The sequence below is a fragment of the Eptesicus fuscus genome, chromosome 10 (assembly GCF_027574615.1).
Source record: "Eptesicus fuscus isolate TK198812 chromosome 10, DD_ASM_mEF_20220401, whole genome shotgun sequence".
NCBI lineage: Eukaryota > Metazoa > Chordata > Mammalia > Chiroptera > Vespertilionidae > Eptesicus > Eptesicus fuscus.
In genome coordinates this window covers 97227890-97296398 of record NC_072482.1, presented here as the reverse complement: position 1 = coordinate 97296398, position 68509 = coordinate 97227890, and the positions used below count along the sequence as shown (strand labels likewise).

Sequence of the window (68509 nt, the reverse complement as noted above, 5' to 3'; positions counted from 1 at the left end):
GCGAGGAGCCCGAGGAGAGGGGATCACGCGGCCGTTTCAGGCGGGGTCAGGGCCACCGTGACAGGGGCGCCCACAGACACAGAACGGCCGTCCCGGGACAGACCCAACCCCCGCCCCCCCCCCCCCGAGCCTCCCCACTCGCACCACCCGAGTCCCGCCGCGTCTTACCCTCTGACCCGCGCTCCCAGGGGACACGCCGGCAGATTGGAGTCACTCAGACTCTCAAAGGGGCCGTGGCGGGCGGAGGACTCGGGTGAGCTTTCCCAGCCCAGGTAGCCCAGGCGCCTCTGTGTGACTCAGTTTCCCTTCGCGCACAGCATTAGGGGCAGGATGCCGCCAGCTTTGTGTCTGAGACACGCTGTGGTGAACAGAGGACACGGGTCCGAGAAGAAATGGGTTCATGACCTTCAAGTGATGGCAGTAAACAGCAGGAGGAAAGTCCGCCCAGCCCCCCGCCCCTGCCTCCCTCTCCCCCGCCTCCGCCCCTCCCCCGCCCCCCCACTGCCCTGCCTCCCTATCCCCAACCCCCTGCCTCCCTCTCCCCCGCCCCCTCCCCCTGCCTCCCTCTCCCCCACCCCCTCCCCCTGCCCCCTGCCTCCCTCTCCCCCCCATACTCCCCTCTCCCTGCCCTCCCCCACCCCCTGCCTTCCTCTCCCTCACTCCCCTGCCCCCCCCCCATTCTCCCTGATCTCCCATGCCCCTTTCTGCTCCACCCCCCATGCCTCTGGGCAGCCAGAGTCCCCGTGTCCCGTGTCCCTGTCCCAGTCCCGGGCAGAGGGGACGGGAACTGTTTCCAGTCTGGGAGTGAGAGTGCGATAAGGAGATGCCCGTGGAGGCCCCAGAATAGAAACCGGGGGAGGCCTCTCCTCCGCCCACGAGGCAGGGCCGTGCAGAGCAGCCGGGGAGGGAGCTGTCATGATTCCGAGCACGGCGAAGGAGCACCGTGCTGGGCATCTTCCTCGTGGCAGCGAACCCGTGTCTTTAAGGACGAGCGCGGTCGGTTACCCCGCCTCACACGTCGGCCCTGAGCCCCACAGACCGCGGTCGCCCTGCCCTCCACGCGCCTCCTGCCCGCCAGGGGGGATCTGACCCGTCTGCCTGCGGCGAGCCCGTGTGAGGAGAGCTGCAGAGCAGGCCGAGCCCCGAGGCCCTGCCAGGCCCTGCCGGGAGGTGCTGGGCGCTGTCCTCCGAGTCGCTGGGGTCCCCCCTCCGTGCACAGGGGTTCCCGGGCCGGGCGAGGCGTGAGGGGTCTCCTCATCAGCTCGCACACGGCCCCTTTCTGAGCACCTGCCATGGAGCGCAAGGTGCTGTGGGGAGCGGAGGCCGTGGGGAGAGGAGGCCGTGGGGAGCGGAGGCCGTGGGGAGCGGAGGCCGTGGGGAAGAGGCTGTGGGGAGCAGAGGCCATGGGGAGTGGAGGCTGTGGGGAGTGGAGGCCGTGGGGAGCGGAGGCCGTGGGGAAGAGGCCGTGGGGAAGAGGCCATGGGGAGTGGAGGCCGTGGGGAGCGGAGGCCGTGGGGAGCGGAGGCTGTGGGGAAGAGGCCGTGGGGAGCAGAGGCTGTGGGGAGTGGAGGCCGTGGGGAAGAGGCTGTGGGGAGCGGAGGCCGTGGGGAAGAGGCCGTGGGGAGCGGAGGCCGTGGGGAGCGGAGGCCATGGGGAGCGGAGGCCGTGGGGAAGAGGCCGTGGGGAGCGGAGGCCGTGGGGAAGAGGCCGTGGGGAGCGGAGGCCGTGGGGAGCGGAGGCCGTGGGGAGCGGAGGCCGTGGGGAGCGGAGGCCGTGGGGAGCGGAGGCCGTAGAGAAGAGGCCGTGGGGAAGAGGCCGTGGGGAAGAGGCCGTGGGGAGCGGAGGCCGTGGGGAAGAGGCCGTGGGGAGCGGAGGCCGTGGGGAGCGGAGGCTGTGGGGAGCGGAGGCCGTGGGGAGTGGAGGCCGTGGGGAGCGGAGGCCGTGGGGAGCGGAGGCCGTGGGGAAGAGGCTGTGGGGAGCAGAGGCCGTGGGGAGCGGAGGCCGTGGGGAGTGGAGGCCGTGGGGAGTGGAGGCCGTGGGGAGCAGAGGCCGTGGGGAGCGGAGGCTGTGGGGAGCGGAGGCCGTGGGGAAGAGGCCGTGGGGAGTGGAGGCCGTGGGGAGCGGAGGCTGTGGGGAGTGGAGGCCGTGGGGAGTGGAGGCTGTGGGGAAGAGGCTGTGGGGAGCAGAGGCCGTGGGGAGCGGAGGCCGTGGGGAGTGGAGGCCGTGGGGAGCGGAGGCCGTGGGGAGCAGAGGCCGTGGGGAGCAGAGGCCGTGGGGAAGAGGCTGTGGGGAGCAGAGGCCATGGGGAGCGGAGGCCGTGGGGAGTGGAGGCCGTGGGGAGCGGAGGCCGTGGGGAGCAGAGGCCGTGGGGAGCAGAGGCCGTGGGGAGGGGAGGCCGTGGGGAGCGGAGGCCGTGGGGAGCGGAGGCCGTGGGGAAGAGGCCGTGGGGAGTGGAGGCCGTGGGGAGTGGAGGCCGTGGGGAGCGGAGGCCGTGGGGAGTGGAGGCCGTGGGGAAGAGGCCGTGGGGAGCGGAGGCCGTGGGGAGCGGAGGCCGTGGGGAGCGGAGGCCGTGGGGAGTGGAGGCCGTGGGGAGCGGAGGCCGTGGGGAGCGGAGGCCGTGGGGAAGAGGCCGTGGGGAGCGGAGGCCGTGGGGAGCGGAGGCCGTGGGGAGCGGAGGCCGTGGGGAAGAGGCTGTGGGGAGCAGAGGCCGTGGGGAGCGGAGGCCGTGGGGAGTGGAGGCCGTGGGGAGTGGAGGCTGTGGGGAGCGGAGGCCGTGGGGAGCGGAGGCTGTGGGGAGCAGAGGCCGTGGGGAGTGGAGGCTGTGGGGGTGACCAGGCGGCACCCTGTCCATCGTGGCGCCTGATTTAAGGGGAGGGCGACACAGAAACAAACCATTAGGTGCCGGTTCCGGTATCAGCGTCAGGATAATAGCTCCACAGGGCCAGGGGTTCGTGGGAGAAGCCCTCGTTTTCTCCGACTGGGAACAAGGAGACGCAGAGATGAAAGGTCCTGTTTGAGTTTCACCTTAAACGGTGGAGAGGACGCCTGGAGGCAGGGACTGGGGGGGAGGGTCGGGCAGGGGCGCCAGGGCAGGACCAGGCAGGAAGGTGACCCGGACGCAGCTGCCCGGTCCCGCTGGGCAGATGGGGACAAGGATGGGCCCTGGGAGTGGGAGCTGAGTTTGCCGTAGCCCTGGGGGCACAGCGGGGGGCGCGGCCCAGGGTAGGGGTGCTAATCCGTGAGTGACGTTCTGGCTGGACTGGTAAGACCGCAGGAAGGAGGTCGGCGGGCGCGTAGGCCTGGGCGGCGCTTGCGCAGGGGACGGGCGTCTGCAGACATTGCCCAGGTGGGACCTGGGACGGGGCGATGGAAGCGATGCCGAGGGGTGTGCAGGGGGAGGGCCGAGAGGCCCCGGTCCAGGCCCCACGACTGAGCTGGTGGCTCAGCCTTCAGGAGGTGGACAGGGACCTTACAGAGGTGGGGGGGGGGGGGCTCAGACAAGGGGCAGGTGGCGGAGTGACTAATGTATATACAGATTGGGGGACACCTACCCCACCCGTCACGCCACCACCACATGGAAACGGAGAATTCCCAGACCTCGATGGCTTGGGGTTTTCCGTGTTTTTAAGCTCCTGAAAAGATGGGGAGACCCGGCTACCACCCCTGTTTCCCGGCAGGAGCCTCAGACCCCCAGCGGCTGTCCCGGGCAGGCGTGCGCCCGCAGGCTCATAGAGGCAGTGATGCCGTGGGCCGGGAGTGGCATGGTGCCAGGGACACAGGGGCTCAGAAGTGTGGGCTGCACCGCGTGGAACGTCAGGCTGTGCCTCGGGGACCTCACATCTGTTCTCCACGGAAGAATTCTCTGTTTGTGCACAGCAGCTGCCTCGTGTCCCTAGCAAACCTGGGAGTGTTATCTGGGGTCAGTGGCGTGTCCCCTCCACTAGCCCGGGCGGCGTACCAGCTCCTGGCTGAGACGGGGGAGAAGGGAAGGGGCAGCTGACTCTTCGACGCGGGTCTTCACTCCACACTCTGTCCCGCGGCCCATAGCTGCCCAGCCCGCCCGTCTGTCCATTCAGCCCATCTTGATGTTGGTTTGTTTTTTCAAATATTTTTATTGGTTTCAGAGAGGAAGGGAGAGGGGGAGAGAGAGAGAAACATCCATGATGAGAGAGAATCATGGATTGGCTGCCCCCTGCACACCCCACACTGGGGATCAAGCCCGCAACCCGGGCATGTGCCCCGACCGGGAGTTGAACCATGACCTCCTGGTTCATAGGTCAATGCCCAACCCCTGAGCCACGCCGGCCGGGCTAGCCCGTCTTTGATTTGCACGCACCAACCACGTCCTCGAGAATGCTTAAAGCGTGCAGGCCCCGACTGCTTCGTCACGGGCGCGGGCCGCGTCTTCCTCAGGTTGTCAGGTTAAAAATGACAACAGCCAACGCAAAGCTGTCCCGTGTGAATGAATCAAAATCACACCTATTTTCTTGTCAGTTTGGCAAAATACGTATTTCTTGGAGTGCCGCGGAGCCGGAGTGGTTCACGTGCTGGGAGATGAAGCCGATTGGACATCGCCGCACTCGGGTCCCCGCCCGCTGCCGTTGCTGTTTGTAACGTCGGCTTTGTAACTGGCTTGGCTCCCCGAGGGCGCGACACTCTGCCTCCTCTTTACACATCGGTGCTCAGGTCGCCTGCAGGTCCCCTGAGCACTGAGACAGGTCTAAGGGGGTCTCGGAGGACTGCCGTGCCTGGTCCTGGGGGCGCCTCCATCGGGGCCCTTTGAAAAGTCAATCTGCTATTGGCTGGGCGTTTTCAGGCCGCCCCCTCCCACCCCGGGGCGTGGGGAGTGGGGATGGTCTCCCACGGGAGCTGCAGGAATCTGGGAGGAAAGAGCCCCCACTCGCCGCCTCCAGGCGCCCACGGAGGCGCTGCTGTCTCCCAGAGGGGTCCCCCGGCTCACCTTACAGCTCGCTCCGCGAGGGTCCTGACCTCTGCAGGGGCTCTCTCCCCTCCCACCCTGTGGCCGGCCTTCTCCAGTCCCCCCATTCTCCAGGCCTGTGAAACCTCGGCCACAGGCCAGGGGACCGACAGACTCCAGGACAGCTGCCCCTCCCAGCACCGGGGAATATCGCCTCGGCCTCACATTTGGCCTGAAGTCCTTCCCCCACTTACTACGGGATCAGCCACGCTTTCCAGGGTGAGGGTTTCCCCTCGTTTCACCCAGCACGTCTGTGTCCCCGGAAACCGCCTTCCACACCTGTAACCCATGCAGAGCCAAGATTGGGGCCCGCCCGCCGCCTCCCTCTGACTGGGGCCAGGGGGCGATGGGCCACAGCCCGCGCTCAGGTCCCTGAGCGTGCCTCGTCCGTGTGCAGCGAGTGCCTGTGAGCCCGCGTCACCTCCCCGTAAAACATGGAAAATGCCAAGCAGGCGAGGTCTGGGAGCCTATGACGTCTCTAAAAGACGCACATTTCTCGCTGAAAAGATTGTTGGCAGGGCTGCGGCGTTCCCCGTTGTGCCCATTCCGGGACTGAGAGACCTCCCTGTGGTGAGGGCTTTCTCCCTGTTGAGAGGCCGAAGCCCTTCCTGCTAGTCTGAATCTGTTTCCTCTTCCTGCCGACGCCCTCCCTTTCAAAGGCCCTCTGCAGTCTCTGCACAGGCTCGGACCAACCCAAAGCAGCTCCGCATTGCTCCACTCTCGGCTGAGTTTCCGTAGAAGCCAGGGTGGGGAGCGTCCGGCCCTCGGGCCGTATAAGGCCCCCGATATCACCCGGTCTGGCCCTGCCAGGGCGTTAGGGGAGCTGATGGAACGTTGACCAGACGGGCGGGCTCGTGTTTGAGAGGGCGTGTGTATGGTCTGCGAGTGCGCTTATAAAGACCCCAATGGCCCCTGGCAGAGCACGGTCCCCATCCCTGGTCTTCACGGTGAGACCGGACGCTCCGTTGTCGTCCATCGTCCTCGCAAGCTCCCCGGGAACACGCGGGGTGAGGAGAGCTGTCTCCGGCGGCCCCTCTGGCCTGCGGGCGCTGCACCCGTCTCCTCCCACACCAGCCCTGTGAGTAGAGCTCACTCGGCGAACAGCCCCCCTGCGCCCCCGAGCAGCGCCCACCCTGCGCGGTGCTCCGGACGCCAGCCCCGCGCTGCCACGTCCCCGCAGACCACAGAGGTCATGGTGGGGCTGGACACGAGGGAGGTGCCCCCTCCCCGCAGGGCATCCTGTTCTCGGGGAGAGTGGCCTCCCCGGCTGGGGAACAGCTCAGCATCTGCCTCAGTGGCAGCGTTACTTGTCCTTGAAATGCTGACGTTGCATACCGCTGCGTCTGGGGATGGGGAGGACTGTTCATCAGGCATCATGAAATCCTGTCTGTCCCAAGTCCTCAGTCTCCCTGACCGGCACCCTGGGACCCGCCTCCCTACCTGCCCGGGGATGTCTCCTCACCCCCAGGAGTCACCCCAAGTGCCCCTCCGCCTAGACTTCTCCAGTTGGGATTGACTCCTCATTGATCGCCCTTCACGTAGCACTTCTTTTTTTTTTTTTTAAATTATTTCATAATTAATTTTTTAGATATTTTTAATATGTTTTTATTGATTTTTTTAGAGAGGAAGGGAGAAGGATAAAGAAATAGAGAGAAACATCACGGATCGGCTGCCTCCTGCACGCACCCGGGCCTGTGCCTGACCGGGAATCAAACAGATGACCCGCGGCTCCTGGGCCAGCGCTCACCTGGAGCCGCGCTGGCGGAGCACACGGCCTTTCTCACGAGTCTCCTCACTTTGCATACGAACTGCATCGTGCGTGTCTCCTCACGGTCCCTCTCCCTCCCGCGATGTGGACATCTGGGGGTCAGGGGCCGTGTGACCGTCTCTGCGTCCCTAACGCGGGCCCAGCCCAGGGCTTGGAGGTGACCTGAATGGAGAGCCGTGAGCACGCCGGTGCTCTTAGTCATGGAGCCGCCGCGGGTCCGGTCCCTGCGCGGTGCTGACGTCAGAAACTCGGGCAAGACCCAGAGGTAACCAGGGGTGTGCCGAGCTCCGCACAGGGGTGTCACCTCCCCGAGCCCCGCACCCCCTCATCTGGGCACCCGCCTTTGTGAGGTTCGCTGTCCTTCTCCGGCATGCGGACCCAGGTGCGAGGGGCCTGGCACCCCCCGCCCCCCCACCCCCAGCTTGGTGGAATGGAGGGTTTCCTGTAGAGACACGTGCCGTGTGGCCGATGGGCGGCTCAGGGGGCTGACACGCCTGTCCACCAGGACAGAGACGAAGGCAGAGATGGGTCCTGGCAGTGACAGGCACCCCCGGGTGAAACACGAAGGCTTTCTCTCTCTCTGTTGTTGGGTTGTCCAAGTTCAGGAGGACAGTCCTTGCATCCAAGTGTGGGGGGGTCATGACTGTCCTGGGAGGCGTTTCCTTTCCAGCCCCGTCACACCCAGGCTTTGCCCTGAGCCGGCCGTGGGCGCCCGGTAGGTCCCGGCCTGGCTAGTCCCTCCCAGGGCAGCTCGGTGGAGGTGGCCCTGCCCTGGTCCCGGAGCTGGTGAGCTGGTGACCAGCCGGCCCAGTGTCTGTCAGAGCAGCACCGGGGCATAACCCCACCTGCCTTTGCATTTGCTTAGAGCTGGGGTTCCAGAGTGGGGTGTGTGTGTGTGTGTGTGTGTGTGTGTGTGAGGGGTGATGATAGGGGAGTGAAAAGCTGGTCCCAGAGCAGGAACGATCGCCCTCCAGCAGAACCCCGGAGGGAAGCAGGAAGGGGTTTGGACGTGTGTTTTCACTGTAGATTCTCAGTGGGAACACAGAGCATCTGCTGCGCCAAGTCCACCAAGCAAGGCGATGCACAAACCCTCTGGCTGGCCGCTGAGCCTGCAGCGCCCATTAACCCCGAGGCCTCGCCTGGACCTGGTGCTGCGTGAGCTGAGCTTGCCAGCTCGCATTGGGGTCACGCCTCTTTACTTACTTTAGCAGGGGCGCCTGTCGCAGGTATTAATGCGGCTTTTGCTTCTGCCAGCGGATGGCATGGCTCGCGGGGGCGTGAGGGCCGGTGGCAGATGCTAATGAGATCGTTGGCCGGGTCCTAAGCTTACACCAGCACGTGGGCATTGCACAAGATAAACAAGACAGGCCGGCAGATTCCTGCTCACGGATCTGGGACTGCCTCCAGCCCTCCAGCTCTCCAGCAAGCATTTGTAGAAAAAAGTCTGTTTCCCTTTAAGGCAAATCCCTCGCCGCCCTGCAGCCAGCAGCTGGCCTGAGAGCCCAGCCTCCGGACACGCTCCGTGCAGGCCCTGCTGGGTCACGCGTTCGGATAATGTTCTATATATGGAGTCGAAGGTCAGAGAGAACGGATGTGTCTTTGTTCTCCGACCACGGCCAAGGGCGGCTTTCCCAGCGCTGCCCGCTGCCCGGTCCCAACCACGTGGGGATCTTCTCATCACCCGGGAGTGGGTGGCGGGTGGGCCTCCGGGTCTGGGCGCCCCCCTGCAGGGCCGGGGGGTGGGGGTGCAGAGCGCACGCCCCCCCCCCCCAATTTGGTTCCATTCCCTAGAAGTGTTTGCTAATCAAAAATTAAAGTTTTGTCGGGCACAGAACATTATGCCAAAGTGTGTACATGTGTGTTTTAAGACAAGGACACATACTGACACCCCGAAGCCGGGAAAAGGAACCCCGCAGGATTAATGGGGCAGAACCGAGACCCCAGAAGCGAGAACGAGCGGCAGGCGCAGCGGAGCGGCCGCCCCACCCACCCCGGGCGGCGCTCATTAGGTATGCGCCACGGAGGGCGCTGATTGGCGGGGGTGGCGGTGGGCGGGGCGGTGGGCGGGGCGGGCCGCGGGAGTGAGTACTACGGACGAGGAAGGAGGAGGGGAGGAGTGAGCGCCCGGGCGTGGAGCGGCGGGCGCTGATTGGCGGCAGCGGAGGAGAACAAGGAGTGGGTGTGGCCGGGCGTGGCGGCGGGCGCTGATTGGCCGTAGTAGCCGCGAGCGGGGCGGGGTGGGCGGGGTTGCTCGGGGCCGGTCTCTGCGGGGTCGGGAAAGAGGCGGGAGCGCCTGGGGCGGCGGGCGTTGATTGGCGAAGGTGGAGCCGCCCGGTCCTCGCCCCGCGGCGGCAGCTGGAGGGGCCGGGAGAGGAGGAGGAGGGGCTGCTGGCACCCGGGCCGCGGTGGCCGCCCGGCCTGCCCTTTGTGCCCGCAGCCCGTGCCCCGCGCGGATGGCCGCCCCGCCGGGCTCCCCGGCCACGCGCGCCCGCCCGCGGACCTGACCTCCGCGCCGGGGATGCGCGCCCTCGGCCCCGCGGCTCCTCCCGGCTGGGCGCGGGCGATGGAGCTGAGCATGAGGAAGTTCACGGTGCGCCGGTTCTTCTCCGTGTACCTGCGCAGGAAGTCGCGCTCCAAGAGCTCCAGCCTCAGTCGGCTCGAGGTAACGCGCCCCCGCGCGCGCAGGGTCCAGGTCCGCGCCGCGCCCCGCGCCCCGCAGATGCCGCGGTCCAGGCCACCCCGAGCCCTGCCCATTGTCACATGCACGGTGCCCGCGGCCGCCTGCCAGCCCCGAGCTGAAGTTGTGGGGGAGCCGGTCCGCTTTCCCGGGATCGAGCCAAGGTTATTGCTGGGACTCGGCGGTAAGGGGACCGGCCGCGGTCCTCGGGGATGAATTTCCCACTCATTTGGTTCCGCGGTCTGGGCAGGATTCGGGCGGTCGCCTCGGTGCTCCGGGGGAGGAGGGCTGGCCGGTCCCTCTGGGGCGCCCCTCGGAAGTCCCGAGTGCAGGACCTCCCGGCCCGGCCCGGCCCCGCCCTGCGCTGTGCTGGTGGGTGTGTGACCCCGCCCAGAGCCGCACCGAGTGCCCCGCGCGGGGCACATGGTTCGCGGGGTGAGTCAGGGGAGAAGGGACCAGAAGGGATGGATCCACAGCAGCACCAGCGCGCTGGCCGGTCTGCAGGGCTGATGCAATCGCCTGCAGGTCGGGGCTGAGACCGGTTCCGCCGGACCCAGGACCCTGGACCCTGGAGAGCCGGCCCTGGCCCGGTCCCTGCTCCGATGTGTCTTTTATTTCAGCCACCCAGTCTTCCTCTGCACCCCGGGGCCACACCACACTGCTGACTCTATAGGTGACGGGATGGTGACATGCGTTCAAGTGGGAAGAGCGAGGCGATGGAGGGGTGCGGGCAGGGCGATGGAGGGGTGCGGGCAGGGCGATGGAGGGGTGCGGGCAGGGCGATGGAGGGGTGCGGGCAGGGCGATGGAGGGGTGTGGGCAGGGCGTCGCTCCCCGTGGAGGTTTCCTTCGAGGTGTCCTGTCCCGGCCACAGGCAGGGCCGGCCCCTGCGGAGGTCTGGGCTTGTCTGTTTCTCGTGAAGTCAAGTCCGTGGGCACCAAGTCCCATTCTTCATCTCGGTTTCTTTGTTCAGGCTGCCTCGGTGTGAGACAGCAGGCTCTGGGACAATGGGACCTTTGGGCAGGGCTCAGGGTGGACCGGACAGCAGCTGGGGAGGCCTTGTCTCAGACGTTCCTGTCCCGGCCTCGCTGAGTCCCAACGTAAAGCGTCGGAAAGGGTCTTCGCGGCTGGTTTCCGACGGTAAAACGTCTTTTCACACAAATGCAACTTATTAGTCAAATCGTGGGCCGGCTCGCCGAGGCTGGCGGGCAGATCTGGCAGCAGGTCACGGGATGAGTCCTTTCCTGGGTCTCAGGCGCGTTACAGCGAGAGTTGACACAGAACCTCGGAGCAGCGCTTACCTTAGACCTGATACGCTCTGACTCACCACGACCAGCTTGGGGTGCAGCTGCCGTCTCCGTTCATTCACCGTCCTTCCCGAGGGGAGGCACAAGGGTAAGCGGCTCCCGGGGGCTCAGGGAGACACGGGGGACCCCGGAGGGTCAGCAATCCCACAGCAGGTGCACTCGCCTTGGAGTTAGGGCTCCGCAGAGAACTGGGCTGTGTGAGTGCCGCCAAAAAGATAATGGAGCCACGGGTGGGAGGGTCTATAAGTGACATCTCGTCTGTGTGAAAATGACATTCCTGAAAACCACTGATAAACGTCAGGTCTGACCATCTAGAGAGAAATGTGGTCCATCAGCACGTAATCAATGAGCATTCATCCGACCCAGAGCTGGAGAGAAGTGCCACTAATAACTAATAACCAATAACCAATAACTAATGAAGCTGACCAGCACTGACACGGCTCTCCGCTCCCTGCATGTGCCTCTGCAGGGGTGCTTCGGAAACCGTAGGTAGCTGTCTTACGTCACATTCTACTGCTGGGGGCAGAAGCCTGCCAGCCTGGGGGCCTTGTGGAAAGCTTACCAGATAATGCATTCTGCACGTGTTTGCCCACGACCTGCCACGGGGTCAGCCCTTTTCTGGGCATCGTAGCTCGAGATCCAGGACCCAGATCCTGGCCGCAGGGTGCCTCCCCTCTGGGGGACCTAGCCCTGGGCGTTGGTCCATATTCCTGCCCAGCTCCTTCCTGTCGTCTCCCAGGGACGCCTGCCTCTGGCTGTTTACTCGCAGCAGGTTATACGCTGGCATCACTCACCAGGAAGGTGGAGTTTAGGAGGGGAGGGCTGTCCCAACTTGAGGTTGAATACAACACTTTTAACAAATGCATATTTCCTGTGTTTGGACTAATGAAAAAGGTAACACATTATGCAAAAAAAAAAAAAAAATGTTTGTTGTTTCTTTGAAATTTATATTTTTAAATATACGTGGAGCCCAGCCGGTGTGGCTCAGTGATTGAGCATCAACCTATGAACCAGGAAGTCATGGTTCAATTCCTGGTCAGGGCACATGCCCGGGTTTTGGGCTCGATCCCCAGTGTGGGGTGTGCAGGAGGCAACGGATCAATGGTTCTCTCTCATCATTGATCTTTCTCTCTCTCTCTCTGTCTCTCTTTCTCTCTGAAATCAATCTATATATATAGAAGCCTAAGCGACTGTTCGACCAGTAGCTATGACGTGCACTGACCACTAGGGGGGCAGGTGCTCAATGCACAGGCATGGAAACATGGAACAGACTGATGAATCTCAGAGGGAAAAGGGGATGGGGGAGGGCGAAAGAGATTAGCCGAAGATCTTATATGCACACTAGAGGCCCAGTGCACGGATTCGTGCACCAGTGGGGTCCCTCGGCCTGGCCTGAGGGGATCGGGCTGAAACCGGCAGTCCGACATCCCCTGAGGGGTCCCGGATTGCAAGAGGGCGCTAGGTCTCTAATATATATATATAATTTAAAATTTTTGTTTTTTGAAATTCAAAATCTAGTGACCAAAACGGGAAAGTGACAGTCGTTACTTTACGTTTAAGACAACATCGTCCTTATCTAAAAGGCAGCCGGGGAGACAGTGTTTCATGCTCGCTTTTAGATTTCACTTCACCTCTAGGGCCCAACATGGGGCAAACTCGACCAGCAGAGAAGGCAGGCCGCTTCACCAGACCGGGAGCAGCTGGTGAGCCGCAGGCTAAACCGTTCGGTAGCCTGGTGCCGACGGAGGTGGCCCCGCGGCTGACCCTGGCAGGAGCGGCTCCGGGCTTCCCCGGGGGAGATGGATGCCTTGCATCACCTCCTCTGCCCACGCGCGGGGAAGGTGTCTGCCAGGCCCTCACCCCCAAGAAAGCTCCGATTTCCGGGCGCCGACCACGCTGCCCGAGAACCCCAGCCCCCGCTCAGGCATCAGCCGCTTTATATGTGAGAAGACGGGGCCCAGGGAGCAAGATGGCTGCACATGCCCTGCTCCTAAATGCCTTCGAGGGAGCCCCTGGCCTAGGAGCTGTCTGTGACTGACTGCGGCCGTCCCGGCGGCGGTGGTGGCCTCACCACGTACGAGACGAGGCCGGCAGGACGGCTGTTTCAGTTTTCAAAGGGAACCGCTCTCGGGGTGCGTTGGCACGTGTTCCACACCTAGCCACCCCGAGAGCCTTTTCTGGGCGTGAGCGTCCGGGTGCGTGGGCTCTGCTCCAGATGCCCTTGAGCTGCACTCTCGCGTCTGCCTCTCACGGGCAGGGTTTCCGACCGCTCTAAGCCTCGCTTTTCTTCCTGTGACATGGGGTGGCCCTAGACCTCCCTCGGGGTGAAGATGCTGTGGAAGCACCTGGCGCGGGGCTGGGACAGGCGGAAGCGCTGGGCCGCACTGTCAGCTGCGGACGCGGCCCCGCTTCCTGCCCTCGCGCCACCGGGAGGCCCTGCCCTGCCCGGTGCGTGGCCAGAGCCAGGAAAGCCCAGCGCCGGTGTCCCCATGTGGCCGAGCTCCGGGGCTTCCGTGTCCCCGAGAGCCACCAACAGCAGGACGGGAGGGGCGGCAGGGGCTGGCGGGAAGCTTTGTGGTTCAGAAGGAAAGAAAAGGACGGGAGTTACTCGGGTCAGCTTTTCCTACCAGCTTCCTAAAGGCATCAGCACTGGGTTCACTTCTGGAACGGCTGCGGAGGGCGGGGCCACCCAGGCCGGGGCTTGGCCCTTTGACCTGAATTTGACATTTGACTGAAGGACAGTTGGGGTGAGTGAGAAGGACAAAGCGCGAGATCTGTAACTGGGATGCGACGCGGTAACCGGTGCCGGGAGAAGGTTTACTGTCGGCCCGGTTCTCACACACTCGGGTCGGCACCCGCCTGTGAACCGTGTGCCTGGCGCTGAGTAGCGGGGAGAGGGCTGGCCTCTGGCCTCGGTGAGCGGAGCATCTACGAGAGAAGAAACATCAGTGCAGATGGAGAGAAGGCGCGTTACAGAGTCGCGTGGGCCGCTCAGGACACGCATGTCTCTGGGGAAAGCGCTGCTTTGAAATGTGGGGAGACTGGGACGGGTTTGTCTGTACGACGCGGCGGCCAGGGCTGAGACCCTCCCCAGCTTTCCCCCGCGGCCCCGTGCTCGTCGCATAAGCGAAGTGGCCGGGCCCTGGCGGCTAAGAGCCAGGCTCTGCGTGTATCTGACGGAGCTGGGGAGGCTGGGCTGCCCCCGCCCCCAGCGTTCCGTGTTTGCTGATGTAAAAGCTAAGAAATCAAACGCCAGTGGGAACTATCAGCGACTTGTTAGCTGCAGCGTGACTTCAGCAAGCGGGTCAGACACAGCACGTTCAGTACAAAACTCGCTCAGCGTCGGGTTCGCAGCTGTCAGAGCCTCCACGCGGGCGAGCGGCCAGCAGACGTCCCGTGCAGCTGCGTTAGCCGCGAGGCCGCACACCGGGCGCCCGAGGAGAAGGTGCGGGGCCCACGGGCTGCGAGGTCCCCCCGCAGGAGCCGATGTTTGGAACCACGGGATGTGCATGGACAAGGACTGTCCCCCACACTCCACCCAGCACCCCTGAGCCCTCTCCTCCGCCTCTGTGGGGCCTGCACACCCCGGTTAGCAAGAGTCCTGCCGAGTGGGTTTAGAGAGAAGAAACATCAGTGCAGATGGAGAGAAGGCGCGTTACAGAGTCGCGTGGGCCGCTGAGGACACGCGTGTCTCTGAGGAAAGCGCCGCTTTGAAATGTGGGGAGACTGGGACGGGTTCGTCTGTACGATGCGGCGGCCAGGGCTGAGACCCTCCCCAGCTTTCCCCCGCGGCCCCGTGCTCCATACGTGATCGCCCTCAATTTCTGACCTAATTCTCCTCCCACCCTCCCCCAGGTGATGCCTCAGCAAGGACCCGGCGGGTCAGCTTAGAGCAGGGGCGGGGAGCGTCCGGCCCGCGGGCCTTCTAAGGCCCAGAGTCATCTGGTCTGGCCCGGCCAAGGCATTGGGGTGAGGTAATTCAATGTTTGGCCAGACGGAGCAGGCTCATGTTTAAGCTGATCGTTCCGTATGGCCCGTGAACGATGTTATACATATCCAGTGGCCCCTGGCAGGAAAAAGGTCCCACCCTGGTTTAGAGAGACTCAGCTGTCCCTAGGACACCTCCATCCACCGCCGCCCCCCTCCGCCCGCCCCCCCGCCCCTCGGCCTTGCATCCCCCCCTTCCTCTTCCCGTGGAGCTGGGCTCATCCCTCTCCCTCTGCGGGCCCTGAGGAGTCTCCTCGCGCCTTTGGCGAGTGTCAGACAGTAGCGGTCCGTGGGTTTGCACGTGCCCCTCGAGACCCGTTAAAGGCGCCCAGGACGGCTGATCGGGGAGCCGCTCCTCCTCCAGCTCTGGTTCACAGAGGTCCCGGCCCCGCAGTCGGTGTTCCTGCCCCGACGCCCGCAGAGCCTGGCACAGCCCCCGTCCCTGCCCTGGACGGGCCCCCCTTGCTGGCTGCCCCGCCTGGCCCCTCACACTCCCTGTCCTCCTGCGGCCTCCCCAGCCGCTTCGCCCCTTTGCGCTCCCGTGACATGGGATCACGTGACATAATGCCGACCCAGGTTACCGAATGCTTGCCAACGGCACGTGCCGCGTCAGGGAAGCGTCTGCGCTGGGCTCCGGGTGCCACACCGCGCTGGCCTCAGCCCCCTCCCTCCCCTCCGAGCACACGTGTTCCGGGTTTGTGTGTTCACAGGAGCAGCAGCTCCAGCTGTAACTCTGTGAAGGGTTTCGTCCACGTGGCTGTCGGTGAAACATAATTCATGGGAGCAGCGCTCTTGGGGGAGCAGAGACGCGCTCTCGCTGCGGGAGTCAGCCCGTGGCTCAGCGCCGGCAGAGGGAGGGCAGCCGGCAGAGACGGTCTGTTCTGGCTCTTTACAGAAGAGAATTGTTCCTCCTTCGGCTGTTCCACTCTCCCATGTACTGTAAGGTCCAGCCCGCCGGTGTGGCCCAGTGGCTGAGCATCAGCCTATGAACCAGGAGGTCAGTTCGATTCCTGGTCAGGGCACAGGCCTGGATTTCGGGCTCAATCCCCAGTGTGGGGCGTGCAGGAGGCAGCCGATCTCTCATCATTGATGCTTCAATCTCTTTTTCCCTCTCCCTTCCTCTCTGAAATCAATAAAAACGTATATATATATGAAGTAGTAAGGTTCAAAAAATGAATCCAAAAGTGAGCACTTAGGCTCTTGGCCCGCTGGGTCCCCCGTTGCCAGAAGGAAGAGGTTCTACATAAGACGGACAGGCTAAGGGAGACCCCCTAGAAGGGTTCGTCGGCCACAGGGTCACAGTCGGGATCCCGGGTGGCCACGAGCCAGAACGGGAGGCGGCCTCGCCGTGTCCTGCCCCGGACCGGCCCGGGATTGGTGGGCGGGGCCTGGCACCCAGGGGCGGAAGCAGAGGGAAACATAAGAGGGTGTTGTGGCCCCTGGGACAGTGGGGATGTTGGTCGGAGCCCCAGGACGGGTGTACGGAGGGCGCAGCGTCTGTGCCGAAGCCCCCGCGCGGCAGCTCGCCAGGTCTCGGGCGCTTCCCCAAACCCTTCCGAGCCAAGTCCCGGGGCGTCGCTCTTCCGGGACAGCAGGTCATCGCGGGCGGCTCTTGGCGAGTTTGGAAACACGTGGTGCCCATATGCCATTGGCGCATCTCCTGTTTAAGCAGCGGCGGGCACAGCACATGCCCAGAGCTCCCCACCCCCACCCTGCACCCCCCCACACCCCCCACTCCCGGAGGAGAGGAGAGGCGCTGACCTGGGACGCTCCGATGCTGCGGGTCCGTGGGGGCCTGTGCACGCGGGGGCTGCGGGCACCAGTTTGGGAAATGTTGGAAGTCTGCCAGATCCTCACCCATGAGGAACGTGCACGGGTCGTCATAGCGTGTGTATTTGGAAGAGATAGTGCTTTTACATGTATGTTTCCAAACCCGTTTTCAGATTTTTCCGGTTTCATTGAGATGGTAAATGGGAAATTAAAATTAGATTTTTAAAAATTCATTGAAAAAAATGAAATGTATTATTTTATACGTTTGCTATTATTCTTTATTCTCCCACCGTGCTTTGTGGGGCTAAGGATACTTTTGTTCATTTTCCGGGTCCTTTTCTGTCTCATAAAAATCTCCGGTCTCACATCTAGACCATGTAAATAGTAACTTAAAGAAGGATTCAGAACAAGGTAGAATTGGGTATTTATTCTAGAAAAGTTGTTTTATTGACCAGACCTAGCGTCCGCTTCCTAAAGTTACCCAGTTGTAACTCTGCATGTAAATGATTGCGCACATACTCGAATGAAATCGGTTTGGTGAGAACACCGCAGTGTGGTTTTCTTTGCCGTTGCATTCCATACGCTACAGGCCAACTTCGTGCCGGCCCCGCCTCTGACCGTGGCGGCCATACTTCGGTAAATCACCGGGAGGGATCTGTTACCAGACCACGTGCAAGACTTCCGTGGGAGACTCCGAGCGGGCAGCCCTGCGCCCGGGCGTGGCCTCACGCGGGGTGTGAGCGCTGCTTCGGTGCTGGTCGCACGCGTCGTCTGACCTACGTGCGCAGCGTTTTGCCTGCACCGCCAGCGTGAGCTTTCTCCTTGGAATTGTCCTCAGCTCCGCTTGGCCGTGCTGGGCCGCCTTTCGGATCGTGTCCTGCCCGGCCTCTGCCACGTGGTCCGAGCTGGCGGGAGCGTCTGCTCTTCACAGGAGGGACCGGCTTCCGTCCTCCGTGACGCTGTGCCGCGGCCTGAGGGTGAGAAGGGCTCGCTTTCCCCACCTTCGTGCCCCCGGCAGGAACGCCTCGCCTCTCCGTCGCCGCTCCGGGACGCCTCTTCCCGGGCATCTGCCGCGGGCATTGCTGTTCCCGGCAGCGCCTTGGTAGTAAGAGATAGCGCGTTGACGTACATGGCGAGAGCTGTAACGGGAGGCGGAGTGCAGAGAGATCAGACGAGGCTAGGAGAGGTCCCCTGGCCGTCGCGTTACTTCGTCCCCGAGCGGCCTGGGTCGGGGTCTACGCGTCAGGAAGCCAGGTTTGTGCCTGTTTTTAAGGAAAGAGCAGGAATGATTAGAAAAACGTATAACAGAGAACGAGACTCCGATTCAAAGCGGGTGGCTCCTCTTTATGCCGAGAGGCATCGCCCGGTGCCCTGACTCTCCCAGTCGGTGGCCTCCCGGTCCCCAGGCCGCCACCGCGGAGAACACACCCGACACCACACTTCCGGATGAGGTCAGGCTCCGGCCCCTCAGCGTGTGCCCCGCGGCGTGTCGATGCGCCCGGGTCGGTGTGACTGTCACGCCCTGCCGTCCACCCTGCAGCCACCACGAGGTCATCTCCCAGCGAGACGGCGGGTCGCTGCCTCCACGGCCGGGCAGCTGCGCGCCCTGCAGTGACCCTGAACGCAGGTGCAAACCGGGGTTTGGCCTCCGCCTCCTGCTCGGGCCTGATGTAAGCACCCGTGCGGGGCTGCAGGGTGCGGGGCTGCAGGGTGCGGGGCTGCCGTGCAGTGCGCGGAGCAGGAATGGGGGAAAGCCCTCTGGGTGCGTGGGTGGGAGGGGTCTTCTCTTTCTGTGGCCTCCCCCTTCTTCCCGGGGCCAGGCCATGGGACTCCAGGTTTCCAGGGAACCCTAGTTTGAGAACCACCAGTCTAGACAAGCGTCTGTCTTTGGGGGAAGAACTAAATAGCAGCTTCCCTGTCTCTCTCACCTCCAGCCGCGCCCCACAGCGCAGGAACCAAGTCCCCTCTCTGCCTGCCCGCGGTCCCCGATGTCGGCCGCGAGCGCCGCACTGGGCCGGGCCATTCTGTGCGCAGGAAGTGGAGCGTCAGGACCGCCCGCCTCACATTGTCTGTCACCCCCCCGAGTTCCTGCTTCTCGCTCATAAAGGCTCTATTTTTAAAAGAGCCTTCGCTTCCGGTTGCGTGGCTTTGGGGTAAACAGGACTTGTGTTTACCCCAAACGTGTGTCAACTGTGGGAGAGACGGACTGAACACCAGAGAGCGACTGCAGGCCCCGGGCCCCCCGGGCGGCCATGAAGGGCTCTCCTCCCAGGACAGACCTCGCAACGAGGGGGCGGCTCCGAGGGCGACAGCCCGGCACGCGGGCTCTCCCAGCTTCTGCCACGTTGCCTTTCCCAGGAGGCGGCCAGGCCGTCTGCCCCAGCCCATCTGCCCCAGCTCATCTGCCCCAGGCCATTTAGACCCAAACAGAAGTCACAGGGCCCTCTTCCCAGGAGCCTCGTGGTCACTGCGGGTGTCCTCCCCCCGATGAAATGACCCGAACCCGTGACGGGGCTTCTCGGTGGAATACTCTTCCGCGCACACGGGTGGCTGAGTGAGCGGAGAGCGTCGGGCCAAGCACCTGGGCAGTGGTAGCTCCGTGGGACCAGGTTCCCGTCAGCAGCTCACACTCACCCCACTGCCACGGGGGCTGTTTCCACACGGCAGAGGTCACACCCGGGGTGGGGGACTCGGTCCCCGAGGGGCTGCGTCCCGCCGAGACCCTCTGACATTGTCGCCGCAGACGTCCTGTGGCCATTGCCCGCCAGTGCCCGCTGGGGGTCTGGGAAAAATTCCAGACTTTTCCTGGAACTGACTCAGCTGAATTAGAGAGGTGAGAGGAACGCGCTCTGCCCCGAGGAGTCTCGTCTTTCAGTCGCCTCAGGAGTCATTTTGTCTGAATTCCCTCGGGTGCCGTGGCGACTTTTTTCATAAATCTAAGTCACGCCCGTTTGGCGTGGCCCAGTGGTTGAGCCTCCACCTATGAACCAGGAGGTCACGGTTTGATTCCCGGTCAGGGCACATGCCCGGGTTGTGGGCTCGATCCCCAGTGGGGGGTGTGCAGGAGGCAGCCCATCAGTGATTCTCTCTCATCACAGATGTTTCTCTCTCTCTCTCTCTCTCTCTCTCTCTCTCTCTCTCTCTTTCTCCCTTACTCTCTGAAATCAACAAAAATATATATTTTAAGAATTAGGTGACTTTTAAAATTACTGTTGCGTTGCCAGAGTATTTCTATATTCCAGACACAAGTCCCTGGTCGGGTGTGTGCGTTGCGAACATCTCCCCGTTGTGTGGGGTGTGGGCTCTCCTTCCGCTCTGTCGATGGCTTGTTTGCCGCACCAGTGCCGTGGCTGTGGTCTTCACCGGCCACCCCCCCACCCCCCGTGATCTGTGGTCACCTCCCGGCCCCCCGCAGCCCTGCTCAGTCACCCAGATTCCCAGCAGGCTGTGTGTTCGGGATCCATTTGTGCAGAATTAAACTCACGGTGCTACTCGCCCTTCTCATGGAATAAAGCGAGGAAGGCGGCGGTGTGTGTGTGTGTGTGTGTGTGTGTGTGTGTGTGTGTCTTTTCTTTAGCGTGGCCCCCCATGGTGAACAGGGAGGCGCATTTCAAAGGCATCACTTCGAACTCCCCGAGCACTGAGGTCTACGGTCTCCAAAGCAGCGGTGCAGACGGCGGCCGGAGTGCGGCCCAGGGGCAGAGTCTGCACCGCCTTCACCGTGTGATGCTCACGTGGGCAGGAACCGGGGGCCCCAGCCGGGCTGCAGCTCAACAGAAAGCACGGGGGCTCTGGTGCGAGAGCCCCCTCCGCTCCGTGGGCCGCCGGGGGCCGGGCTCGCCCTTCTGTGGAGCTGCTCCGGGTTCTGAGCCGGCCGGGCCTTGGAGGCCGGGGATCCGATGGCTGATGGCTCCGCTTTGGCCTAAATTCACATCAGTCTGCAAAGTAAAACGCTTTCCATCGGGTGGCGAGGTCCTGGGCAGGGAAGGCTTTTGTATCTCAACCATCTGTCATGTTCTGGTTTGGGGTTTTATCACCGCAGAAAGCAGTCTTCGGGTTTGCTCGGTCCCCGAAGCCCGGTGTGCCACGTTTGTTTAGAGGTCACCTTTAAAACGTCTCCGCGGAGCGCAGGGAGGGGGGCATGTGAGCGCCCCTGCACGCGTTTCTAGCTCAGGTGCCGCCCCCACGCCGCCCTCTCCCAGTTCCCAGCGGAGGCTGTGTGTTCGCTTCTCGCGATCATGTCACATTGGATTTACGTGCCCACACAGCGAGGTATTTTAAACCTTAGATAGGAATATCTGCTGGAGACTTGCAGATAGAAGTTGTCCTATTCGAATGGCATGAAGCCTTAACTAGCAATGCTAAGCTCCAAGCCAGACCTGAGGACTTGTAGTCAGTCTCACCTTTTAGGCTCTGCTGACCCGAGCTTCTAATATAACTAAGGGACAGCCATGTTCTCGGGGTAACCGGAGGCTGTGGGATCCGGTCACGGGCGTGGGCCACAGTAGGGATCCGCCGTAAGGAACCTGCAGGAAGGCCCAGGGCTGAGAGGACCCAGGGCTGCGGGCTGGAGGGTAGAATGAACACGTGTCCGCGGACCGTGGGCCTCAGGAACCGGGACCCAACGCAGCTCCTCTGCAGCCAGAATCTTTGAGAACGTCTGATGGACACGGTTTTCAGAGCGGGAGTCGGATGGTGAACGTGGGGAGGGCGGGTCTCTGAGTGAGGAGCGCTGGGCCAGCCAGGAGTCCGGGCCCTGCGCTGCGGCACTGCGGGGGGCGGGGCGGGGCAGCCTGCAGCCCGCTGGCCTCCTGCGGGGTGATGGTGCTTTTCTGAGTGACGGGATTTAAGGGCATTTCCTGTAGCCCATGCACCTGCTCTTGCACTTGCTCACCAGGAAGGACATACGGCTCATTTCTATCCTCTTCCCTCAGGAAGACCTGCGTGGAGTCACCAGTGAGTCGGGCCAGGGTAGACCAGTTAGCTGGGTTTTTTAATTTATACTTTCACTCTTCTTTTGTTTATCAGCAGCTTTTTCAGGTGAGGGCAAGAGGTTTTAAGAAGTGCTGGATACGCAGGGTATGTCCACTAGGCAAGAGCAAGACTGATTCCAATAAGAATAATATAATAAAAGCGGCCTCAGGGTTGGAAGCTAATTTCCTACTGGTTTTGAGAAGAACATTTTCAAAGTGCACGCGTATTCCACTTGCTGTTTCTATTCACTGTGTGGAGTAAGGAGCTTTTTTCCGTCAACTTCTACACGTTTGAAATTTCATTTCACTCCCAATGGTCTGCATGCAGCTTGATGGTTGAGTCCTGAAAACGGGGTAAGAAGAGCAGCGTTTATGTTGAAAGAATCACCGCTTTGTGCTCCCATCGCTTGTTCAACCAGCTGCTGGGCAAGACACTCTTGTAGGTGCTCCGTCGGAGATTAGCATTCCCAGTCCCAAAGTGAGGGGACCCTAAATCCACCCAGAGGGAGCGACGCCCCGAATTCCCACGGCAGCCCGGGGAGAGGACGCGTCCCTCGGCGGGAGCGGCGCCTTCAGCTTCCCCTCGCGCTGGCGCTGCCGTGGAGAGAGTCCAGGAACGAGACAGCAGTGCCTGCCCGGAGCCCGTCTGCCGGGGAGACAGACAGACGCTGACCGGCGTGTGCGGCCGCGGCGCATGACTAAGGGTCTGACCTGACGGTGACCCGGAAAGGTGTGAGGGGTCAGCGGGTGGGCCCGCGGCGGCAGCTGACCCGATGCCGCCCGCCCGCCCAGTCACCGCCCCTGCTGCGTGTGCTTCTCTCGTCGCCGGCCTGGCTCCCGGTCGGCGGCTGTTTACCAAGCACGAGACCCGGCGTCTGTTTTTGTGATTTGTTGTCTTGGCTAAATCCAGCCTCGCCGGTTCTCGGTGCTGTCGGGGCTGTGCGTCTGCCTGTCCCCTGCTAGTGGACTGTGCCTTCCGCTCCGGGAGCCCCGCCCCCGGCCCGTGGGCGACACGGCGGCAGAGACCTCCCTCCTGGCGGGCAGGGGCGGTCCGCCGCTCGCCTCGATGGACTTGGTCCGTGAAGAAGCCACCAGCCAGGACTGCTCCATCTGCCTCGGTGTGGCCGCGAGCGCACTCACCGGCCGTCCCCCCGAGGCCGGGACAGCGTGCCCACAGCGCTCCCTCACCGGCCTCGGGCAGCCTCTGGAGAGAGAGGAGGAGCCGGCTCCGTTAGCGCGGCTCTGACCCCCTCGATCCCGGCTTCCGATCTGCGTGCCCTCAGCCACTCCAAGTCCCCGCCTGCGGGTCAGAGTCCACCGTCCCGAAAACCTCTGCCTCCTCGGGGTCAGCTCAGCTTCTTCAGACACCACAGCCGAGCCTTCCCCTCGGAGCCGTGACGCTGTGACCAGCCTGCTGGGCAGTTCCACGCCCCGGCTGACCTGGGCAAGGGACCTGGCCATGCTGAGCCTGTCCCGAGCGGGCGGAGGCGGCGCCCCCGCTGGCAGGAGCGGAGGGTGGAGGGTGGAGGGAGGACAGACAGAGACGGGAGCTCATGGCCGAGGCCTGGTGGCGGACTCCAGGCTATGGAGCCAAACGTCTTCAAGTTCAAAGGCTCGTTGGACCCCAGCTTCTCCCCCAGAACCGGCTGTGCAGCCGTCTGGCTGGAGCCTGACTCAGTCCTCCGTCCCTGCCGTCCGCGTGGCCGAGGGTCCATCTTGGGTTTGCGAGCGCTCCATCCGTCCATCTGCGTCTCCGGATCGTTCCGGTGAGAGCACAGGTGCCTGTGCGGCGATGGGCACTGCCCGGTCCGCCCCGTGGGGCCCCGCAGGCGGCCGGCGGGGAGGACGGCGCGGGGTCAGAGCCGGCAGCAGAGGCCCGCGCTCCCACGTGGCCCGCACTGCCCCCTCCTCCTGAGACGGGCTTTGTTTACCGTCTGCCCGGGAGGCGGACGGTGGGGAACAATGGCCGCGCTCTGGTCCCCGGGCAGCAGCCTGCGCGTGTGGCTGGAGATGTCGCCGAGGCGCTCCCGAGCCCGTTCAGACGGGAGCAGCGTGGCCGTGTCACAGGAAGGTGAGCACGGCTCACACACAAGCTCCATCTGCCGTGCAGCCGCGTGGTCCTGTTACGGGACAAGGACGCCGACGAGAGCAGCAGGAGCCGGGGCGGGAAGCCAAGGACAGGCCTGGCCCCTCGGCCAGCAGCGTGCAGAGCGGGCGGGACCGCCCCGCCCGGCCAGCTCCGGTCGGTGCCGCCGGTTAAGCCAGAGGCTCTGGGCATGGGTGTTGCCTGTCTCCCCTCTCCGAGCTGTAATCCGTGCGTTACAGCTACAAGCCATTGCCTTCTCCAAACCTCTGACATGGTAGCTTAGCTTTCTCTCGTGGGTTCCACTTCTTTGTGCACAACCTCCCCCCCGCGTCTCCCGGAGGGAATTCATCCTGACTCTGCCCCGGCCCAGCCGCGCTGCCTTCTCCGCCGGAGCCGGCTCGGCCCCGAGGTGCCCCGGCTCTCCCACGGCGCCCTGGCCCGCTGCCGGGAGCTTCGCCGGGACGTGTGTCGTCCTCCAGCTCCGTGGGTCCCGCGGGCCGCACTTCTCTTTCGGTCGCCGTCGGCCGTGCCCGTGTGCGGCCCAGCACCCGTCTCCGGTCCACCCTGCAGGCGTCTGTCCCCGGCGCAGCCTGGCTGCTGCCCTGCGAGCTCGTCTCTCCGTGCAGTGGTCTCCGCGGGTTCTCGCCCTGCGGGCTGAGCCATTCCTGTGCCGGTGCCTACGTCCCTCGGAGCGGTGGCTGTGCAGGGGTGTGTGCCGCTGGCGCTGTGACTGCTGTAGGTTGTGGTGCGACTCATACCATATAGACCGCCCCCCCCCCCCCCCCGTGGTCCTGCCCGCCCTCGGGGCCGGGGCTGAGGGAAGTCCTGCTGCTGCCTGCCGGTTAGCTTCCTGTGGGTGCGGGTGCCGTGACGCCCACAAACCGGGGGCTGAGACAACGCGTGTGTGCGCTCCCGGCCCGGGAAGCAGGAGCTTGGAGCGAAGCTGTGCCCCAGGGCCCTCTCTCTCCGGAGCCCCGTCCTCGCCTCCTCCAACTCCGGGCGGGGGGGGGGGGGGGGGGGCTGCTCGTGGAGCATCGGGCCAGTCCCTGGCCATCCCCGTGGCGCAGTCCTCCGTGTGTGCCTCCACGTGGCCTCTGACCGGGACTCGGTCATACTGGGTCACCCGCCCTCCCCCCGCCTTCACTGGTTCCATGTGCAGTGGCTCCATGTCCAACGGTCATGGCCAGGGGCTGGGGGCCCGGACTTCACCGCCTGTTTCCTGGGGGACACACTTCAACCCCGAACACACGCCAGTTACCATCCGACGGCCGCAGCCCCGCCTCCGCGGCTAAGGCGGCTGCTGACGCCACGTGGGGCTTCCATCGCCAGCCCTCGGCTTCGCTCCCCCTCTGCTGTCCTCCCACGCGCCCCGCACCTTCCGGAAGGAGAGGCCTGGCCGGCATCTTTGAGGAGCCCTGACGCTGCCTCTTTCCATCCCCGTCCATGAAAGATTAAAGCGTCCGTCCGACGTGGTGCTCCGTGCCCTGAAATAGGATCTTCTCTCTCCCGGGCCTCAGGGAGATCTGAGGTCACGTCCGGGGATCTGCAAACCGACCTTAAGTGGATGTTGAACCTGCCAGACCCGGTGGCTCTCCTCCCTGCGGTTCTGGGAAGCCTCTTGCCCTCCACGCCCACCGCCGGGGAGCTAGTAACTTACTCTTCTGAACTTATTTCCCCGTTTCCGAGTTTTAAGCAAAAGGTAGAAACGAAACAACCTGGAAAGGAAGCGGACTGATCAGGCCGACCCTGGCTTTGCTGCCTGCCACCTGCGGCCTCTCCCTGCCACGTCTGAGTCCTCCACCGGCCCGTTTCCTCCGGACGCCGCCCCGGGCGAGCCAGCCCCTCCCTGTTCTGACCTCTCCTCTCTGCCCACACGGCTCACGTGGCGGATCCACATGGCTCGAGGTCTGTGTTTGGAGATAGAAGGTCTTGTCTCCCCGACTAGAAGACAAGTTTATCTCCGCTCTGTTCACATTGCACGAGTTTAGTTTATCCTGTTTACAAAGTGAGAGGGACGTTTTGGAAAATGTTTCTGTCCGACACAGCCTGTGTGGCCTGGACCTTTCTCCAACGTCCTTTCGAGACGGATAGCACGCTCTCGGCTTCTCACGTGGAGACGCTGGGGGCCCCGGTGAGGCGTCTCTAACGCACTTCTTTCCCCTGAATTTCTGCTAAAAGGCAGCGCGGGGGCCCATGTTAAAGCCGTGAGTGCAGCCCTGTCCGGCCCACGTGGCTCCGTGGTTGAACATCGACCTGTGAACCAGGAGGGTCAGGGTTCGATTCCCGGTCAGGGCACATGCCCAGTGTGGCGTGTACAGGGGCAGCTGATCCATGATTCTCTCTCATCATTGATGTTTCCCTCTCTTTCCTCCCTTCCTCTCTGAAGTCAACAAAAATATATTTAAATAAATAAATAAAGCCATGAGTGCAGTTTCCATTCTCTGAAAGTACCTTCGGGCCTCACCCTCCGTGACTAAGAAAGTTCACTCACACACAAGGCCGAGGGCAGATGCATCATGGATGCAGGTTTTCCATAAAACACGGCAAATTCCAACGGATTTCTGTCCGGCGGGCGCAGCCCTGGTGCCAGGAGCCGACAGGTCAGCAGTGGAGGCTGGTCCCCGGCTGGTGAGGCACGCCGGCTCGCTCTCCAGTGCCCGTGGGAACCGGTTAGAACACGTGTCCACGGGGCCACACAGTCCACTGAACCACACGTTCAGTTGAGTAGCGCTACAGACAGGTCCCGCCCACTTCTTTCTTCAGTGAAAATGGGCCGCGGTCCCAGGCGGGGCCCCGGACGCCCTCAGTTGCGTGGTTAGAGATTAAGCCCACTTCCTCCCACCGGCCAGTGAGCACGTGGACTCCTGGCCTTCGCTGTGGCCCGAGGCGACGGCCCCATGGCCAGCGTTTTCGTGTCCACCTGACCGTCTGCTCCCAGCGCGTCGGGCTCCTCTGAAAGCTCTTCGCTTACGAAGGAGGGGCAGCTCCGCGTCCGTGGAGGCTCGGTGCTGGCTGCGGGGTGACTCCTCAGAGCTCGGGGCCTCTCCTGCTCTGTGAAGGGCCCACTCTGGGCACCCACCTCCCACCGTCCCTCAACCACCCGGCTCCTCCTCCCACGTGGACTCCAACCATTAGAACAGTGTGCTCCTCTGGTCTTCTGGAAGCTGAGCCCCAGAGCCCCACATCCTTGTAGGCACGGGCCCACCGTCCAGGCGCTCGCCGGGCAGCTGCAGGCCACGTCTGCTGTGTGTCTGAGGCGCTCCGCTGCGTCTCTACCCGCCCCGCCGCTGATCTCAGAACCTCCCACGCGAATCTCGAGTCGCTGTTCATGAAAACCCCGAGTTCTGCCAAATGTGTCTGAGTTTCTGGATCCGTATCACGTCTCAAACAGATCCGTCATGATCTGCACAACAGGAAACGGATCCTACGGAGGTGGATTCTGTGTTTACAGCCCTTCTAAGAATTTATTTCTAAACACTTGGCGGCGTAGCCTCTTTCTCATTTAAACTTCCGGTTGGGAGCCACTATACATGGTGGAAAGAGTGACAGATCTGGTCCCCATCGCGTACAAACATGAGCGAACTGGGCACCGTGGTGGAGTTGTTACACACCGAGGGCCCTGCGCGTCCATAGGAGGCCGGGGCATCTTCATTTATTGACGGTATTTCATGGCGTAACTACACGGCATTTCCTGGCCGTAAGATAGATGTGAGATGCGCATTTTTATTGGCCCTTAATTAAAGTGTGTCTGCCCCGGTGGGCCAGCTTCTGAGTCACTGTACATACATGTGCTGACTGTTCACTAAGTTACGTTGCCGGGTTACAGCGACGGGAGTACAGCGCTGTCGGGACCAGCCCGTCTGCACATGGCTTCCCGAGCACACTCGTTCTTCATTCATTCACATGGAGCACGCTCGTTCTTCATTCATTCACATGGAGCACGCTCGTTCTTCATTCATTCACATGGAGCACGCTCGTTCTCCATTCATTCACATGGAGCACGCTCGTTCTTCATTCATTCACATGGAGCACGCTCGTTCTTCATTCATCCGCATGGAGCACGCTCGTTCTTCATTCATCCGCATGGAGCACGCTCGTTCTTCATTCATCCGCATGGAGCACGCTCGTTCTTCATTCATTCACATGGAGCACACTCGTTCTTCATTCGTTCACATGGAGCACGCTCGTTCTTCATTCATTCACATGGAGCACGCTCGTTCTCCATTCATTCACATGGAGCACACTCGTTCTTCATTCGTTCACATGGAGCACGCTCGTTCTTCATTCATTCACATGGAGCACACTCGTTCTTCATTCGTTCACATGGAGCACGCTCGTTCTTCATTCATTCACATGGAGCACACTCGTTCTTCATTCGTTCACATGGAGCACGCTCGTTCTCCATTCATTCACATGGAGCACGCTCGTTCTTCATTCATTCACATGGAGCACGCTCGTTCTTCATTCATCCGCATGGAGCACGCTCGTTCTTCATTCATTCACATGGAGCACGCTCGTTCTTCATTCATCCGCATGGAGCACGCTCGTTCTCCATTCATTCACATGGAGCACACTCGTTCTTCATTCGTTCACATGGAGCACGCTCGTTCTCCATTCATCCGCATGGAGCACGCTCGTTCTCCATTCATTCACATGGAGCACGCTCGTTCTTCATTCATCCACATGGAGCACGCTCGTTCTCCATTCATCCGCATGGAGCACACTCGTTCTTCATTCATCCACATGGAGCACGCTCGTTCTCCATTCATTCACATGGAGCAGGCTCGTTCTTCATTCGTTCACATGGAGCACGCTCGTTCTTCATTCATTCACATGGAGCACGCTCGTTCTTCATTCATCCGCATGGAGCACGCTCGTTCTTCATTCATCCGCATGGAGCACGCTCGTTCTCCATTCATTCACATGGAGCACACTCATTCTTCATTCATCCGCATGGAGCACGCTCGTTCTCCATTCATTCACATGGAGCACACTCATTCTTCATTCATCCGCATGGAGCATGCTCGTTCTTCATTCGTTCACATGGAGCACACTCGTTTTTCATTCACATGGAGCACGCTCGTTCTTCATTCGTTCACATGGAGCACGCTCGTTTTTCATTCATTCACATGGAGCACACTCGTTCTTCATTCATCCACATGGAGCACGCTCGTTCTTCATTCATTCACATGGCCGGTCACCTGCCTGCTCAGCCATTGGGTTGGTGCCACATCCCCCACCCCCACCCCCCAATGCGCTCGACGGTGTGGAATTTTGCTGCTTCTGCAGCAGCGTGACTGTAACCTCCTCACGGCACCAAGCAAAGCCGCAGACGGTGCGGTCGGCGAATTGCCCGTTCCTGACGGGGGCGCTGCACTGCCTCCCCACCCCGGGAGCTTGAAGGCGCTCAGGAGGAGACGGGGCTCCGTGCAGGCGGCCGGGGCGGGGTGGGGGTCAGGGGCCTTGGTAACTACAAGAGCATCTCATTCTTACTCCAGTGACAATAACCTCCCATTTCTCTCCCCCACGGGGGAGGGGGAAGGGGAGGGGGAGGGGGAGGGGGAGGAGGAGGGGGAGGGGGAGAGAAGGGAGAGGGCGTGTCTCTGGGGAACTCTGAGAGTTTGACCTTCAGCTCCCGGCCTGGCTTTTAAGCAGGAACCAGGTCTGCAGCAGCCGCACTGGGCACAGTGAGGACAGGTGACGGGGAAGGACGGGGGGGACCCGAGGCTCCCCTCTCTGTCTCCGTTACAAACGGGGAGATTTCCCTGCAAAAGCCGCCAGTCTCCTGTGGCTAACGGGGTCCCGAAAGCAAAGGTGGAGCTAAGGGTCTTCAAATGAGGCCTCCCCCCCCCCCCCCCCCCACACCTGGGCCGAGAGACCGCCCCGCCGTGTCCGCTCACCGGCCTCGGGCTCACCGGCCTCGGGCTCACCGGCCTCGGGCTCACCGGCCTCGGGCTCACCGACGCCGAGTCTGTCTGTTTTCACACAGAAAAGCCATGGCTGTCACCAGAGGCCACTGGTCGTGGAAGAGTGGCCTCCAGGTGTGTCCTGTGGCCGCTGGGAAGGCCAGGGGCGGGGCCTGGCCTGGGGGCGGGGCTCCCCCCCCCCCGGGGTGTTGCTATAGGACCTGGAGGCAAAAGAAGAAACCTTTAACTCGCGAGAAGCCAGGTTCTTTCAAACACGTGATGCAAATTACGGCGGTTGTGATTTCCTTTAAAAACACTCGCTCTTCGACTGCAATACGGGAGGAGCCGGTCCGAGCGCTCCCCTGGGGTCACGGGGCCGGGTAAGCCCCTCCCAGGGCGAGGTGAGGAGTAAAAGACACAGTGAGCCGGGCGTGGGGGGCAGTGGGGTCCTGAGAGCCCAGAACGCTGTGTCTGCAGCCGCGGGACCTCCCGTTGGATGGCGGGCGGCCGGTCTCTCAGCCGCCGCCTCTGGTGCTGGTGCCCGCCCAGGGCCACGCGGTCACCCGTCACCCGTCGCCAGGTGAGCAGTCAGACGGACGGGCAGACGGGCCTCGGAGGAGCACAGATGTGCGTTCGAGGACGGGGTAGGCTCTGACGGCGGGAAACAGCCCCCCCACCCCGGTTTTCTAGTTTCCAGTCGCTGATGCTGGGCAGAGAGCAAACCCTTCCCTCTGAAGTGACTCCGGTCCGGGACAGGAAGCTCCCGATGAGAGCTTCCAGGGGTTTCCGTCAGTTTTGTAAAATTGACTTCAGAGCGGAAGGGAGAGGGAGAGAGAAACGTCAACGACGAGAGAATCACCGATCGGCTGCCTCCTGCACGTCCCCCCTCCCCTCCCCCACACACACTGGGGATCGAGCCTGCAACCCAGGCCTGTGCCCCGACCGGGAATCGAACTGTGACCTCCTGGTTCGTAAGTCGACGCTCAACCCCTGAGCCAGCCGGCCGGGCTCTGCCAATGTTTTAATTTAAAGATCAGGCTGCCTTTTCCTGCTGGGCCGGGGACCCCCCGGTGCTCGGTGACGGAGCTGCCCGAGCCGTGGCTTCAGGTGGGACGGAGCCGGGTGCTGCCTGGCCTCCACCTGTGTGTGTGTGTGTGTGTACATGTGTATGTGTGTGTGTGTGTGTGTGTATGTATGTATGTGTGTGTGTGTACGTGTGTGTGCGTGTGTGTGTGTGTGTGTACGTGTGTGTGTGTGTATGTGTGTGTGTATGTATGTATATGTGTGTGTGTGTGTTAACCAGGCCCTGTCTTGCAGGAGGAGGGCGTGGTCAAGGAGATCGACATCAGCCACCACGTGAAGGACGGCTGCGAGAAGGCCGACCCCTCCCAGTTTGAGCTGCTGAAGGTCTTGGGACAAGGGTCCTACGGGAAGGTGAGTCCCTCCCTGGCTCTCAGCGCGTCCCGGGCACCGGCCGGTCCCCTCGCACGCGAGCACTCGGGTGTCGGTGACGGGGAAGAGGGTGGGGATGCCCCTGAACATGGGGGAAGGCGGCCCCGTTTGCAGGCACCCACCCTGGGCGGTCCCTCCTGACCGGAACTGCACGCGGGTCAGAGCCGTGACCTCGCTGGCCCGGCGAGCGTGTGGTCACCACAGAGCTGTGCCAGGCGGCACCGAGCCCCCGAGGTCACACACGCGCCCTCTCCTCACGGCGCCGGCTGTGCCAATGCCTCTGCCCCGGGGCGCGGCCGCGGACTGGAGCCGCCGTGGGAGCGTGTCCTCAGCAGGAATGACTTAGGAAGAAGGACACGAAGCGAACGGAGACGGAGCGGTGCCTCGGGCGGGCCACTGGGCCGGGCAGGCGGGACCGGCCTGGACCCCCAACCCCCGGCTCGGTGACGGCGCCTCTGTCAGCCCGTTTCCCGCCTGTGAGGGCAGGACAGAAGCTACTCGATGTGACTGTTCCGTGGACTCCGTTGGCGGGGCCCTCCTGCGGTCGCCTGCGGTGCGTCTGTGCACCCACAGGTCCGTCCCCTTCCTCGCCTTAACCACGCGGAACGCCTCCCTCCCGGAGACGAGGCCCCGCGGGCTCTGTTCAGGCCACGGCCACGGCCACGCAGGCGATGCTGACGCCGTGGGCTACGGCTCCAGGTTCTGAGAAGGGAGCAAACCCAGTCCCAGCCGCCCTCCCCGGCCGCGTGCTCGGTGGCGGTGCAGCCGGGTCTTCAAAGGCCTTTCCTTGGGGGTCGTGGTCACCCCGACGCCAGGCGCTAGTGGGGCGACCGGGGCCGTGGCTGGTGGGGAGCTGAGGGAGAGCGGGCGTCTGCCCGGGCCGGGTGGCTCTGCTGCCTCGTGCTGTGAGCAGCCGTCAGATCCTGGGCTTGTTTCAGGACTTTGGGGTGTATTCCTGCGGGGGGGGGGGGGGGGCAGAAACGCAGGCCGGCTGTGAGCGTGGCCCCCGGCCGCCGTCATTTCCAGGGGTTTTTACCGTGTCCTGCAGTTTCTCTCCGCTGGGCGCCCCTGGGCCCCGCTCGCTGCCCCGGCGCTCCTGCTGCAGGGAGGTGGCCCTGGCCCGCGGCAGGCCTGACAGCCTGTCTCCAAACACACGTGGACCCTGACAGACCAGCAGGTCCGGTCCCGTGGCCGCCATTTCCAGAGCCGGGGGCTTAGGAAGAAGAAAACTTCCTAAGTGGGACCCTTGTCCCAAGACCTGTGCAGCTGTCGATGCAAAAACGTCTCTTCAGCTCCGTCTGACGGACTGCGCGGAGCGGCCTCCGTGTGGCCCTGATGGAGGGCTCCACGCCCCGGGTCCACGCAGACGCCCCCCGTGCGCATCCACACGTCAGTGCCTGGGCCACCGGCCGCGCCTCCCAGCCTGGCTCCCGCCTCTTCAGGTCACTCCGTGGGGAGAGGGTTCGCTGCGTCGCCGGCTCTCCGATAAGCCGTGCCTCCCGTCGGGGCCGATGGCTCGGTCTCCCTGGAACGCGGCACATGAGTCTGTCCCCGCCGGAGCCCACCGTGGTGTGAGCCACGGAGCAGGGCGGCTTCCCCACCCGGGCGGTCCTCAAAGCCGTCCTCCGCCCCCCGGCGGGGAAGCAGCCACCACAGTGTTCGCGCCAGCCCTGCGCTCTGCCCAGAGGGCGATGCCCGCCTCTCACTGTGCCCCCGCCCCTAACACAGGGGACACACGCTATCCCCACCCCTAACGTGGGTGACACGGCTGTCCCCGCCCCTAACACGGGTGACACGGCTGTCCCCGCCCCTAACACGGGCGACACGGCTGTCCCCGCCCCTAACACGGGTGATACGGCTGTCCCCGCCCCTAACGTGGGTGACACGGCTGTCCCCGCCCCTAATGTGGTGACACACGGCTGTCCCCGCCCCTAACACAGGGGACACACGCTATCCCCACCCCTAACGTGGGTGACACGGCTGTCCCCGCCCCTAATGTGGTGACACACGGCTGTCCCCGCCCCTAACACGGGCGACACGGCTGTCAGCCTGACGCGGGTCTGAAATGCTGCAGAAAGTGCCGTTCCATGTCCATGGGCGCCCACGGGAGCCACGCGGAGACCAGGCTGCGAGCTTACACGCCTCCAAGCTGAGATGTGGGTGAAGAAAGCGCAAAACCGGGGAGCAGGCTCTGTGCCATCAGAGTAACTCGGGGGCCCTCCCCATGGGCCTGAGGGGTGCTCACAGGGAGCCGGGCAGGCCCCTCGGAACGGAGGGCATTGGTTTTCGTGTTTGAAAAGGAGGTGGATTCCTCTGACATGAAATGCTTAGTGGGAGGGCCAAAGCACCAGAAACAACGGATTCTCCTCCGGACACACGCGCGCACACGTCACCACACACACACACACACACACACACACACACACACACACACACGTCACCACAGAACCGTGGGAGCGAGGGAGCGCCTCCCGGCTGCCGGAGAACACGCTGCGCTCACACCTTCCCTGCAGCATCCGCTTTATCCGAAGCTCCCGGACTCCCGGGGGGTCCCCTCGTCCGGTCAGACTCCGCGGACTCCCGGGGGGTCCCCTCGTCCGGTCAGACACGGGAGAAGGAGCGCGGCGATCATGTCCGTCTCTCTGCAGGTGTTCCTGGTACGCAAGGCCGTGGGGCCGGACGCCGGGCAGCTGTACGCCATGAAGGTGCTGAAGAAGGCCACGCTGAAAGGTGAGGGCTCGGGGGGCTCGGAGGGTCAGGGGGAGCTCGGAGGGTGCCTGCTCTGCTCACGTCGCCTTCCTGCAGAGCCACGTGGTTTAGGAGGCGTCCCTAACGGAGGACACCAGACACGTGGCTCTGACTGATAAACAGCGTGAACTTCCGAGTGTCCCGTACCCCTCATTTCCAGAGGATGTGCCGCGTGGCATCTCACCCTCCTTCCACGCATGTCCGCACGTGCACGCGTGGCACTGAGCCTCGAGCGGGAGGCCGGCAGGTGGTCACGCTGCGTGTGGACGGCAGGTGGGCCTGAGTTTGTGAGGCGGGGCCGCTCGGCTTCACACACACGTGGCTCGTGGCCGCTTTGTGTCTCTTTGTGGTCGCAGGGACGGTTAGAAGCCGGGCCCACGCCTGGTTCCCAGCCCCCCAGCGCCTGCCCGCCCGCCACTGAGCACGGGTCCAGACGAGAGACCTGGACACGTGTCCCCCCACACACGTGCACGGGGAGTTCGTGCCCGCAGGTCCATTCTCACGGATGCCAGGAGTGGCAGAGCCGGTCACGCGCGTCGCTCCGTTCCCAAGGGCGTCGCCTGGTGTGACGGCCCTCACACGGCCCAGCGGGGCGTGGCCCCGGGCGTGGCCATCACACAGCGGGCGGTCAGCGGGGAGGGGACCTGCCCCGTGGGGAGCAGGCCTTCCCTGTGTCCGGCCGCCCCGGCCCGTGTCTGCGGGGGTTCGGCCACGGTCTGCTGGGCGTCGTCTCACAGATGACGTCTCACGTGGAAATGTTTCCCCGAAGCCGTGCTTCCTGTGTGTCACGGTGGGCACTGCGGCCGGAGCCGGGCCCCTCTCCTGTTTTCGGTGCCGTCAGAGGACTCGGGTTGGTCGAGGCTCCGGCCCTTTTCGGTTGTTTCCCGTCGTTGCGCACGCGCAGCGGCTCTGTCACCGGCCGGCCCCTCCCTGAGCGGTGTCTTCGCGGCTTATGAGACGGTTCCCAGCTCCAGGCACCGTCCCGGGCCGTTGTACGGCTCGATGCCCGTCAGCATTAGCGCTCTGGTGGGCCTGGCTGGTTGTGGTGTGACGCAGGGCGGACACATATGTCCTTTCCGCTGAGACTGGACGCCCCGGGAGTGGGCATGGGCCCCGGGCTCCCCGTCCTCTGGTTTCCACTCACGATCAGGCGGTGACGGAACAGCTTTGTCACGTTCCAAGCGGATCTGAACGCGGTGACAAGGGCATTGGTTCTGGAGGGTTAGAGTCTCTCACCCGGCACCGAAGGCCGCGCTCTGCGGGGAGACGGCGAGGGGGTGCCGCGGCACGTGTCCCCTTCTCTCCACCCCGCCTCCCGGGCCACGTCACGGGGCCAGGGGGTGGGGGCTAGACAGACGGATGGGACAGGGACTCTCCCCAGAAGAGGATCCACCTCAGTGACAGAAGACGGGTCGCAGGCTCGATCCCCGGCCCGTCGGCGGGCGTGCGGGAGGCAACCAATCGATGTGCCTCTCTCACATGGATGTTTCTCTGTCTCTCCCTCTCCCTTCCACTCTCTCTAACAATCAATGGGAGAGTATCCTTGGGTGAAGATTAACAAAAAAGAAAAAGAAAGAACCAAGGAACAAGGATGTGTGGACTTGAGAGCCTCCTGGGTCGGGAAACCCGCTGTCAGTGACATGGGGGCGGGGACCTTGGGGGGGGGGGTGTTCGGTGAGTTGCTGGCATGAGAGCTAATGCCCTCGGGGGGCTGTCCGGTTGGTGGTGTGGGAATTCGATCGTCCTTATTCCCAGGAGGTGCTGGCCTGGGGGTCATGGTGTCGGCCGTTTGAGAGGTTGAGAGTCAGATTTCTGGCTAAAGTGTGTGTGTGTGTGTGTGTGTGTGTGTGTGTGTGTGTGTGAGAGAGAGAGGGAGGGGGAGAGAGAGAGAGAGAGAGAGGGAGAGAGAGAGAGAGAACACAAATGCCAGAGAGAACACAAGTGCCTCCTGGTCACTTCCCCTGGTTCCACTCCGGTGTGCGTGTGGAATGCTTGGACGAGAGGGGGGGGCGGGGAGTGTTGGTATCAGTGAGCGTGCCGGGCCTGGGCCAGGCCTGCCTGTGTGAGCCTGTTTCTGTCCGCAGTCCGGGACCGCGTCCGGTCGAAGATGGAGAGAGACATCTTGGCGGAGGTGAACCACCCCTTCATCGTGAAGCTGCACTACGGTAACCGCGGGGAATAAAATAAACCACCTGCTTCCGGGGACCCGGGCAGCGCCCTGACGGGCACCGAGGAGGAGCCAGCGCCAGAGAGGGCCCCCGAGTCATCACCCTGCACCCCCCCAGTCACCCTGCCCCCCCCGAGCCACCCTACCCCCCTCCGAGCCACCCTGCCCCCCCAGTCACCCTGCCCCCCCAAGTCACCCTGCCCCTCTGAGTCACCCTGCACCCCCCCCGAGCCACCCTGCCCCCTCCAAGTCACCCTGCCCCCCCCCGAGCCACCCTACCCCCCTCTGAGCCACCCTGCCCCCCCAGTCACCCTGCCCCTCTGAGTCACCCTGCCCCCCCAGTCACGCTGCCCCCCCCCAGTCACCCTGCCCCTCTGAGTCACCCTGCCCCTCTGAGTCACCCTGCCCCCTCCAAGTCGCTCGGCATTCTTTTTCTCAAAAGGAGCAAGTGCCTTATTTTCCTCTCAAAGGCCTACTGTGTGGTGGCTGTACATCATTATTCCTTAACTAGAGGCCCGGTGCATGGATTCGTGCCCTGGTGGGGTCCCTCGGCCTGGCCTGTGCCCTCTCACAATCCAGGACCCCTCAGGCCGGTTTCGGCCTGATCCCCGCAGTCCAGGCCAAGGGACCCCACTGGTGCACGAATCCGTGCACCGGGCCTCTAGTATGCATATAAGACCTTTGTTAATCTCTTCCCGCCCTTCCCCTCCCCTCTTCCCTCTAGGATTCATGAGTCTGTTCCATGTTTCCATGCCTGTGGTTTCCACTCCTGTGTTGAGCGTCTGCCCCCTGGTGGTCAGTGTGCATCATAGCTACTGGCTTTTATATACATAGTTTATTGTCATTGGCTAAGTGGTTAAAAAAAGTCTCTTGACCTAGGTGGGGGCGAACCGATGACATTTTTGTGTTGTTTTAAAATAAAGTGCGTTGTGACACAGTAGTTTATGCAAAGCAGAGATGGTAACACTTCCTGCATTTTAAGTGGCTCCCGTTTCGAGCATTTTAAACTGCCCAGCAGAGTAGGTTATTATTTCCATTTTTCAGAAGACAAAGCCAAGGCTCAGATCAAGTAGTTTGCCCAACGCCACTTGCCTGCTGGGCCACACACCTCCTGCCCGTTCGTTTTCTGCCTTTTTATCTCTTCTGACCGGGAACCGAACCGTGACCTCCTGGCTCATGTGTCGGCGCTCAGCCTCTGAGCCCCGCTGGCCGGCCGGGGCCCTGCATGCACAGTCAGCCCATTTGCTGGGCACCCTGGCTAAGGGGTGGGCAGAGCTATGTCTGTGGCCCGTGGCTGAGGCACAAGCAGTGCGCCCATAATCGTGGCTGTGATCAAACCCGGGGCTCCCGCACCGCTGCCATGATGTGGAATAGCCACCCAGCTGGTCACTGCGCTGCCGGAAAACGGCGCTGGAGGATGGGTGCCCTCGAGCCCCGAGCTGGGGAGAACGCAATTCCGTGGGAAGGAAAGGAGGCTCCACCCAACGTGGTCAGAGCCATCGTCCCCACCTCACAGCAGAGTGAGGCCCGTTGCCCCCCAGGCCCAGCCTGACTGGCAGCAACAGCAGCGTAGGGACTGCAGGTGCCTTCCCCCGTGTCTCTTGGTCCCTGGTGATGGGAGCAGGAAGGGAGGAGGGAAGGGAGAGAGAACTATCCAGACCCTACAAAGTGACGGAAGCAGAGAGCTGGCTAATATCGGCCCCTCCCCACGTCCTCCCGGCCGCTGGCTCCCACCGCTCCGTTTGTGAAGTGGCCCAGGTCACAAGGTCGCGACACAGGATCCTTTGAGCCGCAGAGACTGAGCCCGAGGGCACAGCGTCCGCCCCAGGGACCACGAGGGCCGGACAGCTGACCGCTCGCTCTCCCCTTCACAGCCTTCCAGACGGAGGGGAAGCTCTACCTGATCCTGGACTTCCTGCGGGGAGGGGACCTCTTCACCCGGCTCTCCAAGGAGGTAAGTCCGCCGCTGCGGGTCAGGCCGTCCCTTTCTGTCTGGGGCTCCAGGGACAGAGGAGGGAGAGCCTGAGGGGAGGGGTGTGCTCTCTCCCTTTATTTCCTGGGGATCCCACGGGCAATGGCACGGTGATGGGGCTACTTACAGCATAGATCAGCCTGAGGCTACAGAATCAGACCCAGTTCTAACAGAAGCCCTCCCAGAGCAGCCGTCCTTCCCGCCTGGTGACTGGTCCCTCCTGGGGGAGGAGGAGTGCGGTCCCTCCTGGAGGAGGTGTGTGGTCCCTCCTGGGGGAGGAGTGTGGTCCCTCCTGGGGGAGGAGTGTGGTCCCTCCTGGGGGAGGAGTGTGGTCCCTCCTGGGGGAGGAGTGTGGTCCCTCCTGGGGGAGGAGTGCGGTCCCTCCTGGGGGAGGAGTGTGGTCCCTCCTGGAGGAGGAGTGCGGTCCCTCCTGGGGGAGGAGTGTGGTCCCTCCTGGGGGAGGAGCGTGGTCCCTCCTGGGGGAGGAGTGTGGTCCCTCCTGGGGGAGGAGTGTGGTCCCTCCTGGGGGAGGAGTGTGGTCCCTCCTGGAGGAGGAGTGTGGTCCCTCCTGGGGGAGGAGGAGTGCGGTCCCTCCTGGGGGAGGAGCGTGGTCCCTCCTGGGGGAGGAGTGCGGTCCCTCCTGGGGGAGGAGTGCGGTCCCTCCTGGGGGAGGAGGAGTGTGGTCCCTCCTGGGGGAGGAGCGTGGTCCCTCCTGGGGGAGGAGCGCGGTCCCTCCTGGGGGAGGAGGAGTGTGGTCCCTCCTGGAGGAGGAGGAGTGTGGTCCCTCCTGGGGGAGGAGGAGTGTGGTCCCTCCTGGGGGAGGAGTGCGGGTCCCTCCTGGGGGAGGAGTGTGGTCCCTCCTGGAGGAGGAGCGCGGTCCCTCCTGGGGGAGGAGGAGTGTGGTCCCTGCTGGGGGAGGAGGAGTGCGGTCCCTCCTGGAGGAGGAGCGTGGTCCCTCCTGGAGGAGGAGTGTGGTCCCTCCTGGGGGAGGAGGAGTGCGGTCCCTCCTGGGGGAGGAGGGCGGGTCCCTCCTGGGGGAGGAGTGTGGTCCCTCCTGGGGGAGGAGTGTGGTCCCTCCTGGGGGAGGAGGAGTGTGGTCCCTCCTGGGGGAGGAGGGCGGGTCCCTCCTGGGGGAGGAGTGCGGTCCCTCCTGGGGGAGGAGTGTGGTCCCTCCTGGGGGAGGAGGAGTGTGGTCCCTCCTGGGGGAGGAGGAGTGTGGTCCCTCCTGGGGGAGGAGTGTGGGGAGGAGGGTGGTCCCTCCTGGGGGAGGAGTGTGGTCCCTCCTGGGGGAGGAGTGTGGTCCCTCCTGGGGGAGGAGTGTGGTCCCTCCTGGGGGAGGAGGAGTGTGGTCCCTCCTGGGGGAGGAGTGCGGTCCCTCCTGGGGGAGGAGGAGTGTGGTCCCTCCTGGGGGAGGAGTGTGGTCCCTCCTGGGGGAGGAGTGTGGTCCCTCCTGGGACAGGTGTGTGGTCCCTCCTGGGAGGAGGAGTGTGGTCCCTCCTGGAGGAGGAGTGTGGTCCCTCCTGGGGGAGGAGTGTGGGGAGGAGTGTGGTCCCTCCTGGAGGAGGAGGAGTGTGGTCCCTCCTGGGGGAGGAGTGTGGGGAGGAGTGTGGTCCCTCCTGGAGGAGGAGGAGTGTGGTCCCTCCTGGAGGAGGAGGAGTGCGGTCCCTCCTGGGGGAGGAGTGTGGTCCCTCCTGGGGGAGGAGTGTGGTCCCTCCTGGGGGAGGAGTGCGGTCCCTCCTGGGGGAGGAGTGTGGTCCCTCCTGGGGGAGGAGTGTGGTCCCTCCTGGGGGAGGAGTGTGGTCCCTCCTGGGGGAGGAGGAGTGTGGTCCCTCCTGGGGGAGGAGTGTGGTCCCTCCTGGGGGAGGAGGAGTGTGGTCCCTCCTGGAGGAGGAGGAGTGTGGTCCCTCCTGGGGGAGGAGTGCGGTCCCTCCTGGAGGAGGAGTGCGGTCCCTCCTGGGGGAGGAGTGCGGTCCCTCCTGGGGGAGGAGGAGTGTGGTCCCTCCTGGGGGAGGAGTGCGGTCCCTCCTGGGGGAGGAGTGCGGTCCCTCCTGGAGGAGGAGGAGTGTGGTCCCTCCTGGGGGAGGAGTGTGGTCCCTCCTGGGGGAGGAGTGCGGTCCCTCCTGGGGGAGGAGTGCGGTCCCTCCTGGGGGAGGAGGAGTGCGGTCCCTCCTGGGGGAGGAGTGTGGTCCCTCCTGGAGGAGGAGTGCGGTCCCTCCTGGGGGAGGAGTGTGGTCCCTCCTGGGGGAGGAGGAGTGTGGTCCCTCCTGGGGGAGGAGTGTGGTCCCTCCTGGGGGAGGAGGAGTGTGGTCCCTCCTGGGGGAGGAGTGTGGTCCCTCCTGGGGGAGGAGGAGTGTGGTCCCTCCTGGGGGAGGAGTGTGGTCCCTCCTGGAGGAGGAGGAGTGTGGTCCCTCCTGGGGGAGGAGTGTGGTCCCTCCTGGGGGAGGAGGAGTGTGGTCCCTCCTGGGGGAGGAGGAGTGCGGTCCCTCCTGGGGGAGGAGGAGTGTGGTCCCTCCTGGGGGAGGAGTGCGGTCCCTCCTGGGGGAGGAGGAGTGTGGTCCCTCCTGGGGTGGTCCCTGCAGAGACTGCCTGCAGGTGTTTCTTGCTGTGGAGACGCTCTGTGTGTCCCTGGCACCACGTGCGATGCCGGGAGAGCTGGCCGACGGAGCAGTCTGTCCCTCTGAGCGGAGTGAGGCGCCCCGGCTCTGTGCACAGGGTGGAGTCGGGTGAAGGGGAGCTGGGCGGCCTCGGAGCTGGCCGTGAGGAAGCCCGGGAATGCGGTGGCCGCTTAGGAAAGAAACCGGGAGCTGGGGAGACGCGGACGGTGGAACGGGGTCCCAGAGACTGAAGGGAGGGGCAGCACCAGGCTCCCCGCAAGGCTGTGGGCACGGCCCCTGCCCCCCTGGGGGGTCCCTGTGTGAAGGGGGGTATTCATCCGTGTGAGCGTGGCGGTCACATCCGGTCCCAGCTGCCACACGCCGCGCTCCCACTCACACTGAGCTCCGGCTTACGCCCAGCACGCTGGACCTGATTTCACGCGTCGCCCTCCGAGGGCGCTCTGGGCTGGTCGGTGACCTCGATGGACGAGGACAGTGTCCCCCGTTCACTCTGGCTCCCTGACAGACACCCGCTGCTCCGACGCCCTCGGGGACGGGAGTGTCCTGGTGGCCCCGTGACCTTCACGCGTGTGATTTCCCAGCCTGAATCAGGTGCCCCGAGCCGTGGGCCCCGACACCCACGGGTCCCCTGTCCCCGGCTCAGGGCGCTCAGCGGACTCCGCACCTCGGCGTGTGGTCTGGGTGGAACCCATCGCCCTCTGGGTGGGTGTGAATCCGTGAAGGGGACCACGGAGCGGAGAAGCGCGAGCCAGGCGTGACGGACGTCACAGCTCCTCGTGCCTCAGCCTTCCCCTTCCCGTCCCCATCGTTCCCATCGGAAGCTCCTTTGGAATGTGAGCCCGGGAGGCGGAGCTGCGGCCGCGGGCGAGGACCCGGGAGAGGAGGTCCGGGCGGTGGCGTCAGCGCTGTGGGCCGCTCCTCGCCGGCCCTGACCTGAAACTATGAACAGACCCGTGTTTCCTCTGCGCGCGCCAGAGGGCATCGCTGGGGCCCGTGGGCGGGGGGATCCGCGCAGAGCCGGACGCCGAGTGTGGCCTCGCGGGCCGGGCCGGTCCCCTTGGCAGAGCGTGTGGACGGACCCGCCGCCAGCCCGCGCCTGCTCTGCTCGCAGGTGATGTTCACGGAGGAGGACGTCAAGTTCTACCTGGCGGAGCTGGCCCTGGCGCTGGACCACCTGCACGGCCTGGGCATCATCTACCGAGACCTGAAGCCCGAGAAGTGAGTGGCCACGTGGGCGCGGGCCACGTGGGCGCGGGCCACGCCCCTGCTCGACAGCCCCCGCCCCCCCCCCCCGTGCCCCCGCAGCCCCTGCTCGGGGTTCAGTTCCCACGTGAGGTCACCCCGGGAGTGGGCGGGGCTTCCTCGCGCTGGCACCGCCCAGGGGGCATCCAGGTGGGATGAGCAGTTCCACCCGCTGCCCCTGAACGGGGTCCGGACGCAGTGGGGCTCGTGCCGAACTGCACAGGTTCCCAGCCGCCCGGCCCTGGTCCCGGTCAGGTGGGCAGGTGGGTGGCACACCCTCCCCTGCTGGCCCACACCCCCTCATGGCCTCTGACGTCACGCCAGCACAGCGCAGCGTCGCTGACTGCAGGGGTGAAGGACCTGTCACACCGTCGTCGGGCCCTACATGGGCGTCCCACGGGGGAACAACGCCCCGGCCCGTTAACTAGCGCCTCCTCCTGCAGCCGGCGGGTTCCGGCCGGGTGCCCCAGCCCTGCGCTCTCTGTTCACAGGTGGAAGGGATCTTGGTAGCTAAAGGAGTCGCAGTCAGGGCAGGGCTGCAGGAGGGAAGGTGTGAAAATGAGTGAGCAAGTCCTCGTGAAAGCTGCTCATTTCTGGGCCCAGGTCAGAGGTCACTGAAAAGAGAGATGAAAACACATCGGTTGTCCTCTTAGTCACGCACTGGACGCAGGCAGCTCCCGCGAGGAGACTGCGCACGGGCGGCCGGGGGTCCCTGGGTGCCCCCCCACCCGAGTGCCTACCTGCCGGGCGCTGACAGCCTCTGCTCTCCCCTCAGCATCCTCCTGGACGAAGAGGGCCACATCAAGGTCACAGGTGAGTGAGTGCCGGGCCCTCGAGACCTCCCCTCCCACGCCCCACCCCCGCCCTGAGAATCGGCCCGCTGGGCGAGGAGGGGGAGGGAGGTAGAGAAGAGAGGATGTTTCTATCTCTCTCTCCCTCCTCTCTCCCCCTCCTCCCTCTTCCCTCCTCCCTCCTCCCTCCTCCCTCTTCCCTCCTTCCTCTTCTCTCCTCCCTCCTCCCTACCCTCTTCTCCCTCCTCCCTCCTCCCTCCTCCCTCCTCCCTCCTTCCTCCTCCCTCCTCCCTCCTCCCTCCTCCCTCCTCTTTCTCCCTCCTCCCTTTTCCCTCTTCCCTTCTCCCTCCTCCCTCCTCCCTCCTCTCTCTCCCTCCTCCCTCCTCCCTCCTCCCTTTTCTCTCTTCCCTTCTCCCTCCTCCCTCCTCCCTCCTCCCTCCTCCCTCCTCCCTCCTCCCTGCCCTCTCCTCCCTCCTCCCTTTCCCCTCTTCCCTTCTCCCTCCTCCCTCCTCCCTCTTCCCTCTTCCCTCCTCCCTCCTCTCTCTCCCTCCTCCCTGCCCTCTCCTCCCTCCTCCCTCCTCCCTGCCCTCTCCTCCCTCCTCCCTCCTCCCTGCCCTCTCCTCCCTCCTCCCTGCCCTCTCCTCCCTCCTCCCTCCCCTCTTCTCCCTCCTCCCTCCTTCCTCCTTTTCCCTCCTCCCTCCTTTCCCTCCCAACAAACCCCCCTGCCAGTCTGGTCAGTGCCCCACGTGCTGTCAGGCCGTCGGCTGGCCTGCGTGGGCCTGTTAGAAGTCAGGTCTCCTGGGGACTTCGTGGCGCTCACTAAGACGTACCATTTATTTTTAAAATATATACATTTTATTGATTTCAGAGAGGAAGGGAGAGAGAGAAACATCAGTGATGAGAGGGAATCATGGACCGGCTGCCTCCTGCACGCCCCCCACTGGGGATGGACCGAGCCCGCAACCTGGGCATGTGCCCTGACCAGGAATCGAACCCTGACCTCCTGGTTCATAGGTCGACGCTCACCACTGAGCCTCACAGCCGGGCAGAAGTGCAATTTCTTGACACCTTCCAGGGGCTCCTGAACCCGTAGGCTTCTGAAGGCCGTTGGCCAGGGAGTTCCGGGTCACGCAGCGCCTGAGGGCGTGGGTGCTGGCGCCGAGGGGGTTGAGCTGGGCAGACAGAGTGGGGGGCCGTGCTGCCCAGCTGGGCAGGCAGAGTGGGGGCCGTGCTGCCCAGCTGGGCAGACAGAGTGGGGGGTGTGATGCCCAGCTGGGCAGACAGAGTGGGGGCCGTGATGCCCAGCTGGGCAGACAGAGTGGGGGCCGTGCTGCCCAGCTGGGAAGGCAGAGTGGGGCCGTGATGCCCAGCTGGGAAGGCAGAGTGGGGCCGTGATGCCCAGCCGGGCAGACAGAGTGGGGGGCGTGATGCCCAGCTGGGAAGGCAGAGTGGGGGCCGTGATGCCCAGCTGGGCAGACAGTGGGGGCCGTGATGCCCAGCTGGGCAGATAGAGTGGGGCCGTGATGCCCAGCTGGGCAGACAGAGTGGGGGCCGTGATGCCCAGCCGGGCAGACAGAGTGGGGGGTGTGATGCCCAGCTGGGCAGACAGAGTGGGGGGCGTGATGCCCAGCCGGGCAGACAGAGTGGGGGGTGTGATGCCCAGCTGGGCAGACAGAGTGGGGGGTGTGATGCCCAGCTGGGCAGACAGAGTGGGGCCGTGATGCCCAGCCGGGCAGACAGAGTGGGGGGTGTGATGCCCAGCTGGGCAGACAGAGTGGGGGCGTGATGCCCAGCTGGGCAGACAGAGTGGGGCCGTGATGCCCAGCCGGGCAGAATTCACGGAAACGCCGCTGAAGCCGCCGCGGTGCCTCCGGCCTGAAGTCCGCGCTCTTTTCCCCCAGACTTCGGGCTGAGCAAGGAGGCCATCGACCACGACGCGCGCGCCTACTCGTTCTGCGGGACCATCGAGTACATGGCGCCCGAGGTGGTGAACCGGCGCGGCCACACGCAGAGCGCCGACTGGTGGTCCTTCGGCGTGCTCATGGTGAGGGCGGCCTGCCGGGTGTGCCGGGCCTCGCACCTGCCCCTCCGCACCCCGTGCCCGGGACAGCACGGCCCTTCCAGAACCTTCTCTGCGGGTCTGAGCGCCCCCTGCTCTGTCTCTGCAGTTCGAGATGCTCACGGGGTCCCTGCCGTTCCAGGGCAAGGACAGGAAGGAGACCATGAGCCTCATCCTCAAGTGAGTAGGGGCCGCCCTCTCCCCCAGGGGCCTCGGGCTCAGCCCCGGGGCCTCCGCAGGCGTTGGCGGTGACGGCCATGGCGGGGGCGTGTAACGGACGCGTCCACCCCGATAGGCTCTCCCCCAGGAAGGATGCTCCAGGGTGTCCGGGGGCAGGGCCTGGGAATAGGATGATTGACGGGGTCAGAGGGCGAGGCTTGGGGCTCAGAGAACACGGAGGGGTCCCTTTCCCCCACGTGTGCTGCAGGGGCACGCGTCCTCCTCCCTCCTTGTCCCGGGGGGTCGTTCACCACACGGATGGGTTTGCCCCTGGAATTCCCGACGGAATCTGACCCCAGGGCGTGGCATCGTCCACCTGTCCTGGGTCCGTGTGGGCAGGACGTGGGCAGCTCCTGGAGGGAGGGGGCCGAGGGCGGGGCTGGGAGTGGGGACGCCCCCCCCCCGTGTCGGGGAGGGGCTCGCTGTGAGCCGAAGGGGCCCGCTGTCCTCAGCGCCTCGCTCAGCCCTGCACGTGGACACGTGGCCGTGACAGAAGCCGAGGCCCTGAGGCTGCGGTGTTCGGGGTGACGTGCCCGATGGGGGGGCCGTGGAGGAGACCCCGGGAGGAGTTCCCAGGCTCCCGGCGAGGACGACACCCTGTTTTGGGGTGATTGCCTCCGTTCCTTTAAGGCTGAAGGGGGAACAGACCTGCGCTTTCTCTGAAGCTGCACTCGTTCCTCAGCAAAGCCGGGGTGGGAGGTGGGAGGTGGGCATGTGACCGGTCCGCGGGGGCCGGCATTTCTGGGGGGCAGCTCCCAGCTGGGGTCCCGCCTTCCCCGGGGCCTGAGACCCCCACCCGGGCGTGCGAGGCCCTCCTTCCCCGGCCCCCAGGGCGAGACCCCAAGGAGACCATCGCTGGCGAAAGCCCTCCTTGCGGCCTGGGCCTCCGTGAGCCCCGTGGACAGTAACTGGTGGTCGCGGGCGCGTGGCTCTCAGCGGCTTCACTGCTGTGAAAGGAGCTTTGAGAGAGCGACTGGGCACGTCTCAGTTCTAGTTTCTCTGTGGTCGGCGTCCCCGGTGCCACCCACGTGAACAGGGTCCCCACCTTACAGCGCGGAAGCGCCCGAGACCCAGGCCAGGGCGCGGCTGCCGGCCACGCGAGTTGACTCGTTTCAGTGCTGCCGGCCGGTTGGGAGCACGGGCACACCTGGTGGCCGTGGCCGGACAGCGGGGTGGTCACACCTGGTGGCCGTGGCCGGGCAGCGGGGTGGTGGCACCTGGTGGCCGTGGCCGGGCAGTGAGGTGGTCGCACCTGGTGGCCGTGGCTGGGCAGTGTGGTGGTCACACCTGGTGGCCGTGGCCGGGCAGCGGGGGTGGTGGCACCTGGTGGCCGTGGCTGGGCAGCGGGTGGTGGCACCTGGTGGCCGTGGCCGGGCAGCGGGGTGGTGGCACCTGGTGGCCGTGGCCGGGCAGTGAGGTGGTCTCACCTGGTCTCCGTGGCTGGGCAGCGGGTGGTGGCACCTGGTGGCCGTGGCCGGGCAGCGGGGTGGTGGCACCTGGTGGCCGTGGCTGGGCAGTGAGGTGGTCACACCTGGTGGCCGTGGCTGGGCAGCGGGTGGTGGCACCTGGTCTCCGTGGCCGGGCAGCGGGGTGGTGGCACCTGGTCTCCGTGGCTGGGCAGCGGGTGGTGGCACCTGGTGGCCGTGCCTCCCTGACCGCCGCCCGCCCGCAGGGCCAAGCTGGGCATGCCTCAGTTCCTCAGCCCGGAGGCGCAGAGCCTGCTGCGAGCGCTCTTCAAGCGGAACCCGTGCAACCGGCTGGGTAAGCGCCGCCCCCGCCCGGGGACACGGGGACGGGATACCTGCTCCCGCTCTGTTCCTGCTCCGGGTCCCGGGGTCCCAGAGGGGGTGAGGGTGGGGTGCTGTCGCCTGAGCTCCCAGGACACAGGGCCCGCGAGGTCCCAGCGCACGGCCGCTGCCCTCGTGGAGGGAGCTGTTTCAAAGCCCCTGTTTGCACACCAGGCGGTGGCCCTCCTGCCGCCTCCTCGGGATGAGACAGGACGGCCCGGAGGGGCTGCTGCTAGGTCAGCCCCTTAACTGCGGCGTCTCAGCAGGCGCCAGAGCCCGGTTCCCCGAGGCCACCGCACACGCACCTCCACAGCAGTCTCTGCGGGGTCCCCGGGGCCTCCCGGGTCGCCCTCCACGGGTGGGGCTCCCGCTGACACCCGTGGGTCCGCCCCAGCTCACGGGCTGTCCTGCGGCAGGTGCGGGCAGTGACGGCGTGGAGGAGATCAAGCGCCACCCGTTCTTCGTCACCGTGGACTGGAACGTAAGTGGCCGTGGTCCCCTCACAGGGACGGGGCGGGGCCACACCGAGGCCACGTCCACCTGTCACCTGACGGGCTCGGAGCCGCCTGGCCGGGCCGAGTCTCACGGGCACTCGCGCTCAGGGAATAACTGCCCCCTCGCCGCCCCCCCCCCCCGCCCCGCCCCCCCCCCGCTCCTCCCCCCACCTTCACAAATGCCTCAGAGCCTTTCACAGAGGGAACAGCACAGCCTCAGCCTCAGCAGCTCAGTGTGGGAGGGGTCCCCTCTGGGCATCTCCGTGGGTGCAGGGAGGGGCGCGGTGGCTGAGACAGGGCAGCCCACCAGCCCGGTCTTACCTCCAAGAACATTTCACACCCGTGCTGAGCTCACGGCAGCTCTCGGGGCTCCCAGCCCGCCCCCCACAGCCCCGCTCCCCTGCCCCCCTGCCCCCTCCTCCCTCTCCCCCTGCCCCTCACCCCTCCTCGCTCCCCCTGCCCCTCAGCCCTCCTCGCTCCCCCTGCCCCTCACCCCTCTTCACTCCCCCTGCCCCTCGCCCCTCCTCGCTCCCCCGCCCCTCACCCGCCTGCTCCCCTGTCTCCCGCAGAAGCTGTACCGGAAGGACATCAAGCCGCCCTTCAAGCCCGCCGTGGGCCGGCCCGAGGACACATTCCACTTCGACCCCGAGTTCACAGCCCGGACGCCCACAGGTGTGCCGCCGCGAGGGGGTCGCCCGGGGTCCTCGCCGATGGCGGGTCCTCCTACCCGACCGGAGGATCCCGGACTCAAGGCGCCTTCACGGGAAATAGCGGTCCGTTCTGTTAGGGACTCATCCAGGCTCCTGTGGACCCCAGCCCCCCACTTCTTGGTCTGAGGTGCCAGTCCAGTGGCCTCCCTTTCAGACGGACACAGGCCGGCCCAGGACAGAACCTGGAGACACGACACCTCTCGTTTCATCGGGAGAGCCGGGGGGCCGGGGGGGCGGGCCGGGGGCCGGGGGGCGGGGGGCCGGGACGGGGCGGGGGGCCGGGGCGGCGGGGCGGGGGCCGGGGGGCCGGGACCGGGGGCCGGGGCGGGGGCCGGGGGGCCCGGGACCGGGGCGGGGGGGGCGGGGGGCCGGGGGGCCGGGGCGGGGGGGGGCCCGGGGGGCCGGGGGGCGGGGGGCCGGGGCCGAGGGGCCGGGGGGGGGGGCCGGGGTCCGGGGCGGGGGGGGGGGCAGCTACGTGTGCACATTTGTGAGTGCAGCTCTGACGGTGCACACGGAACCGCCGGTCGGAACGTCTCAGCAGCCGCGGGTCTCAGCAGCGCGGAGTGGAAATCAGCTTTCCGCTCGGCCCGCGGCCACGCTGCAGGTCCCCCCAATCCCGTCCGGTCTGCTCGCCCCCTTTGCGAGTTACCGCGCTGTGATGGCCGCGATGAGCCAGCTCCCGGGTCCCGGGGGAGTGTGTGCGGTTCCCTCTTACGCTTCGGCAGCTGAGCTTGTCTGTGGTGTGGAGAGAGTCGGCCGCAAAGAGCCGGTCAGACACAAGTATCCGGTGACCGGGCGGCACCGGGACGCCGTTCCCGTGGCTGAGGCTGTCGTGAGCCCGTCCCGGCCACGGCGGCACTGGGTGCGAGCTGCGGGCAGACCTGCGGCCTCCGGCTTCTGCGGGACGGCGTGGGCGGGCAGCTCCTGACCCGGCGGCGGCGGCTCAGGGACGGGAGGAAGCGGGTTCTGTGCTGCCCCCGCGCCCCCGACCGTCACCAGCAACCGGCGCCAGCGTTGTTAGCGCTGCGGCAGGACTCAGCGAGGCACCTCGGCACACGCTGCACCGCACACCCTCCACATGCACACGCCACGCTGTCCCCACGCCCCACGCCGTCCCCACGCCCCACACCCTCCCCACGCCTCACGCTGTCCCCACACCTCACGCCGTCCCCACGCCCCACGCTGTCCCCACACGCCACGCCGTCTCCACACGCCCCACGCCGTCCCCACGCCACGCCGTCCCCACACGCCCCACGCCGTCCCCACACGCCACGCCGTCCCCACACGCCCCACGCCGTCCCCACGCCCCACGCCGTCCCCACGCCCCACGCTGTCCCCACGCCCCACGCCGTCCCCACGCCCCACGCCGTCCCCACACGCCACGCCGTCCCCACGCCCCACGCCGTCCCCACACGCCATGCCGTCCCCACACGCCACGCTGTCCCCACGCCCCACGCCGTCCCCACACGCCACGCTGTCCCCACACGCCACGCTGTCCCACGCCTCACGCCGTCCCCACACGCCACGCTATCCCCACACGCAATGCTGACCCCACGCCGTCCACACGCCCCACGCCATCCCCACGCCCCACGCCGTCCCCACATGCCCCACGCTCTCCCCACACGCAATGCTGACCTCACGCCCCACGCTGACCCCACACGCCCCACACTATCCCCACGCCCCACGCCCCACGCTGTCCCCACCCCGCAGTCTCGCAGCCCCTCCCGGAGCTGACCGCTCCCCTGTCCCCGCAGACTCGCCGGGCGTGCCCCCCAGCGCCAACTCGCACCAGCTGTTCCGCGGCTTCAGTTTCGTGGCCTCCAGCCTGGCCCAGGAGCCCCCGCAGCAGGACCCGCACCGAGCGGCCGTGCACCCCATCGTGCAGGTAACCCCGCGGGCGGGGCGGGGCGCGGCCACCGGTGTCCGAGCCATCTCAGCCGGACGGTGCTCTCCGCCCTGACCGTGCCCCTGAGAGCCGGCCGTGCGGTCCGACCGTGGCCTTGTCCCCCTTCGCTCGTCCCGGGAAGGGGGGTCCTGAGGTGGAGTCAGGCGTGCGGGCGGAGCCACAGGTGGCAGGGCGGGCGTCCTCGCTGCGGGGAGCGGGGCCAGGACCCCGGAGGCGGCTCCGTGTGCGGCAGCCACTCCCGCCGGGAGCTGTGCCCGTGGGGGTCAGGGAAGGCGACCTTGTCCTCCAACCAGGAGGGAGCCCTCGGCGCAGAGTCCACGAGGCCGTGGTGTCTGAGGCGGTCGGGGCCCCGGGGCTGGGTTTCCCATTCCCCTCCCTCCCCCTGGCCCTGGCCTGAGGACTCGCCCCTCCGGCCTCCGTGTTGAGGCGCACAATCCGGACCCCCTTTGCCCTGCGCCATGTGCCTCCCCCCGTGAGAGCTCTGAGGGCCCCGCTCCGTCCCCCGGCCTCAGGGTCGGGGCGCACAGCCTGGACCCCGTTGCACCTGCACTGTGAGCCCCTCCCCCTCCCCCGCCCCCCGCCTCCCCCCGTGAGAGCTCTGAGGGCCCCCCTCCGTCCCCCGGCCTCAGGGTCGGGGCGCACAGCCTGGACCCCGTTGCACCTGTACTGTGTGCCCCTCCCCCTCCCCCCCCCCGCCCCCGTGAGAGCTGAGGGCCCCCCTCCGTCCCGCAGCAGCTGCACGGGGACAACGTCCACTTCTCCGACGGCTACGAGGTCAAGGAGGACATCGGGGTGGGCTCCTACTCCGTGTGCAAGCGGTGCGTGCACAGAGCCACGGACGCCGAGTACGCCGTGAAGGTGAGGCCGTCCGGGCAGCTGCCTGCGCCCACCTGCCCCGCCCGCCTCCTCCTTCTAGGCTCCCACACGACGGGGTCCCCTGGCTTTGACGTCAGGTCCCCGTTTGAACTTTACTTTGCAAATCATGAATGTGTTCAGCTCCAGGCAACAGCGAGGTGCTGACCCCTCTCGCACAGCACCTCTGTGGGTGATCCACGCTGGCGAGGTGCTGACCCCTCTCGCACAGCACCTCTGTGGGTGATCCACGCTGGCGAGGTGCTGACCCCTCTCGCACAGCACCTCTGTGGGTGATCCACGCTGCGAGGGGCTGACCCCTCTCGCACAGCGCCTCTGTGGGTGATCCATGCTGGCGAGGGGCTGACCCCTCTCGCACAGCGCCTCTGTGGGTGATCCACGCTGGCGAGGGGCTGACCCCTCTCGCACAGCGCCTCTGTGGGTGATCCACGCTGGCGAGGTGCTGACCCCTCTCGCACAGTGCCTCTGTGGGTGATCCATGCTGGCGAGGGGCTGACCCCTCTCGCACAGTACCTCTGTGGGTGATCCACGCTGGCGAGGGGCTTTGGGCACTCGCGTTTGGGACTATAGAGTTGGGGCGGGCATAGCGATTGGCAAAGGGAGGGACAGAGGGGGAGGAGGGAACGTGGATACAGCGCCCACGAATCCAGTCAAAGAACTAGCCACAGGCTCAACGGCAGCTGGGCCTAGCCCCACGCCTTGGCAGTGGGGGGGGGGGGGGCGGTGGGGGTGACGGCACTCTCAGCCATCAGGAGCTGTAACAACGTCCGTCCGCCATCCAGTCTCACTCCACACGGTAGCTTTCGCTCTGTCATTGTTGCTGCCTGAAGCATTTGATCAGGAAACACAAAACGTCAGTTTCCTGAGTTTCCGGGTGGGTCGGTGTGGGTGACAGCGGTTTCCTGCCACGTGGTGACCAGTGTCTGGGGGAGGACCCTGTACGCTCTCTACATGATGCTCGCCCCCCCCCCCAGCCGACCTGGATGGACTCCATGGTGGGGGGAGGTCCACCGGGGCCATGGTCTGGATGCGTGGCCACGAGCCGGTCCAAGGCCACAGGAAGTCCTGCCTGGGGCATGGCTCGCCCTCCGGGGCCAGAACTCTCCCTGAGAGCCCGCGCCCACGCCCATCTCCTCGAGCGGCGGGGGGGGGGGGCGGGGGGAGGGTGCTGAGAATTCCCAGTCGGCCTTGCCCCAGGAGCGGGAGGTGGAAGGTCCCGGCCTCTGGCGCTGTCTGTCCGCGAGCCTCACGGCACCACGGTCGGTTCCAGATCATCGACAAGAGCAGGAGGGACCCCTCGGAGGAGATCGAGATCCTGCTGCGGTACGGCCAGCACCCCAACATCATCACCCTCAAGGACGTGAGTGCATGAGGGTGCTCCGTGCCCGTCGGTCTCTCCTCGGTGCTCGGCCCGTGCAGGGTGACGGGTGTGCAGGGTGACGGGTGTGCAGGGTGACGGGTGTGCAGGGTGACGGGTGTGCAGGGTGACGGGTGTGCAGGGGGGCGGGGGGGGCGTGGGGGGGGCGGGGGCGGCCAGAGTGTGCAGGCCGCGCGAGGGGAGCTCCCTGTTCCTCTCGCTTTCCTCGGGAAGCTGCCCCCGGGGGCGGAGTCAGCTCGGCCGCCCCTGCCTGTCTGGGCCGCGGGGTCCCGCTGCTCCCAGGCCTGTCCTGGCACAGAGGCCGTGGGCTTGTCAGAGACGCAGGGCGGGGCTCTGCCGGGACCTGCGGGTCAGAACCGGCCGCCCACACCCCCAGGTGCCAGGGGCACGGAGCGTCTGCACCGCCGCCCTGGGCCCGCTGCGCGCTCTGCAGCCTCCACGTGCTCAGTGCCTACATGTCTGCGGGGGGGCGGGGGCGGGGGCGGGGGCGGGGGGCAGAGGTCAGGACTCATGTGCAGGCTGAGCTCCTGCCTCGCGGTCGTTCCTGCCCGGCTCAGCTCACTCACTCGGGTTCTGTTCTCAGAGCCGCGCCCCAGGGAGGGGCCTGGCCCTTCCCTCGTGTTGCACACGCCTTGCTTTTAGGTCCCGGGAGCCCCCTGAGCTGTCCCTCTCTCCCGGGCACAAGCACGCCCAGGGTGGGGTGACCGTGGGGGACGCAGCACTGACCCCCCGCCCTCCCGGCCCAGGTCTACGACGAGGGGCAGTTCGTGTACCTGGTGACGGAGCTGATGCGCGGCGGGGAGCTGCTGGACCGCATCCTGCGGCAGCGCTGCTTCTCGGAGCGCGAGGCCAGCGCCGTGCTGTGCACCATCGCCCGGACCATGGACTACCTGCACTCGCAGGGGGTGAGCGGGCGGGGGGGGCGGGGGGCAGAGCCGTGCATGTGGCCTGCACGCCGCTTCCTTCTGTGTCTGAAACCCCTGGGGCCCTGACACCTAACCCTGCGGGACGCGGTGGGCATGAGGCAAATATTCCTCTTTTTATTTTATTTTATATATATATATATCTTTATTGATTCAGAGAGAGGAAGAGAGAGATAGAAGCATCAATGATGAGAATCACTGATCCGCTGCCTCCTGCACGCCCCCCACTGGGGATGGAGCCCACACCCGGGCATGTGCCCTGACTGGGAATTGAACTGTGACCTCCTGGCTCATAGGTCGACACTCAACCACTGAGCCACACTGGCCGGGCGCAAATATTCATCTTTAGAAACCTTCGTATTCAGGTTACCTGAACGCTCCACATTCCCTTTTTTTTAATCCTCACTCAAGGACATGTTTTTATTACTGATTTTTAGAGAGAGAGGAAGGGAGAGGAAAGAGAGAGAGCGTCGATGAGAGAAAAACATCGGTCAGTTGCCTCCTGTACGCGCCCTGACGGGACCAAACCGGCCACCTCGTGCTGCAAGGACAGCGTCCAGCCAGCTGGGCCCCGGCCGGGGCCGCCCCCCACCTCCCGTCTCCGGCCTGAGCCGCCCGTGGCCCGCGTCGCTGCCCATTTGTTATTCACTCAGATCTCATTCGCCGTCCGAGGGGCTTGCGCGGTCTCCTCGGATGTGAGTCGGTGTGGGGGGGAGTGGGGGGCTCTAAGTTCAGCATCCGGCTGCCTTGCCTGCTGCAGGGCTGTGAGTAAAGGGCTCCCGAGTGACCCCGGTTCCTAGCGCCTCTGCTCTCCCGCCCCCCCCCCCCCCCCCCGTCCCCCGCCGTCCAGGCCCCCCTGAGGCCGTCCTCCTGCCTCTGCAGGTTGTGCACCGGGACCTGAAGCCGAGCAACATCCTGTACGTGGACGAGTCCGGGAACCCCGAGTCCATCCGGATCTGCGACTTCGGGTTCGCCAAGCAGCTGCGCGCCGAGAACGGGCTGCTGATGACGCCCTGCTACACGGCCAACTTCGTGGCCCCCGAGGTGAGCTCCGGGCCGGCGGGCGGGGCGGGGTGGGGCGGCCTCGCCCACAAACCGAAGGCAGGGCCGCTGCCTGCCCAGACGCGGCTTATTTTATCCGTTTACGTGACATCTGCCCACCGGCTCGCAGCGGCGTGACGCAGTGGCCGCGGGTGGGAGCCGCCCGGGGGTCATGAGTGGCCGAAGGGAGCACCGTCCGTCCCCACAGCGGGACGTGGCCCGGCCTCAGGGAGGGGAGTCCCGCCCCGGGCGACACGGACGCTCCTTGAGGACATTATGGGAAGAGAGGAGCCAGACACCGAGGGTGACCCCTGTCTGGCACCTGGAGGGTCGGGGAGAGACGCAGAGGCGGGCGCAGGGCCTGGGACAGGGCGAGGGCTGAGGCCGGAGACGCGGAGTTCTGGAGGTGGAGGCGGGGCTCACACAGCGAGGTCCACCCAGTGGGCTCCTCGGGCGGCGAGGGTGGCGGTTTTACGTCCCGTCTGACCTCCATTGGAGCAGTTCTTCTGCCTCAACCAGTGGTCGGCAAACTCATCAGTCAACAGAGCCAAATATCAACGGCACAACGATTGAAATTTCTTTTGAGAGCCGAAAACCGACTTCTGCGCATGGGCCACGAAGTTTCACTCGCACCGTACGTGCGCGCCCGCACGTGGCATTTTGTGGAAGAGCCACACTCAAGGGGCCAAAGAGCTGCATGTGGCTCGCGAGCCGCGGTTTGCCGACCACCGGCCTTAACGATGCCCTGCGCCCTCCTCGGTTTGCCAGCCGCTGTCCGCAGGCTGTGGCTCCCACGGCGCTGGCCTTTGGGGAGCCCGGGGGGCGCACTGGACTGTCTTCGCCTCAATGAGCGGCACCCCGTCCCCACGCTGCGGAATCGCGGGCCCACCCGAGCCCCACCCGAGACCTTGACTCGTCTCCGCCCAGTGCTCACCTGTGGCCGTCTGTCCCGCCAGGTCCTAAAGCGGCAAGGCTACGACGCGGCGTGCGACATCTGGAGCCTGGGCATCCTGCTGTACACCATGCTGGCGGGGTGAGCAGACCCGGCGGAGCCCGGGCCCGGGCCTGCAGGCTGACCCTGTCCCCGGGGCACAGGCGTGCGCGAACCTCGGGCTCCCGCAGCCCCTTCCAGGAGGAGCGAGAAGCAGGCAGGGCCCTGGGCCAGGCCTCCTCCAGGAGGTCCCTCCAGACCGGGGACCCGGGCTGCAGGCCCCCGCTCACCACGGACACGCGGCCTCGGGCCTCCGCCCACGTCCTCCCCGCCACACGGGCCACTCCCTGAAAGTGTCCACGCATCCGCCCCTTAAAATCAGGCTCCTGACGGACGGCCTGCGGACGAAGGGGCGCAGGTTCGATCCCGGCCACAGGCAGGTACCTCGGTTGCAGGCTCCCTCCCTGGCCCCGTCCATGTGCCTCTCTCATCGATGCTTCTCTCTCTCCCCCCCTCCCTTCCACTCTCTCTAAACATCAATGGAAAAATGTCCTCGGGTGAGGATTAACAAAGATAAAAATAAATAAAATGAAAATCATCCTCGTGAGCCGGGAAGCTCCCGTAAGGCCCCGGGCAGACAGCACGGAGGCGGGCAGCCGCTCGTGCCGCCGTGGCCGACGGTGGCCGTCCGACGTGCGGGACCAGTTTCCTGGGACCAGGCACCTGTGGTGTGGGAAGTGGGTCGTGTCTCCCTCGCGGCGAGCTCAGCGGCCGGCTGACCCCTGACCCCTGGGCCTCAGCTCCCTCCCTTTGGCTGAGAGGCAAACGCTGTGTGGTGTCTAAGGCTCCTTCCAGCCATCAAATCTAGGACCCTAAGCCCCCTGGTGCTCGACGTTTTAAGTCGAATAAACACTCGAGTGGAGGGACCACCCTTCCTTTTTACGGCAGCAAAACGGACCCAGTGCCTCGCGGGAACGAAGGCCAGCCTGACCAGGATCTCACCGTAAATCGGTGACTAGTGCCGAGGCGGGCGGCGGCCGGGTCCCTGGCGGAGGTCACGGCCCGGCTGTGAGAACCCCCAGAACCCGCAGCTCAGAGAGCGGGTACCCGTGGGCCCTGCTTTACGCTCCAGGGGACAGGAAACACCCGCCACGCATTCACGGTGGTCACGCTCTGAGCACGCACGTTCTGTGTGTTTGCCCATGGTACCGAGACCCCTGTGAGCCCGTGATTCTACCCATGTTGCAACTGAAGCTCAAAAATAATTTGTCAGAGAACCCAGAGTTGGTGATAGATGAACCAGGGGTCCCTCAGACCTCCAGTCTCCAGCTCTCATCCATCATGTCACGCTGTCACCATGGAAACCGAGCCAGGGGGCCGACCACTATTATACGCTGTTGCCAGGGAAGCCAGAGGCAGTCCAGGAAAGCTCGGCTGGGTCCACGGAGCTTGGCTCACCTGTCCTGTTGACCCCCTCCGTGACCGAGTGAGGACGTGGACGGAGCACTGAGAAGGAAATGGTGCTTTGCCATCAATGCTGGATTCGGAGCATAATGGGGAAGAAATGGCTGCTTTTAAACATATATATTTTTGTTGACTTCAGAGAGGAAGGGAGAGGGAAAGAGAGACAGAAACATCAATGATGAGAGAGAATCATTGATCAGCTGCCTCCTGCACGTCCCCTATGGGGGATGGAGCCTGCAACCCGGGCCTGTGCCCTGACCAGGAATCGAACTATGACCTCCTGGTTCATAGGTCAACGTTCAACCACTGAGCCACGCCGGCCGGGCTAAGAAAAGGCCACTTTTAACAACAAAAAGGCAGGATTCCGTTGTGAACTTTGAGATCATGCGTCCTCGTCACCATAAGCCCTCTCGTTACACAGATTCACCCCGTTTGCTAACGGGCCGGACGACACCCCGGAGGAGATCCTGGCGCGGATCGGCAGCGGGCAGTACGCGCTCTCCGGGGGGAACTGGGACTCCGTCTCGGAGGCGGCCAAGGTGAGCTCACGCCCGGTGCTTCCTGGGCGGGGACTCCGGGCAGCCGTCCGTCTGCACCCGAGCCAGGGGACCCTTCATACCAGCAGCGCAGAGATCTCGTCAGCGAGATGGCTCTCACAGCTGCTCAGCTAAAACAATTCTGGCAAAACTATTTTATAGCACTTTCCCATTTTCTACCGCCTTGGTGTGTCAGCGCCAATAAGGTGTGTGTGTGTGTGTGTGTGTGTGTGTGTGTGTGTGCAGAGAGAAGACAGAGAAGCTGATACTTTTTAAATGGGCTTACGTGACGGTGGAGGCTGGGGAGCCTGTGTACAAGGCGGCGGCAGCTGGAGACAACAGCGGCCAGGTCTGCCCTCGAGGGCGGAGGGTCCCCGGGCGGCTCGGTGCCCACACGGTCCCTCTCCCCCGTCCCCTCCCCCCCCACAGGACGTGGTGTCCCAGATGCTCCACGTGGACCCGCAGCAGCGCCTGACGGCACTCCAGGTCCTCAAACACCCCTGGGTTGTGAACCGAGAGCACCTGCCCCAGAGCCAGCTCAGCCGGCAGGACGTCCACCTGGTGAAGGTACTCGGGCGTCAGGAGGCCGGGGGGCAGGGGGGGTGGCGTGAAAAGGTGCTGTGATGCCTCCCCGTTCACCTAACGGTTCAGAGCTCATCACACACACGCAACACAGGCAGGTCGCTGAATAGGCACAGCTCTGTTCCATGCTCACAGCTCAGTGCACTCGAGAGAGGGAGAGGGAGAGGGACAGGGAGAGAGAGGGAGAGGGACAGAGAGGGAGGGAGAGAATCGGGCCGGGCCAACTCCTGGTCCCAAAGTCCTCAATTCTAGACCAAAGGTCTGCCCTCCTCCGACAGCCTGGACAGTAAATATTTGAGGGTTTCGAGCCGGAGGCCTCTGTCTCAAGGACTCCGCTCTCCTGTGTCGCACGGAAACCCCCGAGACAGCAGGTCCGAGGTCGGTGTGGCTGCATTTCGGTAAAACTTTATTCACAAAGCAGCAGCCACCGGGCGGCGCCCGCCCCACCCCAACCCTCACCCCGTAATATTCTAACAGATTCCCTGGCTCATCCCCAGGGCGGGGTGTGCAGGAGGCAGCCCGTCAGTGATTCTCTCATGGGGTTGATGTTTCTCTCTCCCCCTCTCCCTTCCTCTCTCTGAAATCAATTTTTTTTAAAATTGTAAGCGGCCACGAGGAGGTGGCCAGGCCCTGGCCAGGTGCCAGTGTGCGGCGGGGACATCGCAGGCCGGCGCCCTGCCAACCTGGGGGGTGGTTGACCTCAGCCGGGGCCCCGTGGGAGTCGGGAATATTCCCCCCCGTGACCAGCACAGCTGCCGCCGCCGTGGGTGTCAGGTGAACACGGAGATAAGATCCCAGGCCACTGCAGCTCTCGGTGTCCGCACGCGTGGGGAAACCGAGGCCCAGAGGCCGTGCCGCCGGCTCTGGCCGGAGCGGGCCCCCGGTCACTGCCTCTCCCTTGCCTTGCAGGGCGCCATGGCCGCCACCTACTTTGCCCTGCACAGGACGCCCCAGGCCCCGCGGCTGGAGCCCGTGCTGTCGTCCAGCCTGGCCCAGCGCAGGGGCATGAAGAGACTCACGTCCACGCGGCTGTAGCCGGCAGGACCCGCCGCCTGGGGCCCGGGCACGGTGGCCGGGCCCGCGTTTCCCCTTCAGCCGAGAGGGTCCGAGGGCGCCCTGCCCCGCCTCGCTCTGCCGCCTGCCGCCTCCTGTCGCCGCTGCACGCGAAGGCCTTCCCCACGTGGCCCCTGCTCGGCGTGCCAGGAGGCCCCGGGTTAGACGGGAGGAGGCGGCCACGGCAGCGCCTCCCTGGAGGGGCCGGCGTCGAGGGCCGGTGGCCGGCGGCTGAAGGTGACGGAGGGCACGGGCACAGGAGCAGAGCCGCCCCGACGACGACGCAAAGAGCCCTCATCTCGCCGCCCCACGTGTGTGACAGGCCCGCTGTGTCCTCGCAGAGAGCCGAGCGGGAGGCGCCCCCAGAGCCGCTGGGGCTCGGCCTTGGTGCCCTCGGCGCCCGGGAAGGAGCCAGCAGGCGCCTGTGCGCCCGCCCCGCCTCTGGACGGCAGCGGCCCCGGGGCTGGGCGGCCCCGGGCGGAGGGCCCGCTTGCTCGGCTTGCTCCCTCCCCTGCCCCCGGAGAAACGGTGACCTCGGGCCCTGAGCGCGGCCTCTGTCGCCCGGGGGTCGGGGCACGGCCGGGGATGCCCTGGCGGAGGCTGACTGTGTCTGCGCCTGCTGCAGGGCCTGTCCTTGGCGGCCAGTGAGTCCGTGTGTCCCCGGGGCCGCAGGCGCTCGGGCTGGGCCCCTTCATTAATAAAATCCCGACCGCACCGCCCGGGGCTGGAGGAGGCGGCGCCTGTGTCCTGTCTCCTCCAGCTCGTGCCCACCCAGGGAGCCACCCCACCGGGCGGAGGAAGGCTGTCACTTGTCCGTCCGTCCGTCCGTCCGTCCGTCCGTCCCTCCGTCCGTCCCTCCGTGCTCAGGCCAGGCTACGGGAGCAACTGTTGGTCACAGCCAGGTTTTCCCTAAAAAGACAATATTTTATTGTTTCTTTTGTCCTTCCATCTCAACTCCAGTGCCACACACACACACACACACACACACACACACAGGTGTGCGCACACACACACAGACATGCATACACATAGGTGCACACACACAGGCGCGCATGCACACACACACAGGCACATACACACAGGTGTGCTCGCACACACGTACACACACAGGCACGCACACAGGCATGAACGCACACACAGGCACACACGCGCGCGCGCGCACACACACACACACACACACACACAGGCACGCGCACGGGGGCTGCCTGCCGGAAAGTTCCTCCCTCGCTTGGCTGTGGTCTTCAGACCCCAGAAGATGAGCGTGGGGTCCACGGCCCTCTCTCTCCCAGCACCAGGCACAGGTGGGACGTCCGTGCCCTGGCTCCCGCAGAGCCCCGGGCCGTCCTCATTCCTCAGTGGAAAGAGCTCCCCGAGGCTCCGTGACTCCCCCCCGACCCCCGTCGTCTGCTTCCCTCTGAGCTGCTTCACTTGTTATCGGAAACGGGAACAACCGGGCGCCTGCAGGCCACCCTCCTAGAAACCGGCCCCAGTCACGCATTCTGTTCGCCGGGGCCCCAGCTGCCCGCCGCGCCCTCGGCTGGGTGTCTGCGGGGGGGGAGGGGGGTCCCTGAGCGCTGCCGGGGACCCAGAGCTGAGAACCCTGAGCAGCGTGGCGAGCGAGGACCCCTCCCCGTCCTCACCCCCCCCCCCCGCCCCCCCCCGAGCGAGGAGTCCCTGGGGAAGAGACGATGCCGCGTTGGAAGCCGAGATTCCCAAAGTCTTGGGGGAATGGCGGGGTCTGAGAGTCCACGCGCTTGCACGGGGCTCCCCGAACCTGGCGCCGGGGAAGGCTCCCCAGGATTCGCACAGCCCTGCTCACACCGCGGACCGCACCCCCAGGGTCAGACACCGGACTCTGACCTCGGCCTCCAGCCCACCCCTCGCGGACCCTTCACCACCCCTCCAGGGGTCACCCACCAGGTGGCCCCCAGTGGGAGAGAAGCCTGGCCCGCCCCTCGGTGTGCGCACGCCCAGTCAGACTGCGAGGATCGGACGGCCTGCGGGGTCGTGTCCGGGAGGCTGGTCCCCTCCACGGGACGGAGGCCAGTGTGGCTCACTAGGCGGTGTGTCCCCAGGCTGCGCTGGGCCCCGCACGGCGCCGGCCGCACTGCGTCTGCCCCGAGAGCGGAACGGGACCCCGAGCGGCGAGGAGAAGCCAGTGACTCCGTGTGGCCTCGCCCAGCTGGGGCGGGGGGCTCCAAGGCTGTGCCCCCCGGAGCGCTGCACCCCGACCCCCTCTCCGCCCGCCCGCCCGCCCCGCACTTGGCTCGCCGCGCGGGTGTGTTTACAGGCCTCTGTTCGCTTGCGGGCTGTGTGTGCGGGGCGGCCCTGCACAGGTATTTATTACGCTTTCCAGACTTTCTGAACAGATTTTTTAAATAAACACGGGTTTTATGAAGTGTAATGTGTCCCTAGCGTAGCCTCTCGGACTGTCTGTGTCGTCACCCAAGCCGTCTGCACCTCGCACTTCCTCCCCGACCGACCGGGGCTCTGCCATGCGCTGCGCGGTGGCACTCCACGGGGGCGGCCGATGGGCACCGCTCCATACCCCCCAGCCCTGTGTGCGTGTGTGTGTGTACATGTGTGTGCATGTGTGCGTGCACTCCACGTGTGCACATGCATGTGTGCGTGTGTGCACTCCCCGCAGAGCCCGGTGTGTGACGGGACGGGGCACCGGCTGGAGCCGGTGGAGGTCGTGTTGGTGAAGCAGGCGGCTGGGGTGGCTGCGGGGAGCTGCCCCCACACCCAGCACCCGCCCGCACCCCGCCCCTCCTTTCTTTATACGGAAATACAACCAGCAGGTCCGCTGAGGGTCTTCACAAAATGAACGGCATCGGCGATGTCGTGGGCCGTGGGGGGGGGCGGGGGGCGCGGTGGGCACATTCAGATGGGCCAGAGAAGGCGCCACTGGGCGGCGAGAGGCTGCGGGCAGACGGGTGTGGGGGGGGCATTCTGGTCGTGAGCGCTCCTGAAACCGTCAGGCTCCGTCCCGCAGACAATGCCCACGATCCTCCGCCTGCAGCTCGGGCGTGGGCCGCACTGGGCCTTGTCCAGCGAGGCGGCCACCGGGCACCGAAGCGGGTCTGGTGCAGGCGCCTCCCTGCCGCCCGGAGCAGCCTGCGCCACAGCCCCTGCCCCCGCCCAGCCGCAGGCGGTGCCCGCACAGGCCGAGTGGGCGCGGGAGGTTCTGAGCGGGAGGCTCTGAGCGGGACCTACGGGCCGACGCTGGGCCACCACGACCCGAACCGGGCGCCCGTGTGGCCTGTGCGGCTCTGCCCAGGGCTCTGCCGTGCTCGGCGAGGAGGCCCGTGGACCGTGGAGGTCGGTCACTGAACTCTCTTCTTCCTCCCGGACCTCACCGCTTCCTCCGGGAAGCCCGGCGGGATGTGTTTGAATGGCCACAACCCGCCACCAGGGGGCGGGCCAGCCGCCTCCAAAGGTGCACCTGGCCCTGCAGGGGCTGGGGGAGGGCTCCCCACTCCCCCGCCCCTCCCTTCCCTGGGGTCCAGGCGGTGGGCCTGCACGGCCACCTGGGCTCTCAGCCGGGGGAGTCTGCGATCTGTGTCCAAGTGAGAAAAACGGTGGGAGGGTCGTAAACGTGTGTGCATTGCGAATCTGCAAAGGGAGCGGCTTCCTCTCATTAGAAATCGCCTCCTTCTCCCCCAAAACGCCCCGGGGAAACTTAACGCTTTTAGAATATAATCCTATTGGTTTCAGAGAGGAAGGGAGAGGGAGGGAGAGAGAGAAACAACAACGATGAGAGAGGATCATCGGCCTGAAGCCCCACACTGGGGATCGAGCCTGCAACCCGGGCATTCACACCAACCTGACCCCCTGGTTCCGTGGTCGGCAAACTGCGGCTCGGGAGCCACATGCGGCTCTTTGGCCCCTTGAGTGTGGCTCTTCCACAAAATACCACGGCCTGGGCGAGTCTATTTTGAAGAAGTGGCATTAGAAGAAGTTTAAGTTTAAAAAATGTGGCTCTCAAAAGGAATTTCAATCGTTGTCCTGTTGATATTGGCTCTGCTGACTGATGAGTTTGCCGACCACTGGCCTGGTTCATAGGTCAACGCTCCACCCGAGCCCCGCGGCCGGGCCTGGGACAGGTGACTGACACGGCACGAGCGAGCGGTGCCTGAGGGAGAAGGCGCCTTGGCTGCGGCGCGGGAAGTCACGTTCACGGCCCCGTTCCGGCTCCGGCCCCTGTGAGCGGCGAGGGGGCCGTGGTCTTGGGGCTTCTGTGACGTGGCTGTGGGAGGAAGTGTGGCTGTCACTCCTCCCTCCTGTGGGGGCACGTGTGAGAGTGCACGGAACACGGGGGGGGGGAGGGGGGCAGCTTCCCGCTCTCACGGGGAAAAGTCCAGTCACCTCATTGCCATTGGAGCCAGTGTCCCCTCAGGCAAAAGGCCGAGGACACAGGGCCTGCCCGACCAGCGCACCCTCCTCTGGGAGGGGGGAGCCGCCAAAGGTGACGACGGGTCAGGACAACCAAATATTAGCTTTCAGATACGCTGCTTAGAACCGCCTGCAGGTCCCGCCGCCGGCGACGCGGACGCTGCTCTGAGGTCGAGCACACGGACCTGAGCCGTCACAGGCTGGCCCGCTCGGGGTGACAGGCCGCTCGGGGTGACAGGCCCGCTCGGGGTGACGGGGGTCTGAGAAGCCGCTGGCCTTGCTCTGCGGGGCGGTGTGCGGCTAACCTGTGTCACAGCCTCACACTCGCAGTGTGTGCACGTCACACGTGCACAGCGCAGCGGCCATCCGAACCTCCGGGCGCAGGTCCCGGTTAGCAATGTGCCCGCGGAGGCCTCGGCCCGGCAGCAGCATTCCCGCCAGCCCACGGCTCCGGCTAAGAGGAGGCGCCACTGGGGGCGGCGGACCGAGCTTGTGCCGTGACTCGGGCAAGACCAGAGGAAAGTGGCACAAGAACCAAGGCCAGGGAGACACCGACGGGCCCCGGAGGAAACTAGCAACCGGCCACGTCGGAGAACAGCCGGGCCGGCAGCCCGTGGACGGTGAAGGAAATCCACATTCATGAAAAACACGTTAGGCCAACAGCATGCACTCAGAAGATGCATAAATGTTTCGACTGCTTGAAACACCATTTAGGTTTTACTTTATTTTTAAAAATATTTTTTTACTGATTTCAGAGAGAAATGGGGGGGGGGGGGGGGGAGAGAGGGAGAGAGAGAGAGAGAAACATCAATGATGAGAGAGAATCATGGATCAGCTGCCTCCTGCACGCCCTCTACTGGGGATCGAGAGATGTCGCCAGCCGTGGCCCGAGAGATGGGAGCGTGGAGTGGGTACTGTGGAGTCTGCAAGTGTCTGCTAGAGGTAAAAACATAATTTCTATTGGCTGAAAATTGAGACTTATTAGTATTTTTACAAAAGACTGTGGACGAAAGGGGCCACATGCTGACCTGACAAGCCCAGGGGAGGCCTGCATGGCGGTCTTGCAAACTCAGACCTAAAGGAACCACAAAGGATGGTCTGAAATTAAACTTTAACTGAAAGCAGTTATGGTGGGTAGTCACCTCCTAGGCCGGTATCTTCACTGACAAGGTCAACCTTTACCTTAACTGAGCCTATGTGTCTTTTTGCATCTATGATAACACACCCTTGAAATGTCTGGGTAACTTGTAACTTCCCTTTTTCTGGAGCCCCTGGGGCACAACCTAATGTGCTGGGCGCCAGGACAGATTCCACAAATTCCTTCATTATCATGTTAATTGTTCCTGCCCTGCACCCACCTAAGTATGTGTCCATCATTTTACTTTTTATCCATTCCCAGGGGTTTCCCTGCTTTGCTTTCTTCCGCCTCTCTAGCCCATCACCAATGGATTTCAGGTAACCCACCTACATCCCTTTCCTTTGATTGCAATGTGTAAATACAGGTGTAACCCGCCATTCTCCGGAGCATTGTCTCAATTCGTTGAGGTTCTGCTTCCCGACAGGCACATGTCGACAGCTTGGCTCAAATAAACTCACAAAGATTCTCTACAGGTTTCAGTGGTTTTTTACAGATGTTTTTCCTACGGCTTCGTTCCAGACTGTGATCCTTAGCAAAAATACCGATATTCCTTCTCCGAGGCAGACACTGTGAAGAGGGCCCTGGACAGAGTTTTAACCGGTTCGGTTCCTGTGTCCCAGTGCTCGGCCCCTCACCCGGTCACCGAGCGACTGAGAGAGACCGAAGCCGGGAACGCGGCCATGCTCGCCAGGCCTGTCCGCTGAGTCGCTCGTGGAAGAGCTCCAGCAGATTTATGGCGACTTGACCTCCAACCCAAGAATTCCTTGAAATGACGGGACCGCTTGCCAAATGTGGGCTAATCGAGGGCAAGGGGCGGCGTGCTTCCCTCCCCAGTGTCGCAGCCTGTGAGTGAGCGCAGCCTGGAGCTTACAGACCGCCTTTCGAAGATGGTTTGTGATCCAGCTGGACAGGTAGGCAGGAGGACTCATCTACTTATTTACCTTTAAAATATATTTTTTAAATTGATTTCAGAGAGGAAGGGAGAGGGAAAGAGAGAGAGAAACATCCATGATGAGAGAGAATCATGGATCGGCTGCCTCCTGCACGCCCCACACTGGGGATCGAGCCCGCAATCCGGGCGTGTGCCCTGACTGGGAACCGAACTGTGACCTCCTGGTTCATAGGTCGATGCTCAACCCCTGAGCCATGCCAGCCGGGCTGGAGAATTTGTTTGCAATTGAAATTTCTGGAATACAAATCAGCCATCGTGATTTCGGAAACATTTCTAACACGAACGGGCAGAACGCTCAGCAGTGGTCGTCAGCCTTGTGTGAATCAGCTGCAAGATCTGCCCCAAACGGAAGCGATGCCGGTCAGTGTGTGCAGCCACTGACCTTTGAGTTCGAAGGGAACACAACGGAGTTGCAACAAGAGGAGGTGCATTTGCTCAACGTGAACCGGGGTCATTGGGAAACCGCTGTTACTTCTGCTTCCAAGTGAATTCTTCTGAAAAAGCTGAACTGGGTTTGTCCATGTGAGTGCAAAGGTCAAAGGGGAATGATTTGGGGAGGTGCTCGGTCCAGTCGGGAATTTCAGGATGTGTGGGATGACCTGGGTATGGGGACATGCATCATTAAATGGTAAACCCCATGACATGTAAATGCAGATCAGGCATTGCCAGTGAGAACTTGGCATGCAAATGGGGATGAATTGTAAGTCTGAAATGCACACCAGATTTAGAAGGCTTAGTATGGAAAGAAGAACCTAAAATATTTCAATAATAACTTTTATGTTGATTACATATTGAAATAACATCTTGGATGTTTTGGACTAAACAGACTAGTGAAATCAATTCCACCTGTTTCCTTTTGCGTTTTAACGTGGCTACCGAAACCTCACATTCGGCGGGCGGCTCCTGTTATGTTTCCTCTGGGCTGCGTCCACCCGACAGTCAGTCCCCTCCTCACGCCGGGGCGTCCTCCGTGTCCCCCGTGTCCTCTCCAATGCTCCCTCTTGGACGGGTTCCATCCTTGGGCTAGTTCCTCTCACCCTTTCATTTCTTGGGACCTGGGGGCGGAGCTACAGGCTCAATTGGATTCAGGTCGCCTCCTGTTTACTTGATGTTGCATCGCTGCAGGAGGCACCCGGAAGTCATCAGCAGGTCCCTCCTTGTCAATCCGTGAGTGACCCCGGGAGTTGCCTCCGCTGCCCCGTAGCTCCCAGCCCCCACGCCTGCCCTCCGTGCTTGTAGCATCCATCCCGGGATGCTAGCCTTCCGAATCAGTCACTTCCTGGTGTTCTCCTTCGACCCTTCCTCCTTCCTCCTCCCTCCTCCGCTGGGCTCACCCCGAAAGAACGCTCCTTCCTGGCGAGGCTGCTGAAACAGCTCACACAGCTGCTGCTCTCGGAAACTGCCGGGAGTCAGTGCAAGGATCACGACAGCGTCTCAGGTGGTCATTTGCTTTTCTACGCACCTTTTTGAGGTTTTAAAAAAATTACTGTTTTTTAAAGTAACTTTTTTGAGATATAATTACATAGCATCTAATTCACCCCCTTCAGGTGTACAATTTGATGGCGTTTAGCATCTTCACGGATTTGTTGCAACCACCACTACAACCAGCGCTAGGCCGTCTCCGTCACCCCAGGAGGACAGCGCGTGCCGGCGGCCAGTGCCGATCCCCCAGCTCTCCCGGCCACAGGCAGCCCCCTCTGTTTCCTGCGTCCGTGGACTGTGTACTCTGGACATTTCACACACGTGGAATCACACGATACAGGTTCCCTCATGTCTGCCTTCTTTATTTTTTTTAATATATATTTTATTGATTTTTTACAGAGAGGAAGGGAGAGGGATAGAGAGCTAGAAACATCAATGAGAGAAACATCGACCAGCTGCCTCCTGCACACCCCCTATTGGGGATGTGCCCGCAACCAAGGTACATGCCCTTGACCGGAATAGAACCTGGGACCTTTCAGTCTGCAGGCTGACGCTCTATCCACTGAGCCAAACCGGTCTTGGCATGTCTGCCTTCTTTAATTTCCGCCCGGAAATATGAACTCAGCATTGAACATCATACTCACACCTACTTCACAGGTCATGGTTTTTGTCATTGAAGGAACTTCTGCTCTTAGAAAGCCTTGCTTTGTCCAGCTGAACGCCAGCCCCGTGACGTTGCTCAGCATCAGGATGACCTCGGCCATGAGAGGCCTTCTCCGCCAATCTCGCAGGGAAGTTTGGTGTGTGTGTTTGTTTGCTTGTGGGGGGAGGGGAAGCAGTTGGTTTTTATTCAAGAAGCCATTCCGTTCCTTACACCCACCTTCTGGGCTGAATGGGAGAAAGTGTACGAGTGCCTACTGGTCAGCGAAGGGCACCTATTAACATTGTTAATAATCAAAACCCCTTTGCCCCCTTTGAGGCCCCCCACTCCCACCTCCAGCAGGAGGCACGGGAGGGCTGTGCCCACCCTCCTGGTTCTGTTAGTGTTCTGGGGGGGCCCGCCAGAGACGGCCACCAGAGACAGAGATCGACATGTATGAGCCTTTGTGAAGCTGGCCAGCGACGACAGCCGCAGCACTTCACCGCGGTAAAGGCCCAACTGCAGTGCCGACCACAGGTGTCACAGCAAAGTTATACTCGGAAACCACAAGAGGGAGTTAGGACGGTTACAGTGACAACACAAAGGTTACAGAGCGATTCCCGCCGTTTCCAAGACACTCAGGGCACAGGTGCAACGCCTGGGCACGCCTGGCCGGAGCGTGAACCGCCACCTCCCTCCAAACTCCAGCCGACCCATTGTTCGGGGACCTGTCCACCTCCCTCTGTCCCAAGGCACCCTGCCTCCAGGCGGCGGAGGAGCTGTGCAGAGTGTGCAGCCCGGAGCACGAGGAGGCTGCCCTGTGGCCCCAGGCCAGGTGTGACGGGGAGATCCTAGCAGAACTGATTCTGATCAATCAGCTGCTTGCTGTTTTAGTTCTTAAAAGCGTTTCTCCTTCTTTAATGCCACGTATTTGTTAACAGATAACACATGTTCATTCTACAAACGTCCAAAGGGGCACGAGGGCCCAGGGAGGCGTTTCCCTCCATCCCTTGAACCCGTAACCGTCCTTAGACCGACATGTCTCCTGTCTGCAGCCTCCTTTTCCTTGTCTCTGGGTACAAGCGAGTGGCGTGTCTGACACACGGTCCTGCGCCTGCAGCGCCTCGATGCCGCACAGGGGCCTGTGCTCTCCACCGCTGCCCGGCGTCCAGCACGGAGGCACCGGGACCACTAACGGGCCTCCCCGGAGAGGCCTGCTTCCGCGGGGGGCTGGGGCTCTGGAAACGCGCTCGCGGGCCCGTTGCTAATGTGGACACAGGCTCCCCTCACCCCTATTCCAATCGATCACCCCATTCCAATCGATCACCCCATTCCAATCGATCACCCCTATTCCGATCGATGCTCCCGGGCCAGTACAGAGGCAGCTTAAATGACTCAAAGCATCGGCACTGAGGGCCAGTCCAAAGAACCGAATACGGAGTAAAACCCCGAATAACAGGACCCCCCGCTGCGGAACCTCCGTGACCCGAGGCCCCACGCACGCCGGGGCCTCGGTGACCTTGGCCCGGGGCCGCGGCAGCGTGCGGCCCTGCAGCGCCCGGCACCTG

General features: G+C 64.2%; 1 protein-coding gene across 1 annotated transcript; it reads left to right on the top strand.

The window, feature by feature from the left end:
- The first annotated feature begins 9252 nt into the window (after nt 1-9252).
- On the top strand, nt 9253-59208 carry RPS6KA2 (ribosomal protein S6 kinase A2). The gene is made up of 21 exons (XM_054722480.1): nt 9253-9408; nt 30769-30885; nt 33552-33633; nt 35736-35816; nt 37693-37772; nt 41517-41623; nt 42423-42460; nt 44340-44482; nt 44607-44677; nt 46389-46477; nt 46920-46984; nt 47567-47669; nt 49462-49592; nt 50346-50471; nt 51757-51846; nt 52611-52769; nt 53670-53831; nt 54785-54861; nt 56645-56762; nt 57189-57326; nt 58251-59208. Exons 1-21 carry the CDS (start codon nt 9265-9267, stop codon nt 58374-58376), a joined length of 2247 nt encoding a protein of 748 aa, XP_054578455.1. The 5' UTR covers nt 9253-9264; the 3' UTR covers nt 58377-59208.
- The last annotated feature ends 9301 nt before the right edge of the window (nt 59209-68509 follow it).

Excerpts from the sequence above, each read along its gene's own strand:
- RPS6KA2 (XM_054722480.1), top strand. The coding sequence starts at position 9,265 with ATGCGCGCCCTCGGCCCCGCGGCTCCTCCCGGCTGGGCGCGGGCGATG. Across the intron at positions 44,678-46,388 it reads ACCATGAGCCTCATCCTCAA|GGCCAAGCTGGGCATGCCTC; the intron begins GTGAGTAGGGGC and ends GCCCGCCCGCAG. Across the intron at positions 49,593-50,345 it reads CCGTGCACCCCATCGTGCAG|CAGCTGCACGGGGACAACGT; the intron begins GTAACCCCGCGG and ends TCCGTCCCGCAG.